At 41.4% G+C, this 72089-nt stretch overlaps 2 protein-coding genes across 3 annotated transcripts in view; one reads left to right on the forward strand and one right to left on the reverse strand.

Moving 5' to 3' along the window:
• Positions 1 to 25845: 25845 nt before the first annotated feature.
• Positions 25846 to 60039, forward strand: ghrhrb (growth hormone releasing hormone receptor b). The gene is made up of 13 exons (XM_061034657.1): positions 25846 to 26185; positions 34200 to 34308; positions 45035 to 45142; positions 50388 to 50488; positions 52313 to 52410; positions 52943 to 53075; positions 55944 to 56097; positions 56208 to 56268; positions 56499 to 56568; positions 57532 to 57623; positions 58213 to 58342; positions 58458 to 58499; positions 59651 to 60039. Exons 1-13 carry the CDS (start codon positions 26102 to 26104, stop codon positions 59843 to 59845), a joined length of 1377 nt encoding a protein of 458 aa, XP_060890640.1. The 5' UTR covers positions 25846 to 26101; the 3' UTR covers positions 59846 to 60039.
• Positions 60040 to 67354: 7315 nt separating this feature from the next.
• adcyap1r1b (adenylate cyclase activating polypeptide 1b (pituitary) receptor type I) overlaps positions 67355 to 72089 on the reverse strand; it is a 36709-nt gene continuing 31974 nt past the window's right edge. Inside the window, exons 12-14 of one of the 2 annotated variants that reach the window (XM_061034654.1) lie at positions 71998 to 72089; positions 70387 to 70428; positions 67355 to 68963 (exon numbers count right to left, since the gene is read on the reverse strand). The exon at positions 71998 to 72089 is cut by the window's right edge and continues 38 nt beyond it. In XM_061034654.1, coding sequence (XP_060890637.1) covers positions 68532 to 68963; positions 70387 to 70428; positions 71998 to 72089 — 566 coding nt within the window. In that variant the 3' untranslated portion in view covers positions 67355 to 68531. The remainder of the gene's footprint in view (positions 68964 to 70386; positions 70429 to 71997) is intronic. The other variant, XM_061034655.1, reaches the window with a different exon arrangement.

Below are 72089 nucleotides of genomic sequence, written 5' to 3' on the forward strand. Positions count from 1 at the left end.
TGACTTTCATTACCATCTGCTCTTTGAATTACTTATCAGCATTAGCGCTCATAAATGTGTCATTAAAGCACACACGCTAGCCTAATGCAGATGTCTTTACGGGGGATTGTGGGACTTCTGTCACTGCAGTGTGAATGTGGTGATCTTTACATATGATTGCAGATTTGTATGTCATACGCCCCTGTGGGACGCCGATCTGCATCCATCATGATGAGAACATTAGTCGCTGTTTGTCATAGAAAGTACTCACAAAGGAGGCTTGCTAGCCAGCTTCTCGTCTGCATAATTTAAACACCGGAAAGGTTAACCCCGTCTCATCATTTGTCCCAGAGTGGTTTACATTTCCATGATTTATTTTATTCTTCGTCCAAAAACAGCCGAGACATGTGACAGGAGTTTGTGATTAAAAATTTTAAAAAAGAGGTTTAAGAAGTCAGCGCCATGACGCCTGGACATTTATAAATAATAATAAATGAATGATGTTGCATTTGTTGTCGTGCTCAGAGAGAAGTCGCCCCGGGGGGACTGCGACTGATTTATCCATCACAATAAACACAGAGATGAGTTCTCTCTGAGACATGCTGTTTAGTGAGTAACCACCGGTCGACTCCTCCAAAGATGCAAGTCCTCGATAGAACTGGTGGCAGTCTGTTAATGTCCTACTTTGCGATTAAAGCGGGTGCTGGAGTCACTCTTTCTAACGGCTCTTTGAGGGACTTTCATTCGGCTCCCTCGGCATCTCTTCAACAGAACAACATCTGCCACAGCTTCCAAATGTCACCTTCTCATGACAGACTGAAAGAGCACAGAGCTCTGACGAGACGAGGCACAATGATCACGATGTGTAATATCAGGTTGTGTTGCTCATCTAGGGAGTGTTTGGACGTTTTCAGCCACACTGACTGTAAATCTTTTTAGACCGGACTGAACAATGTCAGGTTTGAGATTTCTACAAAATTTAAAAACAGGCAGAGTCAAAGTGGAGGTCTTCAATGGTCTTCTTCGATCCTTGGTCTTGTTCTAATTTCCACCTATTCTTTTTTTTCCCCCCAGAAACCCTGGATCTCCAGAGGACAGTGTCCCATTAAAGAGAGTGTGTTATCCCCTGTGTGTGTGTGTGTGTGTGTGTGTGTGTGTGTGTGTGTCAGTCTGTTCTGTGTCCATGATTTTTCATTCATTTATTTTTTCTTGGTGATAAGTTGAACAAAATGAAACAAGAGTACATAGACATGACAACAACTAAAGTGAGAACAAACAAACAAAGACAAAAAATAAAAATAATGCACGCCGCCGTCTGTCAGCGCCACAGTTTTAGCTCCTCAGACGGCGCGCTCCCTGCCTCATTGGATCTCTTTCTTGAACGTGAGCGCAGTAGCGAGAACTACAAGATCACATGATAAAAAAAAGAGAAAAACATGCAAACACAAACGTGTTGCTTTGTCTTTCTGAGGATGAGTTGTTGTTCTCTCTGTTTTTAATGTAATGTTGATAAAGTGATGAAAAACACGACTGTGAGTCCGTAAGTTGTGTTTTATTTTGAAATTGACCAGACGCTCTGTGTGTTTCCTCTTCTGACTTCCTGCAGCGCTCCAAGTGGAAAAAATAGACCACGCTCCGGAGACGCTGTGGAAACACAGTCATTGAGTAGAGTGGCAGCCAACGCGGCGCTTACCGGACCACCGTGCACTATGCATGGAGAATGTGGGAAAAGACCATGAGTGACATCACTGAGGCTACGTCCATATGTATATACAGTCTATGGTACATATCTGTTCCGGTTTGTTTTATCATCCATAGATGGATGTTTCCTCAACTTTTTTCTGGACGTTGTTGTTTTGCTTTTTTGCATTATAACCATGAGACTTTTCTTATTGTTGCAAAAATAAAAATTAAACTCTAATTCCACATCACTGTCCTAAACAACAATGAAGTCATTCCTAATTTCATTGACATCGTTGTAAACATTAGCCTGATTTTAGACGTTGAAGTCCCAGCTGTATCTCAGAGTTGTTCCTGATTAAACTAGTATCAGGAGTATCAGGCTCCACAACACCAACGTTGCCTTGTGTACCTAGGAGGAGGAGGAGGCGGTCGTGTTCTTCCTGGAAACATGCAAAGAAGCATCACAGATGTTGTTTAGATGAGGAGAGCTTTTACACAGATCGATATACTGCGCCATGCTCTTGAAAGCGATGCTGCACTTTAAACAGCTAATGATCTTAATGAACGTCGGCCAGCCTAATGGAAAGAATGTGAGCAGTGTTCACAGATAATGATGAGGTATGCGTGCCACTCGATGCGTTCATCTGATTAAAGTGAGACTCTGAAGCTCTATAGCAACTGTCACCACAGAGAGCAGCAGCTCGGTCCTGCAGAGAGAAAACATGCTAACAGAGGAGATGGATGATTGTCTCTAAGAGGCACAAGAGTCAACCTTTAGAAGAGGTTTTAATGAGGGGCTCAGCTTTCTGTTTGCAGCCTGATTTCCTCAATTATCACTTTGAACACTTTGAAGCACAAAGAGAAGCTGTGGGCTCACCGTCCTGTAAGAGACAAAGGAACAGAGCTGACAGGGCTTGTCCAAGACATTTATAAATCCTGCTTATTGCTTCATTAAAGGCAGGGTTGGTAATTATTGAAAACTAGCATGATTTTGAAAGTAGCATTCCCTCAGTGCTCCCTCAAAAGCCACGCCCCCTCACTTACATGCACGAGCGCCGTTGCTCCAGAAGCCACGCCCCCTCAGCTCATCTCTTGCATTGTGTAGAAACTACATCGTCTCATGTCTCATTCAGTAAACTCTCAGTATAAACTCCTAAAGTCATCGGTGACGCTCTTTGAGTGTGAGCTACAAGAGGGAGAGAGCGAGCAGGGAGACAGGGAGGCGTCTGATTGGTTCATCAGATTGGTACCTCGTGGCAGACATTGGTTGAAGTTTTTACAGACTTACAAACTGATACAGATGATGGATTTTCTTTGTTCCTTTTTCAGAGAACCTGAGTTATTAATGTCTGTCAGGACCTAAAGACAATTTACACCAGAATCTTAAAAAGTGGATCTGGAAGAAATGACCAACTCTGACTTTAAAAATGTAATCAGACCATATTTGGTACACAAATAAACGTGGTTCACAATAGTTTAAACAAATGTGTTTTTAGCTAGCTAACATGCTCTCAAACGCTTAAAAATTCGGAAGTCTGCAGCAAAGACGATGGAATCCAAGCGACGGTTTATAAGGATTTATGTTTCATGTCTCCAAAGTGTGTTTCTTCTTTGTCTGCTTTGAGGTTTTAAAATTAGATTTGTACATTTGAACTGAAATCATGATAACACACTTACTATATAGTTTCCACAATTTCACCAAAAGTCCATCTGTCTGTCCGTCTGTCCATCCAAATAAAGACTTTTGGCAAGAGTGTCAAAAGGATTAGGTTGTCGTGACCACGTTGTCACCATTTTGGATTGTTACCCCACCTGCTAAAGCCTCGAGCTGGGAATTTTTCAATGTTTTCAGTAGAGAGTAACAAAAGCATTTTGACTTCTCTTACCTGGTTCTCAGGTTGGGATGAAGCAACAGGTTGATCACAGGCTTTGTTTGAAAGTGTACTTTATCATCCATCATACTGTGATGGAGAAACTAGTGATTGAGAACATACACTCATTAAGAAATTCTCCCCCTACTGGCCATTGGGAAGAATGCAGGTTAAAGGCATTTCCTTGTTAGTTTCACTGTTGAAACACAAATCAATGTCCACTCCTTCTTACAGTCTATGATGAGAGTCTTATGTGTGGGTAAACAGGGACAGAAAACTTCTTTAATTTGTCTCTTTTGTTTACTCTCTTTTAGAGTTTGTCCTGACCTCTGACCTCTGACCTCGGTCAGGTCTGATGAGAGAGGAGGAAACAGACTCTTTATACTGAAGAGTTCCTCTCAGTCAGCAGGGACGGACCTGCTGCTGCTTTTGTTTTCTGTCCTTGTTAAGATAATGCTGACTGTGTTTATTTTTAATGATGCTCTTGTTATAAAGCATCTCAGTGGTACGGGGTCAGGACGTCGAGCCACATACGGGTTGTTCTGCAGCGTGAGACTGTGTTTGGACTCATTGATAACAGAACACTTTTCAGAGTGGCTCAGGGAACTGATCGAGTATTTAAACTGTGCATTTAAACTTCAGTCTGACCTCTGGTGCCTCTCAGTGCAATGACACAGGTGAAGACAATCAGGCCAACCAAAATGGAGGGAAAGGAGACCAAGGGAGGAAGTAAGAGAAGAAACACGAGACATGATACACAAGGGTGAAAAACAACAAAAAAAAGGATACAAATGACAAAATAAAATACAAAAATCACAACTTAGCAACAACAACAACAACAAGGAACAACCAAACTGACATTGCACCACAACACATCGCATCATAATGTACCAAATCGTGATGTATCAGATTGTAACGTACAGCATGGGAAGGGATCGTAATGTTTTGCATCATATCATATATTGTTTGCATTTTTTTTACAAACCACCATTTTCCATTTTTTTGTATCACTTTCTTTAGCTGCAGTAACAAAGTAAATTTATTACAAAAGGAAACAATAAAGTTAACTTTTCTATCGTATCTTTAAAGTCCAGATGCTTTACTTTAGTGTCAAGTCTTCTACAGGCGCGTTAAAACTGATCTGCATCAAACTCAAAGAGCTGTTTCTCCAGTAGGAGCTGCAAAATGTTGTGCTTGCTACTCATCCACTGGACACAAAAACACAAATTAAAAACACCATTAAAAAGAGTTCAGCTCACACAGGGTGGATTCTTTGAACCGCCATAAATCGTTCATTCAACCTCAGAATAACTATATGGTTTGATGACTAGATGACTTCCTGAAAATCAACCTTGGGCCCGATTTACCGTCAGCTCTGTCGGCATCATCTGTGACCGTCTGAGTTAGACTCGTACGTATAAAAGCTTTTTTTGTAGCTGGACGTTCATCTCTGTGGTACGATTAAATCTGACCTTCAAATGCCTCTACGAGACCATGTTTTAAAATGCTCTCCACACATCATCTCAACATTGAATTCCCGCCCTAGATTTACACAAATTTACAATAATTTTACTCTTTAAAAGGTTTATTTAAATCACCACCATAAAATGTTAAACAGCCCGTGCTCATGTTCGATGTTGATTTGATGACTAAACTTATACAGTACACAAAAAACGGAGACTAAATTATTTAAAGGGGACATATCATGAAAAATCCACTTGTACAGTGTTTCTGAACATATATCTGTGTAACCTGAGAGTCTACTGACCCACAACATGTGAAATAAACCATCCAGTCCTTTGTTTGTGGTCTGCATAAGTCTTACAACACAGAGAAAAATGCTCTGTTTCTAATGTGCTCTCCTTGTGATGTCACAGTGGGATTCTGGTTAAAAGAAATCCCCTCCCCTCCCCTGGTATCTCCACCCATGGACTCCACCCCCAGACTAGAGCAAAACTTTTGCGCAGGTCCGCCATTTTTATTCTCTCTACAGAGGAGTGATGTCTACTCAGGGGGGGGGGTCATTACATTTAAAGAGACACACACCAAAACGGAGCGTTCTGAGAGAGCTGGTTTATACAGGGTCACAAACCTCCTCTGGTGCTTGATTCATGTTATATTTTGAACAAAGCACAGCACAGATGTTTCATTTAGACCACAGGGGACTGTTTGAAAAGGTGGAGGAGGGGACTGTTTGAAAAGGTGGAGGAGGGGACTGTTTGAAAAGGTGGAGGAGGGGACTGTTTGAAAAGGTGGAGGAGGGGGAGAATATGTCCTCTTTAATACATGCCTTTAAATGTGAAAGAGTTATTAGTGAAAGTGACAGTAAATATCAGAGAGCCGTGTGGTTACTTTGATCACTTAAAGTTTGATGACAGTCTCAATGTTCGAGTCAAGTGGACAAATGTCGTAAATTCTTGTCTACAATCATAAAGACAAGCAGCAAATCATTAAGACACACCGGGATGAAGCGAGTAAAGGTTAGAGAGTGTCCTTCCGGTGAAATCATCAAATGAGATGATTTAAAAGTCACTGCGGGATATTTATACCAGATATTAAAATGTTACATAATGAGGGCTGTTGCTTTACTATCATTCAAATGATCTTCATTAAACGTCTCCTCACAGAATCCAGAGGGCGGAGTCTGAAGGTTATCGCGTCCTGCCTGTCAGTGAAACGTCCGTCAGAGACGCGTCATCAGCCTTTAGAGATCTCGCTGCTGAAACCAGACGCTGCAGACATGAGGAGAGAGAAAGGACAAGCGGGGCGTGATAATATGGAGATGAAACATACACAGTGTGTACACACCTGCAGGTGAGAGTCGTTCTGTGCTCGACCTTTCTGCATAATAAGAAGATCATTTTGTACATGAAGGGGGGAAACTAACATGGAACACATTTTTGGGCAAATGAGAAAAAAATCCCAAACTGAAATCCAAACAAAACGCATACTTTACATTTATCTAAATCTGATGATTGAGCTTGACTTCTCTTCACATCTCTTCCTTTGAAAGGAGAAGAAGATGAACTCCCAAGATGTGGAGTCGATACGTGACACATCGGTGGTCGAGTCTGTCTCCCATGAGGGGGTTCAGAGCCTCACAGCATCTCTGGGGGGGCGTTCTGAGGGACTTGCAGCTGCACACAGCAGGTGTCCAATAGTGACAACACACACACACACACACACACACACACACACACACACACACACACACACACACACACACACACACACACACACACACACATCCACAAAGAACCAGATCAGGACAAACAGAGAAGAGGTCAGTTGTTGGTCCAATCCAACAGCAGGGGTCGAGGTCCATGATGGACTTAAAATCTTTATTGTTGACTGTGAATCTTTAAATTCTATTTCCTCTGACATCCTGCTGCTTCACTCTCCAAAGTCTCCATTTCTTTCTTTTTTTTACATGTTAACGGGTCTCTGTTAACATGTACCATCCCCACGCCCGACTACGACCTGGAAGGCGAACAGTATAAACGCGTAGCTTAGCATAAGTCGTGTTGTCGTCTGCCCTCATACATCATCATGAAGCTGAGTAACCATGGTAACACACAGTTCCTGTTTCCACCTGAGAGAGGGAAGTTTGTCCCAAAGCCTGCCACTGTATTTCTACCCTACACCTCGATGAAGGAGACTTCATTCAGCTGAGAGAGTGACTTCTAACGGAGGCTGTATCCGAATTGCCAAGTACCTACTCAATCGTTCAGTAGACAGTATCTACTATCTGCTGTTTACTGTTTAGTATCTACTATCTGCTGTTTACTGTTTAGTACCTACTATCTGCTGTTTACTGTTTAGTATCTACTATCTGCTGTATACTGTTTAGTATCTACTATCTGCTGTATACTGTTTAGTACCTACTATCTGCTGTATACTGTTTAGTACCTACTATCTGCTGTATACTGTTTAGTATCTACTATCTGCTGTATACTGTTTAGTATCTACTATCTGCTGTATACTGTTTAGTACCTACTATCTGCTGTTTACTGTTTAGTACCTACTATCTGCTGTTTACTGTTTAGTACCTACTATCTGCTGTTTACTGTTTAGTACCTACTATCTGCTGTATACTGTTTAGTATCTACTATCTGCTGTATACTGTTTAGTATCTACTATCTGCTGTATACTGTTTAGTACCTACTATCTGCTGTTTACTGTTTAGTACCTACTATCTGCTGTTTACTGTTTAGTATCTACTATCTACTGTATACTGTTTAGTACCTACTATCTGCTGTTTACTGTTTAGTACCTACTATCTGCTGTATACTGTTTAGTATCTACTATCTGCTGTTTACTGTTTAGTACCTACTATCTGCTGTATACTGTTTAGTATCTACTATCTGCTGTATACTGTTTAGTATCTACTATCTACTGTATACTGTTTAGTACCTACTATCTGCTGTTTACTGTTTAGTACCTACTATCTGCTGTATACTGTTTAGTATCTACTATCTGCTGTATACTGTTTAGTATCTACTATCTGCTGTATACTGTTTAGTACCTACTATCTGCTGTTTACTGTTTAGTACCTACTATCTGCTGTTTACTGTTTAGTATCTACTATCTACTGTATACTGTTTAGTACCTACTATCTGCTGTTTACTGTTTAGTACCTACTATCTGCTGTATACTGTTTAGTATCTACTATCTGCTGTTTACTGTTTAGTACCTACTATCTGCTGTATACTGTTTAGTATCTACTATCTGCTGTATACTGTTTAGTATCTACTATCTACTGTATACTGTTTAGTACCTACTATCTGCTGTATACTGTTTAGTACCTACTATCTGCTATATACTGTTTAGTACCTACTATTTGCTGTATACTGTTTAGTATCTACTATCTACTGTATACTGTTTAGTACCTACTATCTGCTGTATACTGTTTAGTATCTACTATCTGCTGTATACTGTTTAGTATCTACTATCTGCTGTATACTGTTTAGTATCTACTATCTGCTGTATACTGTTTAGTACCTACTATCTGCTATATACTGTTTAGTACCTACTATTTGCTGTATACTGTTTAGTATCTACTATCTACTGTATACTGTTTAGTACCTACTATCTGCTGTATACTGTTTAGTATCTACTATCTGCTGTATACTGTTTAGTACCTACTATCTGCTGTATACTGTTTAGTACCTACTATCTGCTGTTTACTGTTTAGTACCTACTATCTGCTGTTTACTGTTTAGTACCTACTATCTGCTGTTTACTGTTTAGTACCTACTATCTGCTGTTTACTGTTTAGTACCTACTATCTGTTGTATACTGTTTAGTACCTACTATCTGCTGTTTACTGTTTAGTACCTACTATCTGCTGTTTACTGTTTAGTACCTACTATCTGCTGTATACTGTTTAGTACCTACTATCTGCTGTATACTGTTTAGTACCTACTATCTGCTGTATACTGTTTAGTACCTACTATCTGCTGTATACTGTTTAGTACCTACTATCTGCTGTATACTGTTTAGTACCTACTATCTGCTGTATACTGTTTAGTACCTACTATCTGCTGTTTACTGTTTAGTATCTACTATCTGCTGTTTACTGTTTAGTACCTACTATCTGTTGTATACTGTTTAGTATCTACTATCTGCTGTTTACTGTTTAGTATCTACTATCTGCTGTTTACTGTTTAGTACCTACTATCTGCTGTTTACTGTTTAGTACCTACTATCTGCTGTTTACTGTTTAGTACCTACTATCTGCTGTTTACTGTTTAGTACCTACTATCTGTTGTATACTGTTTAGTACCTACTATCTGCTGTTTACTGTTTAGTACCTACTATCTGCTGTATACTGTTTAGTACCTACTATCTGCTGTATACTGTTTAGTACCTACTATCTGCTGTTTACTGTTTAGTACCTACTATCTGCTGTTTACTGTTTAGTACCTACTATCTGCTGTATACTGTTTAGTACCTACTATCTGCTGTATACTGTTTAGTACCTAATATCTGCTGTATACTGTTTAGTATCTACTATCTGCTGTTTACTGTTTAGTACCTACTATCTGCTGTTTACTGTTTAGTACCTACTATCAGCTGTATACTGTTTAGTACTGTTGGGGTTGTATCAAGTCAACTTTGGTTATATTCTTTAATAATTATTTCTAATTATTAATAATATACATAAAATATCATCAAACTATGTTTAATCTCATTTTGGGGCACCACCCTGTACTCAGGGAAATATAACCAAAATATCACTCAAATCAGTCTCAGATTAGTTATTTAATTACTAATATTATTAATAATTAATAACTATATTTAATAAATTGAAGGCGTGAAATCCGTACACAAAGCCTTCTCACCCAGCTTATATCACAATGCAAATACACCAGTAATCACAAACAACTGCTCTCTTAAATTATAACAGAATTTATTTAAACAAAGCAACATCAATCCAAAATCAATGAACTTAATCAAACAAATAACTATTATAAACTAATCTAAGCAACAAACATTATCAAGCACACCTTGTGAATGAGGTGTAAATGTGTGTGTGTGTGCGTGTGTGTGTGTAGGAGAGAGAGAGAGAGAGAGAGAGAGAGAACAAGATGGGGGAGGGAGACAATGCACCATGTGACTTCGTCACATGTGGACAAAATGGTGGACAACAGAGGAAGCCGTGTGGCTGCCTTTTGAAATAGTTTGAGCTCTCTGAGCTGAGTTCAGTAACTGTTACTTAAACACCAGAAAGCCAGTGGCCGGACTTTGATTCAACGGCGGGTACACTGGTCTTTCTGATTGTGAAAGCCGTTGACTGAAGGTAAACTAGCATAGCATTACACACATAGGTGAACACAGCAGTTCATCACAATAAAACAAATGCAGCAGCTTACAACAGATAATAAACAGAATGTGACGTGTCGTCAACAATGATGCATAATTATCAGTGGTTATAAAAGAAACATAACTATTTCTGAAACTATTTTTGCCCAGACCAAAGCTCTTACTTGGGGTAACTCCTGGTGATCGTTGCAAAGTTGGTTAGATCGTCACTCTGTTGAATGTTGAATCATCAGATTCAGGCAGGGTTCCTTCGTGGCAGATGTAGGAGGAGGGTAGCGGGATTCAGATCTTCGACCCGAGCGTTGCTCTATAGGGTCTTCTGGTTGCAGGAGCCGAGTTCTTTATGTGTCCTTGTGGATTCAGGGATCAGTGGGCTTCCTTCAGCGCTCCTGTCCAGTTGCGTTCAATGACGTCTTACGAAAAATCAAAGGAAAGAAACTCTTCTTTTTGCTCGAACCTGATAGCATCTGATTGCGCCCAAAACTCCTAAAAATATGCCGTGGAAGTAGTCAGCTGAATCCTCTGATGCTTGAATTCAGCATGTGAAGAGCTACCTATACTGAGCTAGGAGATCAGCTCTGGAGTTTAACCTATGTAAGCCAAGAGGAGGAAAGGCTTTGTCTCGAATGCTGGAGTCCATCTTGTTGGAGAGGGTATCCTCTGGTGTCGGCAGACCACACTTGAAGAGAAGGAAGCAATGCCTGGTGATTGCTTTTAAAGACTGGAGCTGCCTGTGGGTTTACCTCAGGTCCCGGTCCCCCCCTTTACGTCACACGTAGGTGTGAAGTACCGCAGGGGATTCTGGGATAAAGAGTCCTTTAAAGGCCTCTTTGAGATCTCAGTAAGTAACTCAAAGGCACAGACTGTCCTAAGCCTGCGTGGCCCAACAGTACCTACTATCTGTGCTGTTTACTGTTTAGTATCTACTATCTGCTGTATACTGTTTAGTATCTACTATCTGCTATATACTGTTTAGTATCTACTATCTGCTGTATACTGTTTAGTACCTACTATCTGCTGTATACTGTTTAGTATCTACTATCTGCTGTATACTGTTTAGTATCTACTATCTGCTGTATACTGTTTAGTATCTACTATCTGCTATATACTGTTTAGTATCTACTATCTGCTATATACTGTTTAGTATCTACTATCTGCTATATACTGTTTAGTATCTACTATCTGCTGTATACTGTTTAGTATCTACTATCTGCTGTATACTGTTTAGTATCTACTATCTGCTATATACTGTTTAGTATCTACTATCTGCTATATACTGTTTAGTACCTACTATCTGCTGTATACTGTTTAGTACCTACTATCTGCTGTTTACTGTTTAGTATCTACTATCTGCTGTTTACTGTTTAGTACCTACTATCTGCTGTATACTGTTTAGTATCTACTATCTGCTGTTTACTGTTTAGTATCTACTATCTGCTGTATACTGTTTAGTATCTACTATCTGCTGTATACTGTTTAGTATCTACTATCTGCTGTTTACTGTTTAGTATCTACTATCTGCTGTTTACTGTTTAGTACCTACTATCTGCTGTATACTGTTTAGTACCTACTATCTGCTGTATACTGTTTAGTATCTACTATCTGCTGTATACTGTTTAGTATCTACTATCTGCTGTTTACTGTTTAGTACCTACTATCTGCTGTATACTGTTTAGTACCTACTATCTGCTGTATACTGTTTAGTATCTACTATCTGCTGTATACTGTTTAGTATCTACTATCTGCTGTATACTGTTTAGTACCTACTATCTGCTGTTTACTGTTTAGTACCTACTATCTGCTGTATACTGTTTAGTACCTACTATCTGCTGTATACTGTTTAGTATCTACTATCTGCTGTATACTGTTTAGTACCTACTATCTGCTATATACTGTTTAGTACCTACTATCTGCTGTTTACTGTTTAGTACCTACTATCTGCTGTTTACTGTTTAGTACCTACTATCTGCTGTTTACTGTTTAGTACCTACTATCTGCTGTTTACTGTTTAGTACCTACTATCTGCTATATACTGTTTAGTACCTACTATCTGCTGTATACTGTTTAGTACCTACTATCTGATATATACTGTTTAGTACCTACTATCTGCTGTATACTGTTTAGTACCTACTATCAGCTGTATACTGTTTAGTACCTACTATCCGTGCTGTATACTGTTTAGTATCTACTATCTGCTGTATACTGTTTAGTACCTACTATCTGCTGTATACTGTTTAGTACCTACTATCTGCTGTATACTGTTTAGTATCTACTATCTGCTATATACTGTTTAGTACCTACTATCCGTGCTGTATACTGTTTAGTATCTACTATCTGCTGTTTACTGTTTAGTATCTACTATCTGCTGTATACTGTTTAGTATCTACTATCTGCTGTTTACTGTTTAGTACCTACTATCCGTGCTGTATACTGTTTAGTACCTACTATCTGCTGTTTACTGTTTAGTACCTACTATCTGCTATATACTGTTTAGTACCTACTATCTGCTGTATACTGTTTAGTACCTACTATCTGATATATACTGTTTAGTACCTACTATCTGCTGTATACTGTTTAGTACCTACTATCAGCTGTATACTGTTTAGTACCTACTATCCGTGCTGTATACTGTTTAGTATCTACTATCTGCTGTATACTGTTTAGTACCTACTATCTGCTGTATACTGTTTAGTACCTACTATCTGCTGTATACTGTTTAGTATCTACTATCTGCTATATACTGTTTAGTACCTACTATCCGTGCTGTATACTGTTTAGTATCTACTATCTGCTGTTTACTGTTTAGTATCTACTATCTGCTGTATACTGTTTAGTATCTACTATCTGCTGTTTACTGTTTAGTACCTACTATCCGTGCTGTATACTGTTTAGTACCTACTATCTGCTGTTTACTGTTTAGTACCTACTATCTGCTGTTTACTGTTTAGTACCTACTATCCATGCTATATACTGTTTAGTACCTACTATCTGCTGTATACTGTTTAGTACCTACTATCTGCTGTTTACTGTTTAGTATCTACTATCTGCTGTTTACTGTTTAGTACCTACTATCCATGCTATATACTGTTTAGTACCTACTATCTGCTGTATACTGTTTAGTACCTACTATCTGCTGTATACTGTTTAGTACCTACTATCCATGCTATATACTGTTTAGTACCTACTATCTGCTGTATACTGTTTAGTACCTACTATCTGCTGTTTACTGTTTAGTACCTACTATCTGCTGTTTACTGTTTAGTACCTACTATCTGCTGTATACTGTTTAGTACCTACTATCTGCTGTATACTGTTTAGTACCTACTATCTGCTGTATACTGTTTAGTACCTACTATCTGCTGTATACTGTTTAGTACCTACTATCTGCTGTATACTGTTTAGTATCTACTATCTGCTGTATACTGTTTGGTACCTACTATCCGTGCTGTATACTGTTTAGTACCTACTATCTGCTGTATACTGTTTAGTACGTACTATCTGATGTTTACTATTTAGTACCTACTATCCATGTTATATACTGTTTAGTACCTACTATCTGCTGTATACTGTATACTGTTTAGTACCTACTATCTGCTGTATACTGTTTAGTACCTACTACCTGCTGTATACTGTTTAGTACCTACTATCTGCTGTATACTGTATACTGTTTAGTACCTACTATCTGCTGTATACTGTTTAGTACCTACTATCTGCTGTATACTGTTTAGTACCTACTATCCGTGCTGTATACTGTTTAGTACCTACTACCTGCTGTATACTGTTTAGTACCTACTATCTGCTGTATACTGTTTAGTATCTACTATCTGCTGTATACTGTTTAGTATCTACTATCTGCTGTATACTGTTTAGTACCTACTATCTGCTGTTTACTGTTTAGTACCTACTATCTGCTGTATACTGTTTAGTACCTACTATCTGCTGTATACTGTTTAGTATCTACTATCTGCTGTTTACTGTTTAGTACCTACTATCTGCTGTATACTGTTTAGTACCTACTATCTGCTGTATACTGTTTAGTATCTACTATCTGCTATATACTGTTTAGTACCTACTATCCATGCTATATACTGTTTAGTACCTACTATCTGCTGTATACTGTTTAGTACCTACTATCTGCAGTATACTGTTTAGTACCTACTATCCATGCTATATACTGTTTAGTACCTACTACCTGCTGTATACTGTTTAGTACCTACTATCCATGCTATTTACAGTTTAGTACCTACTATCTGCTGTATACTGTTTAGTACCTACTATCCATGCTGTATACTGTTTAGTACCTACTATCTGCTGTATACTGTTTAGTACCTACTATCTGCTATATACTGTTTAGTACCTACTATCTGCTGTATACTGTTTAGTACCTACTATCTGCTGTATACTGTTTAGTACCTACTATCTGCTGTTTACTGTTTAGTACCTACTATCTGCTGTTTACTGTTTAGTACCTACTATCTGCTGTTTACTGTTTAGTACCTACTATCTGCTATATACTGTTTAGTACCTACTATCTGCTGTATACTGTTTAGTACCTACTATCTGCTGTATACTGTTTAGTACCTACTATCCATGCTATATACTGTTTAGTACCTACTATCTGCTGTATACTGTTTAGTACCTACTATCCATGCTATATACTGTTTAGTACCTACTATCTGCTGTATACTGTTTAGTACCTACTATCTGCAGTATACTGTTTAGTACCTACTATCTGCTATATACTGTTTAGTACCTACTATCCGTGCTGTATACTGTTTAGTACCTACTATCTGCTGTATACTGTTTAGTACCTACTATCTGCTGTTTACTGTTTAGTACCTACTATCTGCTGTATACTGTTTAGTACCTACTATCTGCTATATACTGTTTAGTACCTACTATCTGCTGTTTACTGTTTAGTATCTACTATCTGCTGTTTACTGTTTAGTACCTACTATCTGCTATATATTGTTTAGTACCTACTATCTGCTGTTTACTGTTTAGTATCTACTATCTGCTGTATACTGTTTAGTACCTACTATCTGCTGTTTACTGTTTAGTATCTACTATCTGCTGTTTACTGTTTAGTATCTACTATCTGCTGTTTACTGTTTAGTACCTACTATCTGCTGTATACTGTTTAGTATCTACTATCTGCTATATATTGTTTAGTACCTACTATCTGCTGTTTACTGTTTAGTATCTACTATCTGCTGTATACTGTTTAGTACGTACTATCTGATGTTTACTATTTAGTACCTACTATCCATGTTATATACTGTTTAGTACCTACTATCTGCTGTATACTGTATACTGTTTAGTACCTACTATCTGCTGTATACTGTTTAGTACCTACTACCTGCTGTATACTGTTTAGTACCTACTATCTGCTGTATACTGTATACTGTTTAGTACCTACTATCTGCTGTATACTGTTTAGTACCTACTATCTGCTGTATACTGTTTAGTACCTACTATCCGTGCTGTATACTGTTTAGTACCTACTACCTGCTGTATACTGTTTAGTACCTACTATCTGCTGTATACTGTTTAGTATCTACTATCTGCTGTATACTGTTTAGTATCTACTATCTGCTGTATACTGTTTAGTACCTACTATCTGCTGTTTACTGTTTAGTACCTACTATCTGCTGTATACTGTTTAGTACCTACTATCTGCTGTATACTGTTTAGTATCTACTATCTGCTATATACTGTTTAGTACCTACTATCCATGCTATATACTGTTTAGTACCTACTATCTGCTGTATACTGTTTAGTACCTACTATCTGCAGTATACTGTTTAGTACCTACTATCCATGCTATATACTGTTTAGTACCTACTACCTGCTGTATACTGTTTAGTACCTACTATCCATGCTATTTACAGTTTAGTACCTACTATCTGCTGTATACTGTTTAGTACCTACTATCCATGCTGTATACTGTTTAGTACCTACTATCTGCTGTATACTGTTTAGTACCTACTATCTGCTATATACTGTTTAGTACCTACTATCTGCTGTATACTGTTTAGTACCTACTATCTGCTGTATACTGTTTAGTACCTACTATCTGCTGTTTACTGTTTAGTACCTACTATCTGCTGTTTACTGTTTAGTACCTACTATCTGCTGTTTACTGTTTAGTACCTACTATCTGCTATATACTGTTTAGTACCTACTATCTGCTGTATACTGTTTAGTACCTACTATCTGCTGTATACTGTTTAGTACCTACTATCCATGCTATATACTGTTTAGTACCTACTATCTGCTGTATACTGTTTAGTACCTACTATCCATGCTATATACTGTTTAGTACCTACTATCTGCTGTATACTGTTTAGTACCTACTATCTGCAGTATACTGTTTAGTACCTACTATCTGCTATATACTGTTTAGTACCTACTATCCGTGCTGTATACTGTTTAGTACCTACTATCTGCTGTATACTGTTTAGTACCTACTATCTGCTGTTTACTGTTTAGTACCTACTATCTGCTGTATACTGTTTAGTACCTACTATCTGCTATATACTGTTTAGTACCTACTATCTGCTGTTTACTGTTTAGTATCTACTATCTGCTGTTTACTGTTTAGTACCTACTATCTGCTATATATTGTTTAGTACCTACTATCTGCTGTTTACTGTTTAGTATCTACTATCTGCTGTATACTGTTTAGTACCTACTATCTGCTGTTTACTGTTTAGTATCTACTATCTGCTGTTTACTGTTTAGTATCTACTATCTGCTGTTTACTGTTTAGTACCTACTATCTGCTGTATACTGTTTAGTATCTACTATCTGCTATATATTGTTTAGTACCTACTATCTGCTGTTTACTGTTTAGTATCTACTATTCAGTATGCGCACACAGTAGGCAGATATTTGTTCCTACTTCTTCTGATTCATTCAGTAAGGAAGTGACGTCATTTACGTTTCCCGAACCGGCCGCATTCACCCGTTTTTTTTTTGGTTTTCTTTTTTTAGCTTTATTGAAGAAGAGTAATGTTCATATACAGTCAGGTAAACAAAAAACAATATCACAATGTAAATCAAGTAAAAGATTAAATAACTAAATAACATACAGTACATAAAGAACAAATGAAAGACAGTAATATACAGAATATAAAATAAACCAATAAAGACATTTAAATAGTGAAATCATTATTTAAATAGAGGGGGAAAGGTTTTATAATAATGCAGACATTTGTTTTATTTTCTGTTGTTAATTTAAAGTAGTGATTTCAGTCGGGACTTTAACTCTAGATTAAAAATTGATTAAATTAATCCACGCTCGTTTGTTTTGATTTGGAGGCGGACGTGACGATTTACGTTTAATTTCGCACTGCATTGTGGGTAAAATACAATTCATTTCCTGAAAGGATTCATCCGATCCATACTGCATGAAACCAGGAAGTTAGTATCCATACTGAAATGTTCAGTATACTGAGGTGGACCCAAAAAATGACCTCTGAATGACCACGAGAGTTCAGACTACTGAAACTCCTACTGAAAAGTACTGACTACTGAACTGTGGGTATTCAGAAAGGGCCGGAGTGCAGTCCGTCACGGAGGGGGAGGGTGTAGGGGTTGGTTTGAAAAAGGGCCTGAGACTAAATAGACACAGGGGTAATCTGACACAGGTGAGACCAACAAGACACAGGTGAAGACAATGAGGGCGATCAAACCGGAGGGAAACACACAGAGACAGGGATGAACACAAGACAAGAAACACTGAGGACAACTACGAAATAAATCATGAAACACTGAAGACACACAGGGAACTCAACGTAGATATACTAGAACACTGGGATAAGAAATACCAAAATAAAAACACTAGAAACTAAGCTAGGAAAAGAGAACTACTAAAACAGTTAATATAAACTGAAAATACAAACTTCATAAGACCAAATCATGACAGATAGCGTGCACCACATTTGAACCAAAAGTGAAGCGTGGAGCACGTTCAACATGTACACTGATGTAAAGTTGTCCATGTTTTTCACCGATCGACGTACAGCCACCACTTTGCCGTTTGCTAACTTGTTAGCAAGGTCGAATGGAAGAAGGTCCAGTTGTAACTAACTGTAAGGGGATGTATCACCACCTACTGTACCTTAGTGGACTGAAATTCTCTGGATTCTTCATTTTATATATTCAAGTTTTCATTCAATATATTCAAGTTTTCATTCAATATATTCAAAGTTTCATTCAATATATTCAAAGTTTTATTCAATATATTCAAAGTTTCCATTCAATATATTCAAAGTTTTCATTCAATATATTCAAAGTTTTCATTCAATATATTCAAAGTTTCATTCAATATATTCAAAGTTTTCATTCAATATATTCAAAGTTTCATTCAATATATTCAAAGTTTCATTCAATATATTCAGACTTTGAATATATTGAATGAAACTTTGAATATATTGAATGAAACTTTGAATATATTGAACAAAGTCTGAATATATTGAATGAAACTTTGAATATATTGAATGAAACTTTGAATATATTGAATGAAACTTTGAATATATTGAACAAAGTCTGAATATATTGAATGAAACTTTGAATATATTGAATGAAACTTTGAATATATTGAATGAAACTTTGAATATATTGAACAAAGTTTCATTCAATATATTCAGACTTTATTCAATATATTCAATATATTAATTTCCTGAACGGCTTGCCATAGATTCCCCCTCGGTCTTGTATAACAGGACAAAGACAAGTAGTCCAATAAATGAGCTAATTGAGCTGTCACCATAGCTCAACTTAACTGTGCATGTAAATGGACTGAACATATTTTTCTCATTTTAAGATAAGAGGGGAATTTTAAGTAAATATCTGATTCAGAGTTTGTTCTTGATCATGTGCTACAGTCTCTGATCAAACAAACAGACAAAGCACCATCCGTCCCCTGATGGGCAAATCTACATTTTCTCTGCCATTTTCCCTCTCAGATGTTTTTAATATTTACAGCCGGCCTTTCGATAACGCTGCATTGTGATGTGTTGAGATGGACTGAATCACGTCTTACATGAAAGTAAATCTCCGGTGGGTTTCTGTCATAATGGAAAAATAATCTGTTGTGATGAACTGGGACATCAGATGTGGAAAAACAGTGGAAAAGGAGGTCAGATTGTCCCCAAGTCGTTCAGATTGACATTATTCTTCTTTGATGTGTTATGACTTCTGTTCTTGAGAGGAGATTGTACAGATTTATATCGGCTCCCTGCAGGCATATCCTATTTTATACAACACCATAACCTTCATGCTAAACTACTGTATTGGACATTTGTAATGGGACTGCACTTTGAACTAATTCGGTAGAATGCCACGTATAAGAGTTAAAACAAAAGAAAGGTTTAACAAAACAATTAAGTATTCAGACATGGATATTTACTGAGATTATATTATGATCTATTTAAACCCAGGGCATTCAATGAGAAAATGATAAGCTAAATAAATACAAAATCATCATTTATAGGGTACTTTCTATTGAGAAGTAGCTGTCTCCAATCCTGACCCCTAAATTTCAATTAATGTAAATACCGCTTAAAACATTTTTTTGATTTGTTTCAATGGTGTAATTTAAAAGATCTTTATGATTAAGTTTAAACAGAGGTTGAAAGACTTAGATTCAATTTTTAAATTAAAAAACTATGCTCAAAAAATCATGTCCCATGTGTTCAAGTCACTACCGAAACACAAGTTTTAATGGCTTGGCTGAGCCTAGATTTAAGCCACACCCCTGAATTTTTCACCAGGAAGTGTCATTGCATCCCTGTCCCCCATGGCTGAATGATAAGAGGTTACTTATCAGGTTACTCCTGAGGTAAGTTGTGACATAGCAGCTTCACAAACATATCTCAACTAGCATGTAATAAATGACCCTCTCTACATGTAGACATTTAGCCACAGCTAATACACAAACACACACTTCACATGCTAACAGTTTGCAAACAACGGGCTGAAGTACCACATACCTGAAAACCCAGAGTCTAGTGTTTACTAGTACTTGAGATCGGTCCTGGTCTCAAGACCACTTTTTGTACGCCTCTGTCTCCGATTATGTTTGAAGTTTGGGCGTCCTCATTCATGTTTCCTTAAATGTTGGATACAAGCTCTGACTACAGATTCAAACAGTTTGTTTCAAATGAAACAAGCTGAGAGCTCGATATCCTTCATCCACCACTGGAACATTTTTCTTTGCATGATTTTTTTTCTGTCTGTGCTTTCCTTAAACTTTTAGATAATTGATGATGATGCTGACTCATGCTATGCTAACATAGCACACGTCTCCCATTCAGCTTGAAGTCATTAATCAAGACAGTGTCCTTGTGACATGTTTGGATGTGAGTGTGCACCTTACAGCACAGGTCGCGGCTTTATCAGCCGGTATGATTCATAACCACTTGTAACTGTTCATCACTGAGAACGGCCTCGGCAGGACAGCGTGGGAAAAAATTAATGTGCAAACAGAATAGATGGGACTTAAGTTTTTCTAAAACGAGGCGGCAAACCTGATTAAACCTGAGGCTGCAGGGCTTTCACTGTATGATTGTATAAATGTCGTGCAGAATGAATACAAGAGTATCGTTTCCGACGCACGACCAAAAGCTCATGATTTATGCGCTCACACTTTACGATCGGACACAACACGAGTGTTCACACTGTGCGTGTTAAATCAGGACGGAGCGTTGATGTCTGTCAATAAAGTGTAGATCAGATAGATTTTTATTTGACATGGACATCACAATGATGTTGGATGAACCAGTGCATTGTTTGAGTGTTTTAGCAAACATGCTAATTCACAACACTCGTCCACAGGAGGCTTTTTTTTTTTTAAGATTTATTTTTGGGCTTTTTGGGACTTTAAAGGGAAACTTCACGCGTTGAAACATGAATCTGTACTGACGTTGGGTCATATATGTAGAAATGTGAAATACATTTTGAAGTTGGTGCCTTCTTGACCAAGAAAAGGCAGAAAGTGTCTTTTTGGCTCGTGTGGATGAAAGACACCAACTCCCAAAATGCACAGCACCGCAGGCCACTCCCACTGAAGCTAAGGTCCTCTATTTACAGACATTTACTATAACACATACGGCCGTTTCCTCAACTTTTTCTGAGATTTCCTACAGAAGGAATTGGCATCTGGCAAACAGTGAGAGCACCGACACCACCAGTCCGCCCCAGCTCGAGCCGGCCCCGGCTCCTCGTCCTCACCGCCGCCGACAGGCCGGTCTTCTGCCTCGGCTGTAACAGCATTCAAACATTATTTGAACGATATTGTGTCAGTGTCAAAATCCTTCCTCTCCATACATGATGAAAACAGGGCAATGATATTAACAGCTAACTTTTGACGACCAGCGTGATCATGCATTAAACTGAACCGTTTTGCAGGCTCTAAAATGCAGCTTTGCATTATTTATGGAACAAATATTAAACTGCTAACATGTGCAGCTTAATCCGCCTGTTATCCCTCCTCTTCTTTGTAAACAGGTGCTGCACCATTTGCAGTGTTGGTGGTCTGCCGGGCGACGCCAAAGGCACCGTCTGTCATCGATCGACCTCTGCAAGGTGTGCAGCACAGTGCCCTCCACACACACACACACACACACACACGCACACACACACACACACACTGCGGCTCTGTGGGCTGCTGTCAACCCGCACTGTTTATGTTTACTCTCACTGTTTATATGAAGCGTCCTGAGTAATGAAACATAACTGCGAGGGCATGACTATTGTAGCGGAGCACTCGGCACAAACAAACACTGCAGGCAAAAATCAAACCTGCAATAATACACTCCTCCGCTCTCACAGGCCATGTATAGAAATAAAACAGGGTAAATATGATCTGTGTTCAGTGATATGAAGCCTGGAAAAAAAGGACTGAATGACCTCTGAAGCATTTAAAGGTCCCATATTCTGATTTTTCTGGTTTTATATTCTCTTTAGTGTGTTTTCATGTTCTGTGCATGTTTAGTCACATCTATGTGCAAAAATTCAAAGTCTGCGGAAACGCGGCTTCTCCTACATCCTCCTGTTAGCTGCAGCATTAGCTTCATGTAACGCTCGGTTCTAGCCCCCCTCGATAAAAATGTGTCAGTCCGAAGTCATTGTCAGTGTGAGATCACTGATCTAAGCCCATTGGCTCGTTGTGGCCCTGCAGCTCATGTTGATATTTCCGAGAAGCGCGCTGAGCAACTGACCAATAACGACAGAGCGGATCGGCAGACCAATCAGAGCAGACTTGGCCCACGTGGGGTCTAACAGTGTGGGCTCAGCAGAGTGTAGCTGACGGACTCAGAGCGGAGAGGGAGCAAGGAGGAGCAGTACATGAAAACAGACACTTTTTTATAACTTTATCTATTGTGAACGTACAAAAGTAGGAACATAGATTAAATATACAACCCTAAAAAGGGCAGAATATGGGAAAGGGTATCCCATCCTCCCATCATCATAAACGGCAAGGCCGTAGAGATGGTGAGGAGTTTTACATTTCTTGGTGTCACTATTTCAGATGACCTCAGCCGGCACTTAAACACCAGTAACATCGTCAAGAAGTCCCAACAGTGTCTCTTCGTCTTATTAATGAAATTAAAAGACTTTACCTTAAACGGGCACATCTTACATAACTTTTACAGGAGTGCTATCAAAAGCATCCTCAGCAGCTCGCTGACAGTCTGGTTTGGTAACCTCACTGTGCAGGAGAAAAAATCCTTAAATAAAGTAGTTCGCTGTGCAGGTAGGATGATTGGTGTCAACCTGACATCTCTAGAAGAGATTTATGCCCTCAGCATCACCAGGGACCCCACAGGTCATCCTGCTGTGAGTCTTTTTGTTCCTCTTCCCTCAGGCAGACGCTATCGCTCTATTAAATGTACTTTGTCCCGTCATGCAAATAGTTTCTTCCCTTGTGCTGTGCGCAGTCTGAGCAAACCTGGTATGTTTCTCATGTGGCCTTACTGTCTCTGTTTTTATTTCTTCTTCCTTTTTATAAATATTTATATTCATATTGCCTGTTTTTTTAAACTCACTGTCCTATGTCCATGTCCAATTGTACTGTCTACATCTTGCAAATGTTTTCCAATGTGGTTTTCATGCTACAAATGGCAATAAACTGAACTGAACTGAACTGAACTGATAAGCTTCACACACTTCTGGAGATAACCTCGGCCTGCTGCCAAAGTTACATACTGCAGTATGGTAACCTGAGAGTCTACTGACCCACAAAATGTGAAATAAATCCATCCAGTCCTTTGTTTGTGGTCTGCATAAGTCTTACAACACAGAGAAAAATGCTCTGTTTCAAATGTGCTCTCCTTGTGATGTCACAGTGGGATTCTGGTGATTCTTTTGAACCAGGCTGTAAACATGTTAATCTCTGCTGTAAAAACAGACTTTTTAGAATGGGTGTGTATGTGACTTCCTGTGCCTCTGCAGCCAGCCTCTAGTGGACTCGATGAACTGCAGGATTTTGCACTTCAGCACGGCTTCATGTTTCAACAGCGGAGGATGCTGCTTGAAATCACCAAACATGGCGATTGGAGTTCCACAGAAATGTTCTCATGACAACCACTGATAGCTGAGATAAAGTGAGGTACATTTCTTTCAGGTTATCCTTCTGCCTTCGCCGTCATCTCCTCTTTTGTTGCAGAGTCTCTGTAAAGATGTTGACTCATAGAGCTCTGGGTGCCCACTGACTGCCCTAATGAGTGTTTCCTCCACTTCTGCTTCACCAATCTCATTTCAGGTGTCTTCACGTCACAAGAATTTCTCAGTCGAGGTCAAACTGTGCACGCTCTGCGTCAATCACTGATTCACATCTGATCTGAACACCGCCTCAGAGTGTTCTTGATTGAACGCAGCGGTGTGTCATTGCTGATGAATTCAACTAATTTCTTCTTTTGGAGATTCCATAAAGTGTAATCCTCCCCAGAAGAGACCCATTCACTTCCCGAGTAAGATTCTCTAAGTCAGTTTTAATATGAACATTTAGTCGGAGAAATTTCCCCAGAGAGTGCTTCCAACATAATTACATACAACAATTTTGTTTTCATGTGAGGATTCATTTTTCTTTATTCAGTTTCCAAAGTTATTTGTAAAATTAGAAATTTCAGCAACACACAGAGGGAATATCTTCACATTTGCTCGATTATCCACCGAGACCGAAGGAAGAACTAATCAGAGTTTAGTGGTCCAAATAGAAACAGATAGTTTGTAACTCAAGAATTAATCAAGAATGAATCCCCTAAATCTAACAGATCCCTAACCACTTCCTGTTTCTGTGCTTAAAGGCGTGTATCGTCTGAAAATAACTCTGTGAGTCATGACTGTCTACAATGGGTGTAACACCCGAGTCCCACTGTCTGTGATGTTTTCAGAGTTTTCAGAGTCCTATCTTCACTTTGTTTACATCGCCCGGACGGCCGGCTGACTCCTCCCCTCGAGTATAAAAGTTGTTTAATTGAGGGACTAGAGAAAAGAAGAATAACATACTGTACTCACTGCTTAACTGCGTCACAACAATGCAGCGCGAGTTGTTTTGGTTTCATGCTGGTGCTCAAGGGCAACATCTGTTGCAAGTTCACCGCTTCCCACCATCAGCCACCAACAAATCTTGAAGTACTCGTCACAATCGGAGCTGCAGTACGGTGGCTAGGAAGTGCAAAACAAAATTACCAAGTTAAACACTTTTACAAGCGCTGAGGCAGATTTACAAGTGGCCGAACACTTTTACCAGTCCCGCAACAAATTTACAAACGGCAGAATCTTGACGGAAAGGGAATGCAGGAAGTGACCAGGAAGTGATCGAGTGAGGGGTCATTTTGTTTGTTTTTGGCGGAAAGACAGTGATGTGGAGTTATACCTTAATATTTTGTTTGTGGTGACAGAAATACGTTTTAAAAATGGTATACATGCAGATATATGACACCTGTCTATACTTGAGTGTTATAGCCTTTGCCTGAATAAATGTTGTATTTATTTTTCATTTTTTTAACCAGTAAGAATGTTAAATTAAATCCTTAATGTATAAATCTCTTATATTTTAAGTGATTATTTACTATGTATCTATTCTTATATTGTTTTATTTGCCCTGATAACATGCTGCTGTAACGCCACAATTTCCCAGTTTGGGATCAATAAAGTGATTCTAGGAGGATTAGTGGAGACGGAAAAGGTAAATTAATGCAATTCTTTCATGTGTTTGTGTGCACAAAGGCCACCCCTGTATGAGTCCAAGTTTGGCCACCCCAGTCAAAAAAATGTAGTTCCTCCTCTGCACAGTTACCAGAACCCTCATATCTGCTCGTTTGGTGTTTACAGGAAGTTGTGCACTTTTATTTGTGCGTGATTCAAGGAATATCCACATCCTGTCTCCTCTCTCTCTCTCTCTCTCTGGTTGAGCGCGCTGCTCTGCTGTGTGTCCGCGCTTCACCTCTCTGTTTTTTTATATAAAGGAGGAGCGCAGCGCACTGTGTGTGGCTCAGTCGAGTCTGTGCTGTCCTCCGCGCCTGATGCAGACCTGCTCATCCTGCTGCTGCTGCACCGGACAGCACTCACTCTGATAAAACGTCCAACATGCGGCTCACTCCGCGGACTGTCTCCGGGTCTGGACATTTCACAAGACTGTCATCTCGTGTTCTTGGAGTCTGATAATTTTCTTCCAACTTAATCTTAAACTTTTTTGAGCGTGTGATTCCAAAAGTGATCAGATCGTGAAGATGTTGTGTGGAGGCTCGTGGATGAAAAGGATGGCATCGTACCTTCACGTGGGTCTGTTTCTGCAGCTGGCGGTGTTGGAAACGGTGAGTCTCCTCTCTAAACACTCACACTGGAGCTCCATAGTTACACTAAGTATTCAGGACGAGGTTCTTTAAGACTGATTTGATCTTCCTAAAATCAGTCTGTGTCACAATCTGCCCGTTTTAAAGGTTTGACAATTGTCACTTTCCACTTTTTAGACATCATGCGTAATGATGCCACAGATCTCAAAAAGGGTTCAAATAAAGAGTCTGAATAGAAGGAGGAGGACATGCACAAGAATGATGTTGCTCTCACAGATTTGTTGGCACAATTCTTCTTCTGAAAGATTTTTTATTGTAGAGAGAGGACGGTGGGTAGGGTCGGAAATTAGATGGAGAGAAGTGTGGTGCGGGAAAGGAGCCACAGGTTGGATTCGAGCCCTAACCACTGAACCACCAGCGCCCCTGATGATTCTTTCATAAAACATTCTGCTATTTTCTGCCTAGTTGCAAATGCAGATATGAAAAGTAGAGTTTCTTAGGGTCATGTTACTCCTTGCTCATGTTTGTTGTAAAGGGTGCATGTTCTAAAAAAAAATATCATTTAGGCTTGGAAGCATTTTTCTGCAGATATCTTTCAGCTGCTTTTTAGATCAGTGGTTCTCAACTGGTGGGTCGGGGCCCCAAAGGTGGTCGCAAAGACTTTTTCAGTGGATCTGTTTCAGTTTATTTGTTCTGTCATGTCTTGAACCGTCTGCAGTCCAAACTTTTGGAAAGAAAAGCTGCAGAGAGACAGGAACATTTGAGAGAGTGGGGGGTGACATGAGGCCGGATTCGAACCCAGAGCCCGCTGGGGGGGGGTGGGGGGGGGGGTTTGAAGATGGCACGTTGAGCTTTCTGAAGCCGTGATGAGCTTTTTCTTCTTTGTTTTTCATGTTTGATGGGCTTCAGAGACTAAAATCAACTGGTAGTAAAAGTAAAGCACATTTCTCAAAGAAGAGCCCTCGATGACCTCACAGAAACTCAACTTCCGACAGGAGCATCCGGTGATGAAACCACAAATATCTTCAATCAGTGAAAAAGCATCGATGGTGTCGTGTCTCCGATGACTCCATCAAAGCTGGACACACACTCCGCTGCCTCGGGCTGCAGACGGACAGCAGCAAAGAGAAAGCATTAATATCTTCTCTTTTTTTGATATCCTGAATATGCACGTTTGAAATTCAAATACAGCCGAAGAATCTTCCATTTTCACTCGATTTCATCCTCACTTGACCTTTGATTGGATGCTATATGGAGACATCTCCTCCTCTTAATCTCTGAGCTCACCTGAGGGACGATCAGAGCCTGAATCATGACGGAGGATTTGGTCTCTGCTGATCCTGAAGGATTCTGCGTATGATCCAGAGCTGTCCCATCTTTTATTAGCTTCTTCCTCCAGAGACTCTTCAGCTCGTCTGTTTGGCAGAAGGACTGAAGGTGTTTTTTTTCCTCTCTGCCTTTTCATTATAGATCATTGTTCTTCTATTGGCGGCAGGAGGGACGTTTAAATACCTCTTATTTACCCGCAGGATCTCAGTAATGACATCTAAAGTGATCACACAGCAGGAGTGATTTAGAATGAACACATCCATTTTTTAGCTCTTTCTGTCCTTATTCATGATCTTTGTTGACATTGTATTCCTGTTTTTACTTTTTTATTTTTCATTTTATTTTAACTTACAGACGTCACAATCAGTCAATCGATCATTATTTGTAAAGCGCCAATTCATAACAAGTGTTACCTCGAGACGCTTTACAAAAAGAGCTTTTGGGATAAGATGCAGGAAGGATTTCTCCTTTGTGTTCCTCTCGTTCCTGTTGTCCACACTTCCTTACCGCTGAGGTGGAGGTCGGAGCATGAATGAGGACGGAGGTGGTTTAGGGGACGACACAGTCTGATGGTGTTGGCTGGGCGTCAGGGACGTCGGGTGGTAGTAGTTCCTGATCACCTGGCTGAAGGTTTGGGGAGCTCCGTCTACTCCAGAACCTGGCTTCTGCTGCCGTGACAAGACCTCCTGGTCTTCTAACACACTGACTGTTAGGTGGGGGTTATTTCTGTAGTAGATGGACAATTATGAAATCGTGAAACAGACTGTGGATCATCTCAGATTTATTCAGCCATGGTCAGACAACACAGAAACACAATACACATGGCTGACGAAGTGCAGACCATCGCTGAGCCATGCTGACCAAGATCTCACAATCATTGACAATCATTGGCAAAGTGGCCATCATGGGCAAAATGGCAAAATGGCAAAGTCTTCATCACACAGTGTGGCTTATATTCTGCTAGAAGGTACAGCCCACGAATTCCTTTCCATTTGGGTACATCATTATAAAACAATAAAGATGACATGACACTGATTTGTATATGTATCAGATGTAGACTCTCTGTCTAGCAAACAGTCATTAACAACATATGGTTGGCTCCTATCCAAACATAGATCTGCTACAATTTACATGTTTCACCATATAAGGTTACAGCTTCACAGACCCAAAAGTAGAATTACTGTGAGATGGTTGACACAATTTAAAGATATGTCCACAAAATTATCAAGATGAACGAATCCATGAAAATACGTACTAACACTGACACAGAAGTGGGGGAGGGGGCTAAGCAGCAGGCCGTCCCCACCAACAATCCCGAGGAACCTACAAGACCTGAGGGCTCAGGAGCTCCCAGATTTAATATGGGGTCTTGGTTTGGTACGAGTTCGGTTTAACAGGAAAATAGCAACAAAAAAAACCCCAATACTTGATTTTAGTTTCCTCTTGTTCATTTTGAGCAAACAGTCGAGTGCAAGTTACAGTTTGTACCTTCTTATCCTGTGATAGTTGGTACAACCAGTAGGGTATTAAACATTAAAGATCCCATATTCTCCTCATGTTCACCTTTTCATGTTGTCAGTCTGTGGATCCTATAGAGCAGCTCAAAAATCTTATTTTCTGAGACTGCTGTCTGTTAAAAACCCTTATTTCAGCCTCTGTTTCAGCTGCTCTTTAAGCCCCCCCTATGTTTACCCATGTGCCCACTTTCTTCTGATTGGTCAGCTCTCTGGAAGCCTTCCAGGGGGGCAGAACGCTGCTCTCAGGAGATGGGAGAAGAGAGTTTATGTGAGAGGTTTCACTGGCTTAAAAAATCTTACTTGTAAAAAAAATGCAGGAATTTCAAAACCTTTACAAAGGAAAATCCGGTTTCCCGTCTGATGTCCAACAGATGGGTCTTCCGCACCTTTACAGCCTTAACTTTAAATGCCCCTCTTCCCTTAAATAGAAGCTGTTAAACTGTGGTATTGATTTGAAGCTGTGAAACCTTAAAATCAATTTCTAAATGCCACATGTGACCATCACGGAAAGGTCAAAGTGGAGGGAATGTGATCCTGTTTTTCTAAATTCTCTCAGTTTCCTCTCCAGGTGGACAGATCTCTGTTCTGGCTGATCTTGTTCATTGATTGTTTTTATGGATTGGTAATGAGTGACATGCTGGAAACAAACACTGGAGGGGTTTGAGAGTCCTGACATAAGGGAATGATGTCATATTAAAGACCCTCCTTTACTATGGATGAATTAGAGTTGTTTTTTTATCCTGATAAGAATTGAAGAGAATTAATGGAGAGAATGAAGTGAAGGCTCGTGCCTGAGTTCATAAAAAGGGGTAGTAGCTGACGTGAACAGTCGGTTCACTATGCCCCCTTTTTAAGTCTGTAGTTTGACAATATATCATCTTTTCTAAATGAAAACTTAATAAAATCTCAAGTATGACCTGCAGTGCTCCAATACCGCTTTGGGAACGCATGCCCTGAATTCTGAAAACGCTGACCCCAAAGATAGATCAGGTGCACCTGTGGCTCAGTTGGTAGATGTCTCACAACCGAGAGGTCGGGGGTTCGATCCCCAGCTCCTGCAGCCACATGTCTGATGTGTCCTCGGGCAAGACACTTAACCCCAAGTTGCTCCCGCTGCGTTGTTGGCTGTGTGTGAATGTGCATGAATGGGATTAGTTTTAGAGACAGGACAGAAATCAGGGAGAGAGAGAGAGAGTGGGGAATGACATGCGGGAAAGGAACCACAGGTCGGATTTGAACCCGGGCCATCCACACCCGGAGCACTATCCACTACGCTACCTGATCCCTGGGATTTGATGGTCACTTTATCCAGCAGCCTCTACCATCAGTGTGTGAGTGTGTAGGTGTGACCTGCGGTGTAAAAGCGCTTTGAGTAGTCAGAAGACGAGAAAAGAACTAAACAAGCTCAAGCTCATTTACCGTTTAACTTTATAGGTCGATATTGTGTGTGAGCCATGAATGTGTTTACAGCCAATCAGAAGGCAGATAATGAGACGTTCCATTGGTTTAAGTCAGAATCTGACTTGAGTTTTCCTAAACTCTTTTGTTGTTCCTTCGAAGTCTGCGGGGTGTTTTGGTTAGGAGAGCTCTGATGGATTTCTGTGTATCATCAGCATAACAAGAAATATCGCAAATGACTTGACCCGAGGTGAGAAGTAGATTGAAAAACACTAACGGGCCAATAATGGAAACACACACACACACACACACACACACACACACACACACACACACACATACTAATGAAATCAGTTACCTGGTGATTACCTATCGTGCAGAGTTTTGAATGTAAAGGATGGCGGCTGGGTAAATGTTTGGCTGGAGGGGATCTGCGCCCTCAATAACGACCCTATTAAATCACTGATTGAATTTAAATAACATTACAGTCTCGTAAAGCGTTTCCATTCAGCAGCGAAGGTTACCATTATTGAAGTGCTGCTTAAATGGCACTTAAAGCTCTTCATTGTCTCGCACAATCACAATCTAAATTTCATTATTGTGCCTCCATAAACATCAGAACGCGTCTTCCAGTCATCGTTTGACTTGCATCAGATTCTCTGCACGTCTCTTCACAGTTTTCATCACATGATGTGGTTATTTCAGAGGCGGCTCGTGGCACTGATGTCTCGCTGGTCTAGAGGATTTTTTTCTTTTTGTTCCATAAACCTGCAGCAGATAGGACGGAGCTGTTTGACGTCTGCTTGTCATTTGTTTGCTGCAGCAGGTTAAACTATAAAATGATTCACGGCCACCCAGTAGTAAATATTTAGTCCTGTCCCTGTGACTTCTCCTTGTTTATACTTTAGGTGTTTAGACGAGCACTGTTCTTTTATCAGCTGATTCTTGAAGTAGAAGATGTGAGTAATGTATTTAGAACTCTCTTTCTACAAGAGAAGACCACCTCGCCCGTCGTGCTGCTCGGACAGTCCCTCGCGCTGATCCCAACCAAGCACATTAAAACCTGTACAACCAGAGAGTCGTCACCTCCAAAGAACCACAAGAAACAAAAAACAATCGAATACAAACAAATCCTTCTGTTTTAGTTTTTATTCCCTTCTCTTTTTCTTTACCTAAGATCCGTTTTTTTTTTGTGATCAATTTTTTATTATTTATGTTTAAACATTGTCACTTACAATAAAGGAAAAAACAAGATGTTGTGGTTTTAACAACAGCCCACAAATATACAGGAGAGGAGAATCATATACATAATTCCATTTCAAAAGAAGGGATGAAAACAGCAGACAAAAGGGGCACAAGGGGCAAAGGGGCCCTGGATTACCACAACACAGGAAGTATAAAAATAAGCAAAGAATAATGGCAAATGAGGGGGGCAAAGAAAATAATTCCTCCTATATATCCCACCCCAACCTCCCTCCCTCCCCACCCCAAGGACCCCACTGTTTTTTAAGGTTTATTTCGGGGCTTTTTGTTGCCTTCATTTGGAGACAGGACAGTGAAAAGAGTCAGAAATCAGGGCGAGAGAGAGAGAGAGAGAGAGAGAGAGAGGGAAGAGGGGGAATGACCTGCAGGAGAGGAGCCACAGGCTGGATTCAAACCTCGGGCGACCCTGAGGGTACGTAAGGGGGGTGCACACTAACCACTGGGCTACTGGCACCCCCTAAGTTCATTTTTTTTTGTTATTATACTTTTTAGCTCTAACCCCAAATTTCCACATTCTCTGTGCGCCCCGCTGTCACTCTAGTCAATCATTGTGTTTCCATGGCGAGCGAGGTCCGTCTCCGGAGTGTGCCTCTCTGATTAGAGACTCCAACAACAACAAAAAGATCTTATTATTTATACTCTCAACGAGCTGTTACATGAAGAAGACACACACACGCACACACACACAGACTGAAAAAACAACATCTCAACAGCTGCGGGGGCAACATGTCCTGAAACAGGCCGGGGAGGTGTTTCCGTCCAATCGCAGCGAGCGTCTCCTGCCGTGCTCATCCTGCTCGCAGAGAGATGATGAGGTCAAAGGTCACACTCACCTGCCGTGTCTCCATCTGTCCCACATGGCAGGTGTTCTCACACATTTCTAATCCAATTCCCTCACCATGAAAATCAATTCGACACATCCGAGGCAATTATTGGGACTTTTTTCTCACCTGACGGCTAATAAATAGACGGAGTGACTTCAGAGCACAGATAATTAATTTGACTGCAGGGCGGAGAAGCTGCGGGGGAATCCACACTTTTGGATTATTTCAGGTCTAGCTGCAGATTTTCTATGTTGTTCAGACGGCCTGATGAGATGTCAGGGGATTTAAGACACCCTACAGAGGTTCATCACTGCAGGAGACAAGTCAACATCTTTCTCTGAATTTGATTCAACACAAATAAATGTTAGCAAGAATTAAAAAAAAGCATAAAGATAAACGAGGAGGATGAGGAGTCAAAAAGTCTTAATATGGTGACAATAAATCAGAAAAACGAAAGAGATTTTTGTCAACATCATTTCTATGTTGTTCAGACGGCATGATGGGCCTTGACAGATGTCAGGGATTTAAGAGGAGGTCGTTGAGTTCTCATGTTTCAGCTGTCAGGTGCAACACAGCGCAGAGGTTCATCATCACTGCGGGAGGAAAAGCAAACATCTGGGTTTTTTTCCGAGGTGTTTGTGAAACGATGTGTTAAAGAAGAATTCAGCTGAAGAGAGAGACAGGACATGTTGAGAGGAGAGAGTGGAGGGGGGGGGGGGGGGGGGACTGTAGCGTCTGTACAAGGAGCGCAAAAGAATAAAAACTAGGCTGCAGTGCTTTGAGTTGAAGTCTTTCTATGTGATTTTTCACACTTAAATATATAAATCAAGTATCTCCTCTGAAAATAACTCTGTGAGTCATGACTGTCTACAATGGGTGTAACACCCGAGTCTCACTGTCTGTGATGTTTTCAGAGTTTTCAGAGTCCTATCTTCACTTTGTTTACATCGCCCGGACGGCCGGCTGACTCCTCCCCTCGTGTATAAAAGTTGTTTAATTGAGGGACTAGAGAAAAGAAGAATAACATACTGTACTCACTGCTTAACTGTGTTTCTAGATCACGCTCATTTCAGGTAAATTTACATGCAGTGTGAAGATACGAGCAGAATAACGATCGCTAGCATTAGCATGCTAACACAACAATGCAGCACGAGTTGTTTTGGTTTCATGCTGGTGCTCAAGGGCGACATCTGCTGGATCAAAAAAATCACATATAATGCCTTTAAAGTAATTTATGTGGTTGGGAACACATAAATTCAAGGCGAGAGAAAAATCAAGGCACTCTTTCTGAAAAAGAAATTAGACTTTTGGTTATCTATTGCACGGTGAAAATGCAACAAGCATGGACAATAAACACTAACAAGAAGCTAAGTGAGCACCTTCAGGAACCTGCAGGGTCGCCCTGTTTTTAACACCCACAGGAGAGTTATGTGTGCCACTTGGGTTTGTTGGAACTCTGCTGGTTTTTCTAAATTAAGTTGTTCATGCTTTTAGCATTTTTTCACTTTGAAAAATCAAGCTGAACCAAAACGTTTCACTTTTGTTCAACAGAGTTCCTTTCATTCCAGCCCTACATCTGTTTTAGTCTTTGCTGTTGTTATTGTTTCTTTGTTTGTCTCAAAGAAAATAAAATGTTTACAGTCTATACCTTTTTTATGAGATTATACTATCAGGGTTAATTTGATATTTATCTTCCATTAACAGACGGACGCCATCCACCCAGACTGCGCTCTGGTGGTTCAGCACATGAAGGCCCAAGAAGAGTGCAACCAGATCCTCCGAGGGGAGGAGAAGAACCGCTCCACCAGGACAGGTGTGTGTGTGTGTGTGTGTGTGTGTGTGTGTGTGTGTGTGTGTGTGTGTGTCTGTGTGTGTGTGTGTGTGTGTGTGTGTGTGTGTGTGTGTGTGTGTGTGTGTCTGTGTGTGTGTGTGGGCGCGCGTGTGTGTGTCTGTGTGTGTGTGTGTGTGTGTGTGTGTGTGTGAGTGTGTGTGTGTGTGTGAGTGTGTGTGTGTGTGTGTGGGCGCGCGTGTGTGTGTCTGTGTGTGTGTGTGTGTGTGTGTGTGTGAGTGTGTGTGTGTGTGTGTGTGTGTGTGTGTCTGTGTGTGTCTGTGTGTGTCTGTGTGTGTGTGTGTGTGTGTGTCTGTGTGTGTGTGTGTGTGTCTGTGTCTGTGTCTGTGTGTGTGTGTGTGTGTGTGTGTGTGTGTGTGTGGGCGCGCGTGTGTGTGTCTGTGTGTGTGTGTGTGTGTGTGAGTGTGTGTGTGTGTGTGTGTGTGTGTGTGTGTGTGTGTCTGTGTGTGTGTGTGTGTGTGTGTGTGTCTGTGTGTGTGTGTGTGTGTCTGTGTGTGTCTGTGTGTGTGTGTGTGTGTGTGTGTGTGTGTGTGTGTGTGTGTGTGTCTGTGTGTGTGTGTGTGTGTGTGTGTGTGTGTGTGTGTCTGTGTGTGTGTGTGTGTCTGTGTGTGTCTGTGTGTGTGTGTGTGTGTGTGTGTGTGTGCGTGTGTGTGTCTGCGTGTGTGTGTCTGTGTGTGTGTGTGTGTGTGTGTCTGTGTGTGTGTGTGTGTGTGTGTGTGTGTCTGTGTGTGTGTCTGTGTGTGTGTGTGTGTGTCTGTATGTGTGTGTGTGTGTGTGTGTCTGTGTGTGTGTGTGTGTGTGTGTGTGTGTGTGTCTGTGTGTGTGTGTCTGTGTGTGTGTGTGTGTGTGTCTGTGTGTGTGTGTGTGTGTCTGTGTGTGTGTGTGTGTGTCTGTGTGTGTGTGTGTGTGTCTGTGTGTGTGTGTGTGTCTTGCACAGTGGGGACCACAGGTGTTCCCAGAGGAGTGTCATGGGCCCCCCTTGAAATCTTATTGGCCATCTCAAGTGCAACCCGGTTTTCGATCATCTTTATTTGTATAGCGCCAAATGTCATCTCGAGAAACGTTACAAAAAGCAGGTAACGACCTTTGGCCACGTGTCCACCGAGCGTTTTTTTCTGGGAAGAAAAGCGTTGGCTGTGCGCTCAGGAGTGTTTGTGCGCTGAGAAAAAAAAGCGCTTGCACGTCCGTCCTGTCTCCATGACAACAGTCTGTCGACAACGGCCGCTGTATGACCGACCCTGCTCCGTTACTTTTTACTGCATGTTTTATATTCAAGATTGTTTTTACATACATCGTACATTTGGAAAAGAGCTGCCGGTGACATCAACAGCACCTCGGAGCGCTCGGAGTGGCCGCACAAAAAAAAGGCGGAGCGCTCTGAAAAAAACGCTCTCTCCTCATTAAAAACAATTGAAAAAAGACGCTGGTGCTGAGAAAAAAAAGGTGGGGCGAGGCGGACACTCTTTTACTCATCGCTTTTCAAGATGATGAAGAAGATGCCATTAAAGTCATTATTCTTTGTCGATGATTGTCCATCTTTAGACCGTGCACATCATAATGGTTATTGGCTGAAGGGTCACTTTTACCTCCCTCTCCTCCTCGCCGTCTTCAGAGGGCGTTTAAGAGGATTGAGAGGTGTTGAAGCCATCGACAGTTAATGTCAGGAGCCGGAAGGAAAAAACAAAATCGACAAAGCTCTGAGAGATCTTTTGTCCAGGGAATTGATTACTGTACCGAGGTTTCTCATTAGAGGATAACAACCCCGGACATCTGGCTTACAAACACTTCAGACACTTCAGCTCCTCAGAGAATCCTCCCGTAATGATTTCATCCAGCTCTTAACTTCACATGTTGGAGACCAAATGAAGCCCGTTGTTGCCGTTCTCTTTTTGGATTCAGTCTTTTCATCTTCAGACCAAATTGATGTCATTTATACTCATTAAAGCTTTGGTCTAGTTTTAGTCGACAACATCTTGAACATTCAATAAAAAGTCACATTTTTAGTTTCTTACTTCAAACATACAATACGTAAAAAATCTAAATGAATTCAAAACTGACTAAACCTGTTATACATTTTTTTTGTTGATTTACTGCAAATATTTCCAACAGTTATCAAAGAAATCTTTTTTATTTTTAGTTGTAACAGCACATGTCTTGCCTTGATGGCCAACATAGATACTGTAGAGCCGCCATGACAGACAGAATGTTTATCGTTGCCGTGGAAACACTGGATGTCAAAGACCATGAGGCATGAGGAAAGCGTGAGCTGCTACTGAAAGTTGCCGTTCTGTTGCTGTATGTGCTGCTACTTGGAAACATTAGCAAGTCGGTAAAGTCAGGGGGGACTAGCGGATCATGATTCCCCATCTTTTGGACGCCATCTTTTGTGATTGTTCGATTGATTGCGAGCCCCCTGGCGACACAATCTGCATACTGTGCCATAGCAAGATTGATTATCAGCCATGATGTCATAACCATTGAACCACCAGCTACCTGAGTAAACCTGTAAAGACCTGTAAAAGGAAGGTGTATGCTCCTGTTAGGAGACACAAGTTTGTAGGATATCAGATCTGCCTGGGCGATAAAACGAAAAAGATAATTATCGGAATGTAATTTTTTTTTAAATATCTATCTTAGTGGCACGATCATTTTCAGCATGATTTCATGACGCAGTGCTGGGAGATGCTTAAGCCAGCAGGGAGACAAACAGGACCAGTTTGGTCGAGGCTGACTGGAGAAATGAAGCGGCTGAATGCCTCTGCCGGGGTTCAGTCTGGGGATTGAAGCGACTCGTACTCGCTGCCTGAACAGCTAATTGTCCCGTCTTTGCTTCGCATGATCACAAGAAAGGTGGAAAAAAACGGTGCAATTAATTCTGAGTGACACCAGATGTGTCATGCACAGACGATCCCCTCGGAGTCTGTAGCTTTCATCAATGCTTTCAGACGGAGCGAGGAGAAAGAGAGCAGAGCTTTACCTGCCTGGAATGACCCCCGTCACATAACTCTCCTACAGAAAGAGAATTCACATATCGGCTGTTGTCTACACAGCTTTAAAGACAGCACCTGAGATGGAGAGTGGAGCTCTGGCCTGGTGAGGGATGAGCTGTTCCGGTGGCTGAGTTTGTTTCTCCTGAGCCGGTGGAGGGAGGATAATGGATGAATCTGCTCTACCTTCTACCTGAGCTGCACTGATGAAAACGAGGCCAGGGCGGGTTGACCAATCAGCCGCTTCAATCCAGACTTCTCCTCACCTGATTAGGCAGCTTGATTGTTTTTTCGGCTGCTCTGCCAAATAAAGGATGGTCATCGGAGAGGCCGATGGGCGCTCTTGATGATTTTGATTAAAAAGCTGCAATCTCCAGACGCCGGAAACATCCGGTGTGCTTTAATGCAAAGCGAGGTTTGAAGGAGCTTTTATAATTCACCTGATGTCATTGTAATTGAAGGTTGTCCCTTAACATCCCCCTCCAGTATAAATGAAGGTTGATTGATTCATTGATTTATAGTGACAAGGCGCATTCAATCTTGTTTTTCCCACTTCACAGTCGAATGCGGTGCTGACGCGTACTCAAGTCCAGGACTCGCCTTTGACCTCTTCACTAATGACTCTGACTCAGACTGGAGCGTTGACTGCGTTTGTACACTCCCCTTATGAGCAAACACCCCGCCTGAGACCCTCAGCCTCCTCTGATTTCTGTTCCACAGTTAAGAATAAAAGCTAAAGAGGATTTAGTTTTCTGTCAGAGCCTGCCAAACTATGATTCTCCCATCTGCAATATTCATCATCTACCATTTCTTTACCTGAAGCGCTAGCCACAGGGGGATTAGTATTACCCGGGGACCTGTGGTTATTTCTAATAATTGGGGAGGACGTTTGTGTTTTTAAACCAGCGTGAATCGACCATGTCTGTAAGTTGTAAAGTACAAACTCCAGGGGGGCGCAGACAGACTACTGTGGTGGTTAGGTCTCGCCCCATGTACAGAGGGCAGAGGGTCTTAATGTGGGTTCTCGGGTCCAACCTGTGGCTCCTTTCCTGCATGTCATTCCCTGCTTTCTCCCAGTTCCCTACTCTACCGACTGTCCTGTCAAATAAAGGCAAAAAAAATCCTGCTTGAAGTAATCCCTTCAGAATCGGTATCTCAGCTATTTCTGATAGAAAGTTTGTTTTTAAGAAGGTTTCCGCAGCCCATTTTCCCACTGGAGAATAATGGAGGCTGTGCAGCTGGACATTGCAACATGAAGACTTTGGACAGTGTTCAGCTAGCTCATCTCGCTGGGACCCCATCGGAGAAGGAGCAAACTAAAAAATCCATTAAAAGATCCAGATGTCAAAGAGTGAATCATGTTCCTGCCAGGTGTTTTGAGTGCTTGTTGTTTGATTCTTTGTGGAAGTTGAAGTACCGTCTGTGGAACGTCTTCTTCTTCTAATGAATGTCTGACGGGCTGTACGCTGTAAAGTGTGATGCTTCCCACAGAGACAAGGCGATTAACATGCAGCGCCTCAACGTTTTTAGTCAGAAACGTCAGGAGGTAAAGTAAATCACAGGCTTTGCTTTTTTCTGTGCAAATGTGCCGCAGCAAACACTGACCTCAGGGATCCAATTTCCAAATGAATCCCATACGAGAGGGGCTTCAGAAAACATTTGTATCGCTGCTTTTCAATCCTTAGATCTGATGCTTTTATTTTTGCTTCTGTGTGGTCCGTAAGTGTATTCAAGATCTTTTTTGTGAAAGCGGCCGTGTCATCATCTGATAACCACACAAAAACTCTGCTGTCGTTCGATGCACAAAAAGACAACGTTTTTAGTTTCAATATGAACGCAAACAGGTTCATGCAAGGACACGATTCACCTGCAAACCCTTTCAGACTAATGCGCTATGATTCATCAGTGAGTGAAAGCATCCATCAGATGTGACTTAACGAAGCGCGGGCAGAATGGGAGGAAGAGAAGGCGACACGGTTGGTAGAAGAGTGATGGGGAAATTTCCTAATGGCGATGTTACAAAAGACTTTAAAAGGCCGCTCAAGAGGAAGAGGCTGCTAATGGACTGTATTATATTCACATTGTTTTTTATTTGACTGTGATGAATAAAAAAAGTAGTTTAGAAGAGCAGCACCACTTCATGCATGTTTCTCATTCTTGACTCGTCCACCTGTGCCCTCTTTAAGGAGAGTCTGGTCTTCTTCGGGTTAATTAGCTTCACACCTGCAGCCTCACAGGAAACCCCGTCAGAGGAGAAGCGGGGGCAGGGAGGGAAACAAAGAGTCAGTAAACAGAGTGAGGGGGTTAACAGTCTGGTCCTTTTCTAAGGGAGAGACTGGTAATTAGACTCACAGTGAGTAACAGTCTGAGTGTTTGTTTCACTGTTGGCATTTCCACACATCATTAAACACAGTGACCCTCTTCGTCTCCACGTCCTCGCTCACATCTGTCAAGTTTCACAACTAATTACCCAGATGAAATACCAGAGGGGGGAAGGTGACGGTGAATTTCACGTTGTGCAACCTCTGGCCGTCTGGTACGTGTGCGGGTGAAGACGATCTGTATTTGAATGAAATAAGTTAATTCTCCTTAAACAATTGGTTCTTAAACTTTTTCTGCCAACGCCCATTAAATCGGGTCTTGCTGCTTCCACTAATCAATCCTCAAAATGCAGCAGTGCCACTCGTCTTCAACCTCCCCAAAAGAGCACACGTCACTCCGCTGTTCATCTCCCTCCACTGGCTCCCAGTTACTGCTCGCATCACATTTAGTTTTAACTCTGCTGCTCGCTTACAAAACAGCGACAAAAACGTCTCCTCCTTACTTTAACTCTCTGATCCAGGTCTACACTCCCTCCCGCCCGCTACGCTCTGCCAATGAAAGGCGTCTGATCCAACCTTCACAACAGGGTCCTAAGTCTCTAAAAGACGAACGGTACTAAGAGCCATATTGACCACAATCAAAATACCTCTTTCCTTCCTAAAATATGTGTTGGAAACACAGTGACAATGACTTTCAAAGAATAATTTCTGCTGACAATGTTTTCCTTTTTTAAATAATTACTTTTTTTTTCCAAGTAAGACCTAAAAGAGCCACAACTAGTCCCAAATGAGCCACACGTGGCCCGAGAGCCTCGGGTTGAGTATCACTGAACCAGACTCTTCTCATCTGTCACATTTGGTAGAGGAAGGAACTTCCAAACTCCATTTGATCTGCAGTCTCTTTGCACCTTTAAGAATAAGCTAAAGACCCAGCTTTTTGAACACCTACAACCTTCATGATATTGAAGATGATGATATTTAAGATGGTTTTGATACTGATTAGAACTCTTTAAGAACAGCTGTCGATGTTGTGCTTTGCCTCTGGTCACTTCCTGTGTATCCGATCAGACTTAAAGCTGTTTGTTTGCACTTCCTGACGTTGTTTCCTCCTCTCTAGATCCTTGCTTGTGTTGTTCTTACTCTCTGATTTACGTCGCTTTGGATAAAAGCGTCTGCTAAGCATCTTCCCTCTCTGGAAGGGCTCGGGTGTACTCGGTGCTTTCTCGCTCCATGTCCTATTGTTTACGGTGAGAAGGCAGACTCAGAGGGCAGAACAAACACCTAGCTGTGGGAGTGTCACCCACCTGGGGGAGGGGCTACTGCCCTTTGTGATGTCATGAAGGGAAAATCTCCAAACGGCCTGTTTGAACACACATTTTCTGAAAAGTGGAGCAGGCAGAAGACGGAGAGGATGGACTTTTCTCATCATTGGGGGGTTTGTAGACGGACTAGAGACACATGTTAGAGTTAGAGGAACATGATGAAGTGGATTTTAAAATAATATGTGACCTTTAAGTTTTATAAGAAAAGCCAGAACAAAACAAAGAAAATAAAATTCTCTTGTATAAAAACACCAAACCAGCTGTTCCTACATCTGAAAGTTGTGTTGATGTGGCACATACTCACTTGAAAGTTGTCAGCGTCTTTAATATTTCAGAAGCAGCCTGCAGGTTTAGAACAACACCTGACACCAGACCGTCTCCGTCTACACCTGAAGTTCAAGTTGAACTGACGGGCTGACAGTATGAAGACGGACTGACATCTGATTTATTTTTTGAGGGGTTAAATATGATGGCTCCCTTGTTCTAGTTTTCAAAGAAAAAAAGTTTGTGGTATATCCAGTTCTTCAGAACGAGCCGTCCATGCATGAGACTGAACTCCAGCTACGTGATAACGGAGAGTTTCAAATAAAAACATCTTCACCTCCAGCATCTACATAATTTGAATTAGGGACCACTTGTGCATACAGGTTTCATATTTCCATCCATCCATTTTCTTCTGCTAATATGAGGTAGGTCGCGGTGGCAGTAAGTCAACCCAGACTTCCTTCTCCCCAGCAACGTTCCTGGGTTCTCCTGGGTTAATCCAAGGCGTTTCCAGGCCAGCAGGATATAGAATCCCTCCAGTGAAATCTGAGTCCACCTCGGTCTCCTCACCTGTTGGCCTTGCCAGGGAAACCTCCAATGGAAAATTACCAACCCTGCCTTTAAGCTAGCTATGAGCTACCCTTCGTTTTATTAGTCAAATTAGTGAAGGAAAATTCATGTATTTATTTTGGATTCAGAACGAACAGGTTGAAAACTGAAAAACATGAAGAACAGCAGATGAACCGAGTCCTGAAATAAAAGTTACAGGAAGAGGTGGAAAAGATTGAACATGCAGTAAAAGTTGTGTTTTAAGTATTTGGTCTAGAGACTGAAAGTTGGCTTTACAGAGCGGAGGCGAGCTGAGATAAAAGATTGAAACATAAAACAAATGTTCTGTTTCCATAATCTGTGTTTAACCACACAGGTCCATATCTCTGTTTGAATCTCTCCCCTCTGACACATCTCCTCCGTCCACCTCTGCTTCTCTCTTATCACGTTAACTTGTTTATTAGAGGACAGATATTGAAGCAGACGTCCCTGTGGAGCTTTCTCCGCTGTAATATTTCAAACGATATTACAGCAGCAGCAGCACTGCACATGACACACAGAATGACAAATCCTTTATTGAACCATGAACAAAAACATGAGAGTGAAGTGTGAGAGGTCAGGCCAGAGGAGGAATAAAAAAACACAAAGATATGAAATACAAGATGGACGCTTGGTGAATCTAATTCTCCGTCTCACATCCCGGCTGCCCCTCAGAAATGACAAACTCACCTCATAACGTCTTCTTGATGTCGACAATAAGTCACATTAATGTCAGAGGGGTGAATCCAAAAACAAGAGAGAAGTTTCAGGACGTACAGCTCGGGGTTTGACTTTGTTTACCTGCCAAAGAGAGATGATCTAATAAGTGGAGTTTGAAGGAGGCTGTCCTGTGAACGTCTGAGAGAGTAAAGTCATCCGTCTTCTCCGCAGCTCTGATGAGGCTTCATGTGTTTGCTCTTTGTCATGGTTATTTCTTAAAGGGATAGTTTGGTTTTATTTTTAGGGGGGTTGTGTGAAGTACATTAGCCACAGGAGATGCCGTTCAGCGTGGAGTGACCGGCCGGAGTGTGTAGACCCGAAAGCAAGGCTATACGGCTATGCAGACGAGGTCGTTTGCAGGTTACTGATAGCCAAACAACGTCGGAGTAATTGTATGCTATATTAGACTCAATTCCCAAAGCTTTACCTCTGCGCTAACAAGCCACTTTGCTACATGCAGTGGCGCCCCGTCGATAGAAGACAATAGGGCACCGCCCAACCACTGACATTTAAGGAAGACATTCTGCTCGGTGGAGTTTCACTCTTCAAGATTTACAGGCATGTTCATGCACGTGTGAGCCTTCAACGCTGATAAAGACCGTTACATAACGGCCGCCACACAGGCCGCTGATCACAACGAGATAACTGAGACCCCTGAGAGGAAGATTTAAGAAAGCAGGAAGAGAAACAAGGCTTTGTGCTCGGGATGCTTTCTGCTAACTGGACTAAAAAGAGATCCGTCCATTCCTGCAGAACGAGAAAGCAGCTGTCCGTTCAGCGTCTGCATCGTCCTGTCAGAGTGTCAGCCGCTTCACTTTAATTAGCACCTTAATGAAGGAGCGTACTGCTGACACCTGCTGCGATCCTTTCACACACACTGTCGTTCAAAGAAAGGAGCGGTGTCCTTTTATACTTCTGCAGTCTGATAATCAACACAGAGTGGCTTCAGCATTATTAGAGACACATATGACGACTCGCAGTTTCACTCGATGCAGCAGATGAACATGTCAGCGGCGGCAGCTAGTCCTCAGTGTACAGTCGAAAACGTTCCAGAAAGGAGAGTTCAAAGTCACATTTATCCGGCGAGATGTTTGCCTCATCACATCGCTTTGGCAGGAGAACCTGGAGCAGCAGCCAGAAGCTGTGTTTTATTATGAATGAGTGCTGCCGCGTCTCCACGCGCTACTCTTTTAATTGACACCGGGGCCGAGCGGCTTTGATGTACGAGACGTTGTGGTGGCAGCTCCTCATTACTGCTCCCTCTTCCTCCCTCCTCCCCCCCGTGTTCAGAGTGACAAAGCAACAGAGGCTGAAAGACAGCTAGTCAGACGTGTGAGGGCAAACGGGAGGGGCTGAGCCTGTCACCCTATCAAACCTCCCCCCCCCCCCCCACTTCTTGGTTTTGAACCCAGTGTGGGGGAAACCCCTTGAAAAATGACATCGGATGAGTCAGTTTCACTACACATCAAAATGTCCCTGAATAGCTTTGGGAATCTGCGCCTGGCATTTGCATTTCTGTGGCATCAGAAGGTGTTTCAAGGTCGAACAAGTCGCTCGCTGGCAGAATTTTAAACGCTCTGCAGGAAGAGAGAGAGGGAAAGAAAAGTGGAGCTTTCTGTCTGTAGTCAGGATTGGATGAAAAGTCTTCTCCTCAAATCGCCTTCTCATGGCGTACTTTTCTTTATACTTTTTTATGATCTTATAACTGGGGAAGATTTGGTGGCAAGTGCACATCAAATTGTTTTAGTGAGATCTTAAAAACATGTTTGATTGTATGCATCCTTGCCAGATTACATTTTATTTTTCTTGCATGTTGCATTATGTAATGTTCTTTCAGGGAGTCAGAGTCATAGCGTGCATGGATGTGGAAACTGTGGATTGCTCCCTCAGGTTGGGGAGTGACTCCTTGCCCCAAGTGAAGTAGTTTTAAGTATCTCAGGGTCTTGATTGTCTGTAAGATATGACTGACAGGCGGATTGGCTCAGCGTCTAACCGTTGAAGTGAAGAGAGATCTGCAAAGCTCTCGATTCACCAGCCAATCTTCGCTCCAACCCTCACCTGATGGTCAGGAGCTTTGGTAGTGACCTAAATGAGTTTCCTCTGGAGGGTGTCTGGTGTCAGACTTAGAGAGAGGGTGAGGAGCTCGGACTTTCAGAGGGAGCTGCTACTCCTTCACATCGAGAGGAGACAGTTGAGGTGGTTTGGGCATCTGTTTGGGATGCTTCCTGGGCGCCTCCCTTTGGAGGTTTTCTGGGCATGCCCAACTGGGAGGAGACCCCGGGGGTAGACCCAGAGCTCACTGGAGGGATTATATATCCCGTCTGGCCTGGGAACCCCCCCGGGAGGAGGAGCTGGAAAACGTTGCTGCGGAGAGGGAAGTCTGGGTTGACTTACTGCGCTTGCTTTTAGTACACTTTTCCAATCATCCCTTCTTATTTATGAATCCTGCACCCTGAGCTCATTACTCATAAATGTGTTTCTGTCTCAGGTTGTCCGACGCTGTGGGATGATATTCGTTGTTGGTCTCGTGCCGAGGTCGGTCAGGTGGTCAGCGTCTCGTGCTCCAACGTCTCCCAGCTGTTTGCTAATAATAAAGGTAAGTCACCTCTGAGAAGCTAATCACAGTTCCCCAAACTCTGTGGCGCCCGACTCTCTAAAGCAGTATTCATTTTATGTTTATAGTTCTAAGGCAATATTCAAGGTAATGGAAGAAAGTGCGACATGTTCCACATAAATAAATCATAAAGTCTGTCCTGTGTAAATGTGTCTCTGAATCATGACTGTCTACAATGAGGGAGAAGCTCGAGTCCCGCTGGCTGTGTTGTTGTCAGAGCCGTGTTTACATGGACGGGACGGCCGGCTCCTCCCCTTGTGTATAAAAGCTGTTTTAGTCAAGAACTAGAGAGAAGAAGAAGAACATACTCACTGATTATTTGGATGTTAGTCAGAGTTTTTAGATCACGCTCATTCTGTGTCAGTTTACATGAAATGTGAAGCTACGAGCTAACTAAAGAGCGCTAACATTAGCATGCTAACACAACAATGTGAAGCTACGAGCTGACTAAAGAGCGCTAACATTAGCATGCTAACACAACAATGCAGGACACAGGTGATCGCAGCTTGAGCCAAAGACTATTTTGTCCACCGCTTATGCTTCACTCCTTTGTTCAAACTCATTTGGAGAGGGGTTGGAGGTGTGTCTCTGGAGGAGAGCGAAGGCTTCAGTATGGAGGAGGCGTGGCCTAACAGAAGTTTGTTTTGGTTTCATGCTGGTGCTCAAGGGCGACATCTACTGGACCAAAAGTGGTCTAGCTGAGACAGGCTTACAGACATTAAACACAGCATGTAATCATAGAACAAAATACAGGATCAGAAAATCAGAAAGTCATATGAATAATATGACTTTTTTTAAGGTTTATCTTTGGGTTGTTTATGCTTTTATTTAGAGACCAGACAGAAGATAGAATCAGAAATCTGAGAGAGAGAGAGGGTGGGGAATAACATGGAGGAAAGCAGCCACAGGTGGAATTCGAGCCCAGGCTGCCCACTCATAGGCCCAGAGCTTCCATACACTGACCACTAGGCCACCGGCGCCCCAGCATCTTTTTTACCTTCAAACAATCTGAAGACCTTGTTGCCATGGCAAACATTCTGTCCCATATCTCAGTGCACATCTTCCATGGTGACATCGACGGGAATTATTTATAATATTCTATATTCACGTATTTACTGCACGTCTTTTATTTATGATGATGATGATGTGTAGCTGTTGTGGACGACTGTTGGAAACCAAGTTGCTCCTCGGGGACACTCGGTATTTTCCACTTAATTAAATCCAATCACAAAACATCTTCAGCCACATGCACCTGAGTGTGAGTCGAACAAATGTAATGCAACAACATAAATATCAGGAAAATAAGTTTATGGTAGCCACAGTGATCTCATCAGGTCGTGCACCCCTTAGCTTTATACTCTTTCATTTGTGTTTCATGTCCCTCTTTATATGCCTGTGAACTTGATATCTTAGCAGCAGAGTTTTCTGTTTGTAACTGTCGTACATGTTTAGTTTTGCACATTTGCTTTTTCTTTAATGGAAAGTTGAGGCAGCAGAGATGGTCATGTCATGGAGAGATGATTACTAACTCTGCCCGCAGTCCGTCTCTTTATCCTCCTCTGCTGTTTCTCCTCCATTGATGTTTTCTGTTGGTGTTCTGTTTTAAAGGCCACGATGACTGTACAACACGGTTTATTTTTCTCATTTAAAAAAAAAAAAAATCAGAAGCCAAAAAAACTTAAACAGAACAGGCAGATTCATGCAGACTAAACTCAGTTTATCCATCTTCCAGCCTCCAGCTCAGCGCAGTGACCATGCAGGTTATAGTTACATCTCTCTGAGGAGCTGTGTTGTCTTTTCACTTTCACACTTGCAGAAAACTCCTGAACAACTCCAGATATTAAAAAACATATACTCCCTATATGGATAAATTCAAGTCTCTAGAATAATAAGGTGAATTAAATTAGCTTGAATTGCAGCTTTGTTTGTGGTTGCTGTGAGGAAATACGTTATGTTTTCTCTTCTGTCAGTTTGATCAAACATTATATTATTTTCACAGGAGGAAAAAAAGTAATTTCTTGTGCACAAATGCTTCTTCCATTTCTCCCAATAACTAAACCAAATGCTGATGTTTTTTATATGTAAAATAGGCAATCTGTGGAGTGTTTATAGAAAGCTGTGTATCCACAATCATCTATCCCGACAGCAGTGATTCTGCAAAGAGAAAACATTTCTCTCTACGATGTAGCTGGGAAAACATTTTAGTTGGACACAAATGTTAACTCCTTTTAATAATCAATAGCAGCTTTACCTCTGCTGTCTCCCTCCCCTGGGACCAGAAACCTTTGGGACCAGGGTCTGAATGAGGTTCCTGGGGGATTTGATATTACCCTGCTCTGAATGTCGGGCCTTCAAAAAGGGTGAATTCAACTTGTAGTGTTGATCATTTCTGAATGTTAGAGAACAACACAGCATGCTAAAGCTACTACAGAAAATAAAATCAATAAAAGAGCGATAAGAACAATAAAATATAAACACTAAAATGATTTAAAAGCTTGAAATGACTACAGTGATAAGTCAGTAATTAAAATCAAATAAAACAGTTACAGTCAGGTATTGGGCGGTTCAAAATAATATTTCTAAAGTGTCCATAAGGGATAAAAGAGCTCAAGTTCAGGTCCTGTTGTAAAATATTCCAGGAGTTTGCAGCACTAACACTAAAAGCAGTTTGTCCAGGGTTCAGATGTAACAAGGAGGTGATATATGATTCTCAGAGAGAACAGCTCAGAGCATGTTCACTATGTGGGCTGATCAGCTTCAGATGATGCACTCGACTGATTTCCAGCAGCAAGATTGAAAGACGAGAAGAGGAACACAGATCAGCTCCTTGTAGAGAAAGTTGAGCTCATACTTTGTGTCGACGGATCGGGAGGCGCGGGGGGGGGGGATTCTTGTTAATGACCTCATAACTTAGTGTCAGTGGGTCCCTGGACCTCGCTGGGTTTTCCTCCTCCACAGACGCTCTGAGAAGTCAAGTGCTGAAGCTGAGCGGTTAGATGGAGCCTCTCCAACGGGAGGCGGCGAGCAGAGAAAATATTGAATTGGAAAATCAAAGAGTTCACCGCCGAGAGCCCGAGAGCATGGGGAAGGAATTGACGCTGCTCGTTAAAGCTGAACTGGCGTCCTCCCCGGAGCCTCGGCCTTCAACCCTCCTTTCACATCCAGCCGTTCACCCGCCGACGCTGCGGCGCTGCAGGCTCTGCACGCCACCTTATTCTGAGGCTAATGCAGCTGGATATCGCTCAAACCACCCACGACTCAAAACCTCCACACTCTGCCCAGCCGAGCAGATTCCACACAGCGTGAAATCACCGAGGAACTTTTTTTTTATCCTCCCTCTCGAACGCACATTCTCACCGAACACCGGATGACCTTGTGTGTGCGTCATGGCGGTCGTACTGTAGAGCGCCATCATCCTCCCTGCAGGCCATGGTGGGAGAAAATGGCTGAAAATTCATTTAAATTCATCGTTTACAGCCTTCAGTTGACCAGGCCGTGTCAGTGTTACCTGAAGCCTTCAGGAAAGTGCGCAAACACATTTTTTGTTCTTCTCTGGGATCGAACTGCAGAAATAAACAGATAAAATATCTTTCAGTAACGTAACCCTATGTAAGTCGTTTATTTTCATACCAAAAATATACTGCCTTTCTCATTCTTACTGAAAGACACAATATCCACTGGCATCAATACATCTACAAAGCCCCTTACCTGAAAGTTACCATCTTCACCTCAAATCCATGTCCATGAAATACAGCGAGCAGGCCAGAAATCTTGGCATTATTTTAGACCCCGACCTTAGCTTTGACAATCATATCTCCAACCTTACCAGAACGGCATTTTACCGTTTAAAGAACATATCAAAACTCTGATCCTTCATTTCCCAAACTGAAGCCGAGAAATTAGTCCATGCTTTCGTCTCAACTAGGTTAGATTACTGCAACGCTCTATATGCCGGATTATCCAAACAATCTGTAGCAAAACTTCAACTTATTCAAAATTCAGTAGCACAGAGTTCGTATGACCCCGTATGAGAAAATTTGATCATATCACTCCAGTCCTCAAAACTCTCCATTGGCTCCCCGTACAGAATCACCTTCAAAATCCTATTATTAGTCCATAAAGCTCTCAATGGTTTAGCTCCTCTGTACATTTCTGGCCTGCTCACAGACTACAACCCAACCCGGACCCTCAGGTCATCAGGTGGAGGTCTTTTAACCGGACCCAGAATCAGATCAAAGTCCAGAGAGGGGGGCCTTTAGTTACTGTGGTCCTTCTTTCTGGAACAAACTGCTGACCTGAGGTCCATTACTACTGTTTCTACTTTTAAAACAAAACTCAAAATCTGTTCTCGAAAGCATATGAATAGTTTTTTTTTTTGTATGTATGTGTGTGTGTGTGTGTGTGTGTGTGTGTGTGTGTGTGTATGTATGTGTGTGTGTGTGTGTGTGTGTGTGTGTGTGTTTGTGTGTGTGTGTGTGTGTGTGATCACTTTTGTGGTAACTGATGTTTGCTTTGTCGTGTGTATGAATGATTAATGACTGTGGAAACACTTTCTTTCTTTTGTATGCTGTGTTTTAATTTGTTGTTAACCTCAATGTAAAGCACATTGAGCTTATCTGTAATGAATAGAATAGAATAGAATAGAATAGAATTACTTTATTGATCCCAAACTGGGAAATTGTGGCGTTACAGCAGCAGGTTATCCAAACAACAATGAAATGTGCTATATAAATAAAATTGCTAATTGCTACATATCACGTCCTTGTTTCATCTGAACCCCGGTCTACTTTTTACTGGCTCGAGCGAGAGACTGGTTCTCCAGGTTTTCCTCATGCCAGGACTGACCGAGGAAAAGCTTCTTGTAGCGTTAGTGCATCTTACTTTAGGAATATTTGACATTTTGACACTTCAGGAATATTCATTTTAACCACCCTTAAACATGTCCCATGTCTCTGTGTCACATTCAATTCCCTCAAACACCACTGACATCTCACTTTGCACTCTTCATACTGCACTGCCTCATGAGTGTTAGAGTGGAATCAGTGAGAGCAAAATGTCTGGATGTAAAACAAAAGGACACCTAACTCATGAGTATGGATAAAGAACGTTTTTTTGTTTTTTTGTACTCACACATCGTCTTGATGTACGAGCTTCCTCTGGTTTATCGTCATCCTCTCTTCTTCTCCTTCTTTCCACTTACAGATCTTTATCTTTCTTCTCTTTTAAGGTTTCGTCTACAGGAACTGCACTGAGGACGGCTGGACCGAGCTCTACCCGTCCTACGAGGACGCCTGCGAGTTCACAGAGTACGAAGTGACAGAACCCGAGGTGGGTGTTTTTTTTTTAACTCACAGTTTTCCGTTCAGTTTTTTTCTTGTTTTGGTCTGGAGTATTCTTCAAGTACCGTCTGTGTCTCCTTCACTTTTAATTGTTTGGCTATTTCCCGCCTTCCCTTCTCATATCGACCTCTCGTTTGTCTGCTGGTCGTGTTTAAGCGTTCACCTCAGGATGTCGGCCTTTCCAGCTTCTCTTATTGGTGGATATTTGAGGACTCACCAGACAGTCCTTGTTGCTCTGCTGAAGATGAGTGTCATACACGTCTTCCCCACTGATGCCTTCTTCTCACTGATGAACTTTAATTGCTAGCCTGGCAACGACAGCCCATAATTTCACCTGCTATGGTTAAGTACGGGCTTTGTGACAGATGCTATTTAAAGCGAGCAGGCGGTACAAAAAATGATTGACACTTCTCTCTTACTCTGAGAGATCAGCATGAACCCTTCCAGCACTGGACATTTATTAAATTCTATAAATATCCTGCGTTTCCCCGAGCGGTGACCTCTTGCTGTCGAGTAAATATTGACTCTGAAAGAGGAAGTGGTGCGATGTTGGAGTTGTGCAGAGAGTCAGTGAGAAGAGGTCGAGATGGAGGGTTTTATGTTCATACAGAGACGAGAGAATCTTTTAAATTCTTTGAACGAGTGCACAAGTGAACAGCATATCAAACACTCGAGCACACGTGGAGGATGTGGCATTTAGCAGCCAGCTCAAAGAGCCACTGCTCTGCAATATGAAATGTAAAAGCAGAATGTGAGTACTCGCTCACTCCTTCAGCAGAACAAGAAGCAAACAAGGCACTAAAGGGTCGAGCACGTCGAGTCGGACTCAGCAGACACTTCAGACTCTGCGCTGAAGGTCCTGCAGGATGTGGTCAGATTTCTAACTTTGAAATCTATGAATTGCAAATCGTGTTTGGACACATCTATCCTGCTGCATCATTCTGCAGCCTTAAAGCTTATGCAGCATTTGAAACATTAATATAGCAGATATCATATATTAAATCTAAAAATACCTGTGAGTTATGTTAAGGTAAGAGTGAAGTCAAACTCCCTCTGGGTTGTTGTTTCCGGCTCTGAGTTCACACGAGACGGGACGGTGCTCTCTTCAGCTTCTTTATGTTGCCAAATCTGAAGCAATAGTTCAAGAGCTTATCCCTTAAAAAGATTTTTATTTGTCACGTGCTCATACAGATGTGCAGTGAAAAGTAAAGACTGTCCTGCAAGGCCATGCAATAACACTCAAATTACTAAAACACATATATACAGTAATATAGAAATATAATGTAAAATAAAAAAAAGAAATATTTGAATATACGAAATATAGAATAATGTAAACAGTGTAAAGTGTCCAGGGTGTCAAATTGCAGTGTGAAAAGTATTGTCATGTGTCATTGTCTGTTTTTTGGATGTAGGGCAAGAGATGTAAGACAACAAATGTTATGCAAAGACTGCACAAGACTTGAGTCGCAGCAAAGCAACATAATCAGAAACAGTCAGTAAACCAAAGAAGGAGTGAAAGTTACTCTCTATATATCAATGATTTGATTTAATCTAAGTCTTGCAGAGTGCAGATGTGCAGGAATGTAGCTCGACATTGACGTGATATCCATTTGTTCATGCATGAATTTTAAATGAAAAGGAAAAAATCCAGCTCTAGATAATCAACATGATGTGAATTCAGTCCATTAAGATGCAGCAGCTCCTGACTGACTTCATTTTGTTGTAACTCATTATCACATGATGTTGTGAGAACTTTAATACTAATATAAACCTGCTAATACTTCTCTGAATGGATTTTTTTTTTTGTTTTCAGACGACATACTTCTCCAACTTCAAACAGTTGTACACAGCCGGCTACGCCACCTCCCTCATCTCGCTTATATCGGCTATTTTCGTCTTCACTGTTTTCAGGTAATTTTAGTTTTGAGGGCTTTCTGTCCAAGAGCAACTGATACCAGTCGCTGGGAAAATGTTATCAAGGGACAGTGCCCTCTAGTGGTTGCAGTACCTCTGAGCATTGAAAATAAGAAAATTGGGGCATTATTGGAATAAGAAAGCCGAACCCATCCTGAATTATTTATTGCCAAGTACATTTACAGATACAAGGAATTTGACTTGGTGTATTGGTGCCAAACAATTAACAAGGAAATAAAGCAGAACTAGCAACAACTTAAATAATACAGAATAAGAAGATATTACAATATATAAAATAGAATTTAAAAATGTTAAATATAAAAAATAATAAAAATAAAAAACACAAAAGGTGTAATGTAGCAAACCATATCCTGTTTGTGCCTTCATGTCATTAAACCATGAAACTGGTAGATGTTTTCAATAGTAATTTGTAAAAGCATTAACTCATTAAACATTTGGAGAACTTGTTTATTATTTCTCTAACTTTATAAACCAAACGTATCCACAAAAAACATTTTTCACTGTACAGGAAGTTTCACTGCACCAGGAACTACATCCACATCAACCTGTTCTTCTCCTTCATCCTGAGAGCCAGCGCCGTCTTCATCAAAGATGGCGTCCTTTTTGCTGATGAAGACCTCGACCACTGCTTCATGTCCAGTGTGAGTAAGACTACAGCTACAGAAGTGTGTGTGTGTGTTTACCTGTGAAGGACACTCATCCTTTACTGAAGGGAAATACCGTTTATAAAGACGTCTAAGAAAAAGGAAACATGCTGCAAAATGCAACGAGGAGTGAATTAAAGGTTTGATGTTTGGTGAGTTTTGTTCTTGAAGATTCGCTAAAAAAAAAAAAAAATGAAAGTATGAAAATAAGCAGAAAGGAACAAGAAAACAAGGACTTAACGCGGTGAAATAGAGGACAACAAGGTGAGGAAATAATCCAGTCGGTAGCTCAGGTTGAGAAAAGTACATTATGTTTTTTTATTACATGAACCTCTCAGATTGAGAGGAGCTTATTATCTCAGAGAGCAGAGGTAGAAATGTAGAAGGAGACGCTCTCTCAGGATTAAGACGAGGGCTCCTCTTCCTGTTTCCTGGCTGATAAGGAGGTGAGTGCCTCTCACAAGCCGACCACGAGGGACCGGAATCAGCACCAAGACTGGGTGGAGAACGACCGTAAGAGAGAGAGAAGACGATGAGCGAGCGCTCCGGTGTGTTTATCTGAAAAAGTGAGAAATTCTGTTTATTTGATGGATTGCCCCTTGAGATTAACCATCTTGTTTTCGAGGGGGGGTCCAACACAAAAACAAAAACACAACAGTTCAGTGTGATGCAGACAGTCAAGCACAAAATACATAAACAAAAAGGCTCTCAAACACCCATCCGCCCACGAATCCCTCCCGCAAAGCCACAGCACCCCACACAACATCATCAGAGGTAGATGCACATAACGACATATGCAATCAAGAAAACAAAAAGATATGATATTAAAGGGGCAAGAAGACAGAAACCATTAGAAGCAGCAACACGGTTCTGTGAGAAAAGGTAGCAGTGATTTCTTAAAGTCTTTCTATGTGATGTTTCACACTTAAATATATAAATCAAGTATCTCCTCTGAAAATAACTCTGTGAGTCATGACTGTCTACAATGGGTGTAACACCCGAGTCCCACTGTCTGTGATGTTTTCAGAGTTTTCAGAGTCCTATCTTCACTTTGTTTACATCGCCCGGACGGCCGGCTGACTCCTCCCCTCGTGTATAAAAGTTGTTTAATTGAGGGACTAGAGAAAAGAAGATGCTAACACAACAATGCAGCGCGAGTTGAATGCTCGTCTGTCGATTTCTTTATCGGTTTTGGGAACAAGAAAAAAAAAGGCTGAAGTGATGTGAGGGTTCAAACAGATCAGGAAAACAAAGTGGACGCAACTTTCTTCATCTGAGCGTCCAGTTTTAACTCACAGAGAAAAAGAAAATAAGAAGACATTTTCTGATTTAGGCTCGCTGCTTCTGAGTACAATCAGGTGGTTGAAGTGTGCCGGTACAGTCCGGTACTGCTTATGTGATAGGTGTAATTTATATGAAATACCTGATAAGTTATAAATAAATTCATGGAGAAATAAATATGATTTAAGTGACATAAAACAGCAAATTCTTGTAAAAAAAAACTTCATAAAACAATTGTAGAAGTTAATTTAAGGTTCAAAATGTGACATCAGTGTTAAAAACAGATTCAGTCTGAAGGATTTAAAACACTTTAAAAACAAGTTTTTTGTTTAAAACCTTTGAAATATACAGATGTGTTTGCCAAGAGTTATGAATCTGTGATCTACCTGTAATGTCTATCAAGAGATAACACATTTGGTTGATTAGTTATGCCTGCCGAGGCCGCAATGCCTCATTCTGCATGACGCTGAAAGAGGACGCATCGTATCTTGAGTCCATTTATTCATTTTAACACTTTCCAATGAAAGATTCAGTGATGGTGTGCAGTCGTGGAAAGAGGGGCGAGCAGCTGCCCGCCAAAACCAACATTCAAAACCTGTCATGGTCGCACATCTGCTATTATGTCGTCATCTTAAACAACACTTTGTCTTCTCATAAATTGCTTCTAAGTGGTTCTGATTGCTTCTGAACAGTCCGTGCTGTGTGTTGCTCTGTAATTAATGGCGCCCAGCTGTTTTTCATTACTGCTAGTTAACGTGAGCTCGAGCTTCCTTAAGCACGCTGCAGCAGCGCGCTGACATTCAATGCTGTCGGGTTTTTAGGCAGGAAGACATTTGTTGTAAAATCACCAAAGTAACATGTAAAGCAGAATAGAGCGCCACAGGAATGAGTCCTAAAACCAGGAAGTAAGTTAGCATCTGAGCGCCATGGGGTCTAACGTCTAAAAGTCAACGGGGACTTTGAATGTGTTTGTGGTTAGACTCCTGAAATAAGGTCTGTGGTTAACACAAGCTGAAGAGATGTTGGTGTTTTGTTAGACCACATAAACTACGTTAGGTAATACCTCCACTTGTGAAGTTTGAAGTTTTTACTCGTCTTTAAAAAGGCGGTTGCTAACAAGTGGCTAAATGTGACTACAGTGGTCGTCGGGGACATTAAACGTCATCACGCCGGACACAGAGGGCGGGAACTCTCTCACTAGTCGGAGATGTCTCCTGTAGGTTTAATCTTTAGGTTAAGGTGAATATTATGTTAGTAAACTATTTATTAAGCTACGTGGATTAGTTTATCGGAGATCGTCTGAAGCGTAACGCTAGTGACGTCACAATCATCCGACCGTGGTGTAGTTAGCTTGTAGCATAACGTTAGCTTCTTACTTCTGTCGGCCGCATTAACTCTTAAAACATCATAAAAATGGCGTTCATCTGTGAAGATTATCCTGCTGAACAAAACGCCTACGCTTCAGAAACGTGTGTTTAACACAGAGATTATTTTCTGCAATGATCCAAAATCCCAGAGGAGGATTCTTCTGTAATCTCACAACGTTATGCATAACTGTTGGCATGTGTCGCTCTCCCCTCACAGGCGTCCTGTAAATCGGCCGTGGTCTTCTTCCAGTTCAGCATCCTGGCAAACTACTTCTGGCTGCTGGTGGAGGGGATGTACCTGCAGACGCTGCTCGCTCTCACCTTCGTCTTCCAGAAGAAATACTTCTGGTGGTACATACTCATCGGCTGGGGTCAGCACTTTACCTGTCAACATGCACGGCCTCCTTTTCTATTTGTAGAGCGCTCTGCTTGGACTTGTGATACTGATCCGGTCTGTTTGTGCCCCCCCCCCCCCCCCCAGGTCTCCCAACGACAATCATAACAGTGTGGATCCTCACTCGAAACTTCTACGATAACACGGGGTGAGCTGCTGGAGTGTAAATCTGTACAGATATGAAGTCTGCATGGTTGGTTTTGCAGAATCCTCAGAGTTAATCTCGGGGTTAGATTTAAACTCTTTCCCCTCGAGGTTTTCCTCTATGACAGCCTTCTGCTCGGGGACAGTGAGTCGTGCGTTCTACGGTGACGTGTTCATTATTACACCTCCTGTGATCGCCTCGTCTTACTAAACGCCATCTGCTGTGTGTCTCAGGTGCTGGGACGACACAGATGTGGCCTTCGTCTGGTGGATCATAAAGGCTCCGATAACAGCGTCACTGCTGGTGAGTGCAGAGCGAGAGGTTAAACCTCCTGTGTTGAATAATGAAGCCGATGCTGAAGTGTTAAAATCCTGCAGTTCCTGGAGTGTCCACTAGAGGCTGGCTGCAGAAGCAACAGGAAGTCACATACACACCCATTCTAAAAAGCCTGTTTTTACAGCAGAGATTAACATGTTTACAGCCTGGTTCAAAAAACCAAATAGGTGTGATTAGCTCATGTCTCGATGGACACACACTGTACGGGGGGGTGAATGTTTTGATGACTCATCAGTTTTGATTTGATGAAGGATAAGAGTTATTCACAATAAGGCGTGTAGCTGACCTGATTGACAGGTGGGCGCGGTGTAACGGTTTGTCAGGAGGTTTAAAACCCGCCTCAGCTCCAGCTCTCAGCCTGTCGTTAGGTTGACTGAAAGTTAGACTGAGACAGCATTTCCAGCATGGAGACCGCAATCGATGGGACTCCAGCGCCCCCTGCAGGAACAGACGGGGGACGTCACTCAGGCTTCAAACATTCATATTTACAGTCTGTGATACAGAGCAGTCACACTGGGAGACAGTTGAGGGATTATAAGAGTCCTGAGTGATGGAGCAGGCCTGGTTTTTTTTTGTTCTTTATTTTACATTTAACAACAACAAGTGAAGGAGAGTTCCTTCATTTCCTGCATCGCAGAGAGGAAACTACTCGTTGTCTTTGGCAGCTAACTTTAGCTGTCAGTGAACTCCATGTTTCCTGCTGGGTGTTTCGTTTAGTTTGGTGTCGTTTCTTAGAGATGGAGGTTGAAACAAACTTGAGTTATTCAGTGATAACTGTTTAAAGCATGCCTCAAAAAATTAAATATCAAGCTACAAGCAACATGTTGAAAAGTGACAAGCTTCAGAGGGAAGGATTTACGCTCTGCTGCTCACATGTTAGTCTGAGATCAGCCTCCTTGTGACTTTTCTTTGTGTGTTTGTTTCTTGCAGGTGAACTTCATCATCTTCATCAACGTGATCCGCATTCTGGTCCAGAAGTTGACGTCTCCTGGCGTCGGCGGCAACGACACGAGTCACTTCAAGTGAGCAGAGAATGAATGAGGCTTAAAGGCTTTATATGATTTTTCACTCTTAAATATATAAATCAAGTTTATCCTCTGAAAATAACTCTGTGAGTCATGACTGTCTACAATGGGTGTAACACCCGAGTCCCACTGTCTGTGATGTTTTCAGAGTTTTCAGAGTCCTATCTTCACTTTGTTTACATCGCCCGGACGGCCGGCTGACTCCTCCCCTCGTGTATAAAAGTTGTTTAATTGAGGGACTAGAGAAAAGAAGAATAACATACTGTACTCACTGCTTAACTGTGTTTCTAGATCACGCTCATTTCAGGTAAATTTACATGCAGTGTGAAGATACGAGCATAATAAAGATCGCTAGCATTAGCATGCTAACACAACAATGCAGCGCAAGTTGTTTTGGTTTCATGCTGGTGCTCAAGGGCGACATCTGCTGGATCAAAACATCACATATAAAGCCTTTAAGAAGATGAGCTGCAGACGCACCTTATATGTCTCCCTCATGGGTTTGTTTCTCACTGTGTGTGTGTGTGTGTGTGTGTGTGTGTGTGTGTGTGTGTGTGTGTGTGTGTGTGTGTGTGTGTGTGTGCAGGCGGCTGGCTAAATCCACTCTGCTCCTCATCCCTCTGTTCGGGATGCACTACATGGTGTTTGCTTTCCTGCCCGAGAACACGGGCGCAGAAGCTCGGATCTTTATAGAGCTTGGTTTGGGATCGTTTCAGGTAAAACTCAACACGGGCACAAAGTTAGAGAAGGTGAACTTTTGTGATCCTCAAGTTAAAAAGGATGTACTCTATATGACTACTATTTAATACTGAACATGTTTCTGCTCTGAAGGGATTTGTTGTGGCCCTGCTCTACTGTTTCCTGAATGGTGAGGTAAGTAAACATCAGTATTTAGTATTTTAATTTGATGTCATTGTGATTATTTTTCTTCAATCATTCTTTTTGTGCAGTTTATTTCATTTCCAGTTCAAACATCTTGACAGCAGAGTGAACTTAACGTGTAGTGACTCTTTAAAAACAAACTTAATGTTGTCCAAAGTCAAGAGCACGCTAACCAAGACCAAGACCGAGACATTTAGGGATCGAGACCGAGTCAAGACCAAGACCATAAATATCAATAAAACAATCTTCATATTGTGTGCAGGGGGCGTGTCACTAGCTTAGACCGTCTGACATATTATTAAAAATCCACTTCCACAGTGTTTTTGAACATATATCTGAGTAACCTGAGAGTCTACTGACCCACAACATGTGAAATAAACCATCCAGTCCTTTGTTTGTGGTCTGCATAAGTCTTACAACACAGAGAAAAATGCTCCGTTTCAAATGTGCTCTCCTTGTGATGTCACAGTGGGATTCTGGTAAAAATATAATCCCCTCCCCTCCCCTGGTATCTCCACCCATGGACTCTACCCCCAGACTAGAACAAAACTTTAACTCAGGTTGGCCATTTTTATTCTCTCTACAGAGGAGTGATATCTACTGGGAAAACTCAGGGGGGGGGGGGGGTCATTACATTTAAAGAGACACACACACCAAAACGGAGCGTTCTGAGAGAGCTGGTTTATACAGGGTCACAAACCTCCTCTGGTGCTTGATTCATGTTATATTTTGAACAAAGCACAGATGTTTCATTTAGACCACAGGGGGACTGTTTGAAAAGGTGGAGGAGGGGACTGTTTGAAAAGGTGGAGGAGGGGACTGTTTGAAAAGGTGGAGGAGGGGACTGTTTGAAAAGGTGGAGGAGGGGACTGTTTGAAAAGGTGGAGGAGGGGACTGTTTGAAAAGGTGGAGGAGGGGGACTGTTTGAAAAGGTGGAGGAGGGGGACTGTTTGAAAAGGTGGAGGAGGAGACTGTTTGAAAAGGTGGAGGAGGGGGACTGTTTGAAAAGGTGGAGGAGGGGGACTGTTTGAAAAGGTGGAGGAGGGGGATAATATGTCCTCTTTAAAAAAAAAAGCTTTTGGCTCCAACATTATAAGGGATTTAACTCCTTGAGTTATAATGTTGCATCATGTTTCTTTCAGGTGCAGGCGGAGCTGAAGAAGAGGATTTGGAAGTGGCAGACTCAGAGCTACCTGAGCTACAGTAAACGACGGCGTACCCTCTTCACTGAAAGCAGCACGGTCACTCAGATATCTGTCCTGGATAAATCCAGCCCCAAAGACCAGCCGCCCTCGGAGACGCACGCCCTCACGCCCAACAACGTGTCCAGTGTGTGAGGAAGACTTTAACCACGCTGGGCTTCATGTCCAGGATCACACCACATCCTGAGAAAGTGACTGAACTCAGAGTCTGATGTTGAATGTTGGAGGTAGCTCCTCTTGACTCTGTTTGCTGTGAAGGGTTTTCAGAATCCTGCGTGGGCTGTCAGGTCGACCCCGTGTTTACTTAAACATCTTTTTATTCACCATCATCCAAACATCTAAGTTTCCCCTTGATATTCATTATTTGTCACCTTACAGGCTTTTTGGTCAGAGAGGTCAAGGCTCCTTTCATAGGCAAGATTTTTTGCTCTGGGACCTGCAGCCACTAACTCACCCCTCCCCTCACAGAAAAGCACTAATAACACAACAAGTACACAATGAATGAGGCGTAAAAAAAACTTTTGTTTTTGAGATAGATAACTATCAAAAACTGTGATTATTTTTCAGCCATCGTTCTCCTGGGTTTTATTCTCAGCTGCTGTGTTGTTGTTGCTAAAAATGTTGTAATAACTTTTGCAAATATGTTTACATGTTCGGCTATTAATAGTGCCACAAAACATGCATATAACTTTTTTTGGGGGGGGGCTTTCACACTTGCAGAAAACTCCAGAAAAAATCCTGATATTTCCAGGAACAGCTGAATTTTTCCCTCGGACTCCACCTGGAGTTTCTCCTGACAGACCCTGTGTATATAAGTCCGAGTGTCCGACTGCTGCTCGACTCTTTTGTTGATTTTGTGTTTCTGTTGAGCTACACACAGTATTGACATAAATATTCTCATTTTAGTATCGTATATTAGACTTTGTTTTTTTTGCCTGCCACTTCCTTGTTGTTGTTTTTTGACGTCACATCTTGCCTCAGCCGCCCCCTCCTGTCTGAAAGGGATAGTCCCCCTGCTGTGAGGAGCATATGTGAACAGTCAGGTCAGGAGAATATCCAGAGCAGTCCTCCTGAAATCACCTAGATATTTCAGGAGTGCATGTGTGAAAACAGCTACTGATAAAAAAATATATTGAAAAGATGGTAAAGTTCTCAGCAGGAAGTCAGTTTGAAAATGTTCAATGACTGTTGTGTTCGTCATGTTTCCTCTCAGCGTTCCTCCTCTTCTCTGATAATCCGATGCTCGCAGCGCTGCAGGAGCCTCATTCGTCAACAGAGCTGTCAATCATGGCGTCACAGCATCAAATAATAAAAACTGAACTTCTCAGTCGCAAATTATTGAGACAGAAACAAAATCCCTAAATCCCAATTAAAGCCCTTACTGCTCCGTTATAGAAATCTGTGTTGAATTTCTTTTGAATTCAAAAGACACCTTTCACTCCCCGTCTCCCCGTTTCGTCACTCCCTCTGTTACCGACTCAGTGCCGCTGGTGTCTTGACTCAAACTTCCCGTTTGAACGACCGTGCCCGTGTGGCTCTGCATGCAACATGTTGCACAGTGCACTAGCGCACATCTGGAGCACTAGACTGTAAAGCTATTTATTTCACGTCTTTGTGTGACTGTAAATAGATCTGAACTAGAGTTTACATGTATTTTATGACAACAGCACAGCTCCTTTAACAGATTTATTTAAAAAGATGACGTCATCATTGTAAAATAAATCCTTCAAAATAAGACAAAGAATGATTCAACAACTGACTTTAGAGCAGATATTTATACTCAGCTTATTTTTGGTATCATTAATGTTATTTTTAGTTTGATTCTTTTATGCTGTAATAATGCAACATTTTAAAAAAAAAGTGCATTTTCTGATGTTTTGCAAAGTTTTAACGAAGGCGAGCTTCTGATTTCTGTGCTGATGCTAATGCTAATGCTAACTCAGATCCTCTTTACGTTGAGGGTGAATATCTGAGCTGTTGTCATGTTTGATCATTTCTTTGTTTCAGGCCGTTGTCAGTACAAACATTATGTAAAGTATGATTCATCACTGATCACTGCAGTGCCTTCAGCGGACAGGTGGACTCCACGTGTCAGGGGGATCGAACCTTCAGTAGGTTTGCGTTTCAAATCGCTGTAATAAAATCATATATTTCAGATTGTAACAGGGTTTTTTATTTTTGGGCTGTGCAGCATCAAATCTTGTGCTTTATGTTGCTTTAATGAGAACAAGTTTTCTGTCCAGAGTCCAGACTTTTTTTAAATGATGGATGATGTTATCAGAGCATGTTGTGATGTGATGTTCTTTAAAAGAAAGATTTCATGTTGTGTGGACTCCCCACTTTTTTTTATCACATATATTCATGATGTTTTTTTTCTTTGCGTTCTCCAAACTGTGATGTTGTTGTTGTTGTTTGTTTTCACAGGTTGCAGTTTACGACTTGAATGCGGGTTCCTCATTTGGTGTTTTTTTCTTATTTGTGTTGAGACGGACACGAGAGGAGGAGATGGAGGAGAGGATTGTTGATCTTTTTTTTATCATTATCAAGATTAATCAAAGATAAGAAAAGTCTGAAAGCATTTAAGGTCAAAGTCATTAAAAAAAAAAATCTTACTGGGACGCCGGCGGCCTGATGGTTAATTTGTGTACCCCATGTGTGGAGGCTGCGGTCCTGGGGGCGGGTGGCCCGGGATCGGGTCCGACCTGCGACTCCTTTGCTGCATTTTATTCCCCACTCTCTCTCTCTCTCTCTCTCTCTCTCTCTTTGCCCCCTCCCCCCCACTCCTAAAATTTTGGCTTGCATCATGCCAATGCATCAATCCACTGTTGAAAATAGTTCAGACAAATGCATAGCTCTTCCTCCTCCAGTCCGCCGACTGCAGGTTTCACTTTTAGAAAATGAATGCTCCTTTAAAGGTCTCATATTCTCCTCTTCATCAACCAGTGTAAATAAGTCTCAGAGCTCCTCTTCAACATGTGTGTGAAGTTTCTTGTTCTAAATCCACTCTGATCCTGTATTTGATCATGTCTATAAACCCCTCTATTTCAGCCCTGCTCAGAACAGGCTGTTTCTGTGTCTGTACCTTTAAATATGTAAATGAGCTGTGTCTGACCACGCCCCCTCTCTGGAAGGGCTTGGGTGTACTCGGTCTTTCTCGCTCCATGTCCTATTGTTTACGGTGAGAAGGCAGACTCAGAGGGCAGAACAAACACCGAGCTGTGGGAGTGTCACCCACCTGGGGGAGGGGCTACTGCCCTTTGTGATGTCATGAAGGGAAAATCTCCAAACGGCCTGTTTGAGCACACATTTTCTGAAAAGTGGAGCAGGGAGAAGACGGAGAGGATGGACTTTTCTCATCATTGGGGGGTTTGTAGACAGACTAGGGACACATATTAGAGTTAGAGGAACATGGTGAAGTGTGTTTTGACTAATATGTGACCTTTAAAGACGATGAGATTGTATATTTTGAGCCTATTTTTTTTAAAGATTCACAACTTTTATTTCAGGAGTAACAAAAACAGACTAATGCATTTTTGCTTCTGGTCGTATTCCAGTATGTGTCGGCCTCATTTAACACGTCTACTTCTAAAAATGTAGCACGCAACAAAAACCCATTGAGCCAGCAAGTTAAAAACATTTATTGTCGATACTTCCATAATGTACAAAACACTCTTCTAATGTGCACAACCAAAACAGGAGAAAAGGTCGCACTGTGCAGAGAAAGAGATGAAAATGAAAAGAGCTCATGAGCAGACAGACGCAGGCTCACAGCAGCAGAGTTACATTCACACATCAGTGCACAGACTGCTCAGCCCCGTCTATATACAGAATATTTACGCTTCAAACAGGCAGTGGGAACAACGACGCTAGATAAAAAAACATAACCACCATCACATAGCTTCAAAAGTAAAAACGTTTTTCTTGTCATGCTCTGCAGAGAAAATCTGAAAAAAATGGAAATTTTTATAGCACTTCACTTTTCCTCATGTCTGAAAAAAGATCAACATTCAAAGGAAAAGTATTCAGCGGGTCTTTGTGGGACTGGAGCTTCACTTTCTTCACAGCTGAAACCCCAACGTCCTGCTTCTAATCGGCTCGTCCACTTTTTAAAAAAAACACTCCCTGAAAACTCGACCCTCCAGTGAGAAACATCTGAGATCAAAACGCTTGAAAAAAAGGACGCATGCATCAATCAGCCTTTAGGAAAGTACAGAGGCATCACAGGAGGCTGTATACTTCAGCAAACACGATCACTATTTAAAATAAAATCAAGTAAAAAGTAAGAGAGAAAAGTCACAGCGCAAGATTTTCAAATGACAGCAATTCACTTTGAAGCACAGGTTTACAAGGTACGACGTCGGCATGGCAACCCGTCTCTGTGCGGCACATTGAAGCTGCAGATTATTTATCACAGAGGTTTGCTACACACACACACACACACACCTCTCAAAAACACTTCCACTAACAACGTCAGAGATAAAAAAAAATTAAAAAAACAACAACAACCGGTTCAAAATGGATTGATCTTTTAATTATATAGCAACCATCTTTGTCTGACATCAACTTAGTACTGGGCGATATAAGGCTCTGACTCCCACGTCAACACATCGATAAAACTAAAGTGAGATTGTCTGAAACGAGCTCGTCTGAACATTCATGTGAACCAGATGGTGGTGATTGTCCAGCCCTTTCCCCTTTCTCCTCAAACATCACAGCGGTGAAACAGGGCCCCCTTATGGCTGCTGTTGGATCTGCACTCTGATTATTTCAGCTCCCACTGAACACAGAGCAGAGCAACAGGACGAGACAGTACACCGGTCAGCCCTTCTTTTTATCTCTCTCTGCCCTGACACGTCCCGACTACCAGAGGAGTGAGGTCGGCCATTTTGCAGGTTAAAAGACGTGTGCGGATATTTCGGATTTCAGAGAAAAGAGAATTATCTTTGATATCTGACACACCTCACACCGCCCCCCTTTAACCTCCTTTTCCTCTTTTTGAGTAAATCCTGCTCTGAAATGTTGTGTCTTTTTAAAGAATTTAAAATGTCTTTATTATCGCAGCGATATACCTTCAATCTCAGACCGGATTTGGCATCGAGGCATTAAAAAGGAGGAACTTTCCTGTTATTTTATTTAACAAACATCTGTCTAGAGAACTTCTCAAAACAACCAGATTTCTCAAAAAGCTCTCTCCACATGTCTTTTAATTTTGACATTTCTTAAAATGTGTCTGAGTCTTAAACTGGATGCAGCGTCGCAAAGGGAGACGCAGACGCCTCGTCCTTTTGGACCGTTTGTGATAAAAGAGTCGTTTTAAGTTAGCAACAAAGAAGTCTTGAAACATCTTCAAGCTATCTTAACGAGATTAATTTAACAGAAGATATGTGAGAATAGTCAATGAAGAATGACAACAACATAAAAAAAAGGGTTTCATGTGTCGATTTTCACCTCCAACAAGAAGGAGAAACACAAAAAGTCGAGTTATATTCTGAGCAGGTTAATAAATGTCTGTCCAGGTTTTATGCAAACAAAGTTCCTGGTGAATAATCGGAGAGTCTGAAGTGAAAGTCGGAGGCACTCTGCATGCCTCGGATTGTCAGTTTGGACTTCCAGTTTGTTCAACATGAACCTGACGGTCATTTGATTTATGTGCAATTCAGCTGTGTTGTCCGAAAGAGCGCCTGATTCCTTCACATCCTGTTTCTGTTTTTTCACCCTGTGCAGCCCTCACTTCACCTCCTGTCAGTTATCACATGTTTTACTTATTATCTTTAAATAAATGTTCACTTTGTGTCTGCTCTGAGACTCCGTACTGAACGTCTTTTAACTTGCAAACGACCAAAAAAGATGTTTTATCTTTATGACTTCTACAAGAACGGAGTTCAATGCTCATTTACTTTCACAACAGGAAGAATATGCTTTAAAAAAAAGTACTCGTTTGTTGTTTTGCAGTTTGACTTTGTCTGCACACTTGATCACACTGTAGTGATTTCTGTCCATGCAGATCTGAGCTGTTCAGTCATATCTGTATATCAGAGTACAGCTCCTCTTGTTGGATACTTGTAGGAGATTATTTTTAAATATATCAGCCTGTCTGAAAGTGTTTCAGCTGCAGGAGATTAGTCCGGTCATTTTCCATTTCTCTGCCGTCGAGGGAAAGTAAAGGATGTGTAAAATATGCATAAACATGTTTTATTCTCGTGTGCATGTGATAAAGTGTTCTGTACATTGACATACCGAGTAACTTTTATTGAAAGAAACACTAATCTGTCGTATGTTCTGCTCATCTGCAGCAGAGACGAGTTAAAGTACTTTGAAGGCCTCCGGGTTTGAAAACACTGATTTAGTCTGGAGCGTCAGAAAAAGCACTTTGTTCAACCCCTTTCCTTCACTTGACTTTGCAGTTATGTTCTGAAATTAAAAAAGACAAATCTCTCTCTTTCTTTTCTTTTTTTTGTTTGAAATCTTAAACAGAAGTCAGAATACTTGTTTTGTGCTTAAAGGCACTTTTGGAGACACGATGTCGGGGATTCAGAGTGAGACCAAAAAAGAAAAAAAAGGGTCCGCGGTGACATCAGTCGCAAAGCTCGCTCAGACTTTGCAAAAACACAAAATACGGCCGTGCAAAAAAAAACAAAAGATAAACTCAGTGAGGAGTCGATTCATTTGTCTTTGGAACGAGAGGATTACCCCGGAGGTTTAAAATCTCTCTCTTTCTCTGAAAGTAACATCCAACTTTGTGTGCTTTTTTTAAAATCAGAGAGAGAAACACCAGCAGAGATACAGAGTTACTGAGAGGGGGAGAACAAGGGATTAATCAGGAAAAGAAACTCCTCATTAGTCGAAATAAAAAACAGAATTTCAGAGAGAAATCAGGAAAATCTCATCCCAAAAACAAAAGACGTATCCTGTTGTTTTCCACCCTTTCACTCTGACTAGTAAACAATGTGAAGTTTCCTGCAGGAGGCCGTTAACTTCCTGTCGCCTCCTCAACAGCCGGATCAACACGGAGAGTTTGGAAAAGAAAAGAGAAAAAAGATTGCTGTAAAACACTGAATTTGCACAAATCAAACACATGAACAATAATTGCAATTTCATGCAAGAAGTCAGACTCATGATACTTCAGCCATGAGTCCGTTATAGTTGACATTTTCTGTACTAACGGCTGTTTGTAAAACCTACAGACGCTCTGACCTCCAGAAGGCGTCTTCTTCTTCTTCTCTTGTTTTCTGGTGCTGAGATTTCAAAGGCTTGTGTTGTGTTTGTGGTCGTAGTCGGCAAACCTCAGCACTGTGCGTACATCCCAAGAAGACCCTCGAGGTCATCATGTAACCCTGGTGTGTGTTTTTTTTTTTCTTCTGTTTTTTGGTATTTCACACAACGATAGAAAATAAGTTCCTTCTCATAAATACGGTTTTTTTTCACCCGCCTGGGAGCAGATGAATTTTCCTCCTCCACATTCCTCCGTCTTCAGAGACCGGTCACAAAAATGAAAAATTGTGCCGGTTTTGGGGCAAATAATACAGAGTCACTGTTTGTACATTAAGACCTTGTTTTGTCCTCTTCAGCACTGAATGTGTTTTGTAAAGTCTTGGTGTTGAAATCAGCCACATTATAGTGTGCATAAAGTTCCAGCCCCCCCCCCCCCCCCCCCCCCCCCCTCTCGATAACACTGATTTTATGGAGATTTTATGAACACCGATGTGGGAGTGATTCTTCAGTCTTTAAATATTATCTGTACATCCGGGCCGGTAAGAATCGAAGCAGCAGAGGCCGAGAAATATCAAATTATAGCTTTAAAAACACTGGACACTACATTTCCCATAATGCAACATCGCCTCAACAACTCCTTCTCATGAATATTTCCCAGTCTTCCGTTTGAGTTTCTTGCACAGATTTACTGTCAACGTTACTGTCTCAAATAACCCCCTAATGACATCACTATGACATCACAAGCTTTTTTTTCCCTACCCTCTTCACACTACATTTCCCATAATGCAACATCCCCTCAACAACTCCTTCCCACAAATATTTCCCAGTCTTCAATTTGAGTTTCTTGCACAGATTTACTGTCAACGTTACTGTCTCAAATAACCCCTAATGACATCACAAGCTTTTTTTTCTTTATACCCATTCACACTACATTTCCCACAATGCAACACAATTTTTTAAAATCTTTTCTAGAGACACTGTGCTTTTGCAGTCTTTCAACCTTCGGTCAGTTTTTTGAGCACCGGTTAAAAATTTCCAACCGATGCTCAAAAAACTTTTGATGACATCACTGTAACATCACTAGGGTTATTTACCACCTCTACATATTTTAACTCAAATAGATAAGCGCCCCTCTTTTAAGGTATTTACATTTCCCTGTGTTGTCTGCCACTCACTTTATGGCCTGGCAGCTTCGGTGTCGGTATTTAAAGAGAAAAAAAAAGAACAATATCTACGTTTTAAATACTTTTTGAGGAGGAAAATATATTTTAAAAAAACGTCCTGGGTCAGACTGGAATGATCAGTGGGAGAGGGAGCAGCCTGTGGAGCTGCTGCAGTAAACTGGTTTCTCTGTGCGTCACACCAGCAAACACTGTAGCACCAAACACTTTTAAATACTCACACAATATGTACAGAGAAAACACGATTCTTCTGCAGGTTTCAACTCAACAAGACTCGACATCAAATCCTAAACACGCCCTAGGCTGCAGGAACAGGAGGACAACGTTTCTCTCCAGCTGCACCTGATCCAGGTCAAAGGTCAGGACATGAGGTTGTTTACTATTTGGCAGCCTGACACTCAGGTTTGGTCGTGTGTGTGTGAGGCGGGTCAGACTGGAGGCAGTTCTGGGTCGGTGGAGTTGAGCTGTGTTTCCATCTCGGTCTCGTCCGGGTACGGGTTGGGGAACGGGTTGAGGAACGGGTTGTCGAGGCAGGTCATGGGGACGAGGGTGGGCGTGGCAGGTTTGGCTGCGTCAGGTCGGGAAGCAGAGGCGGCGGCGGCGGCGGTGGTGGAGTTGGCGTTGTCTTTTCCAGACGCGGCGTCCCCGGCGTTGGCGCTCAGGTGGCCGGGGTCTCCGCCTGCAGGCTGGACATGCGGATCTGCGAGCTGCTCTTGCTGAGGATGGACAGCTGCGTGCCCCCGTTCACCCCACTGCTCGCCAGGGAAGGATGCCGGTGCTTCAGGTCCACAGCAAAGTATCTGTTCACCGTCCAGCTGCGCCATTTCCTCTTGATCTCCGATTGCACCTTGAGGGATATACTTCACAAGGTCATTATTAATGGACCTCGCTGGAAGGAGACACACTCACTGTCCCTCGCTCTAACTGACTGTTCAACACTCACTGCTCTGCATGTTGACTTAAACTGTCCTTAAAGGAGAATCACCCTCTTTTTATGTCCCCACACTTTCAAAATAAAATGCATTTCCTGTTGCAATAATTAAATAATCAACATGATAGAAAGAGAAGAATTCAAAAAGGATGAGAAGATGCAGATGAGCGTGTTAAAGCCTGGCTCACACTGCAGGATAATCTCAGGGTCTCTCCCGACTCGAGGCTGCTTGGACCCGATTCTCTGTTCAGATTATCTTGTAGTGTGAGCGGTACAAAGATCCAATCTTAACGTCCCCGATTTATTTCAAACATGTTTGATATTTAGAATTTAAAATCTTGATGATTACATCATGAAAGGGTCCGGCAGAAGTTGTGTGTGACTACAATCACGAGAGACAAGGGAGGACTGTCGTCATGGCGACCAGCGGCAGGATGCACAGATCATCAGTGCAGCACTTTTCTGAAACTTGTCTCCATATATCTACGATTGTATCAACTTTTCTATATCCTACAACAACTTCCACTTCCTTCTCTTTCACCAATCGTCGTCCTTTGTTTTTTTTTTTAAATGAAACTTTATTAACAATTGTCAACGCTCCGTCCTGATTTCACTCGTACAGTGTGAGCCAGGCTTTAATGTGTCAGATTATTAAAAATGATCAAACACTGAAGTAAAGAAAGAAAGTCAATCAGGGTTCAGTTCAGTGAGATATTTAGATTTTCACCAAACATTAGATCGAGATAACTTAATTTTCAAAATGTGTGCGTGCATGTAGGATGCCAGATGGAGAAGACCATGGACCTGGAAACAAAGAACTCCTGCACTTTGTCTTTTATAGATGTTGTAATGATGGGAAATCTACGAGAAACTTTCTACACAGCTTTGAATAATGGTTACTTTTGATGTGATAGATGTCTTCTGTGTTTGAAATGCTTTTGTTAAGGATGGATAGATTGTTTCCTATAAGTTAACATTATTGTAATGCTAATATATATGTAGTATGATTTAGCATTAAGCTAACAAACAAAGATATACATCCTGGTATACTGGGGAACAAGGCAAAAACATTTATTCACAATAAACTTTCAATAATTACAAAAGCGACAGACAATGTGCAGGAGTTTCATTTTGTATGTCCAGGTGATTTTCATGACAAATGAAAACACAAAACTAGAAGAATGAGCCGTTACACATTACAGAGCAATAAATCAAGATAAATTATTATTTATAATAATTATGTATTTACACACTCGTCTATTCCTCAAGCTGCTGATCAGTAATGTTGTGTGTTTGTACTAAAATAGTGTAGAGTATAGAAACTAGTAAAAACTGATTTAAATGATGTTTACCTCTCCATTCAGGAAGCAGTAGAGAACGGCCACCACGAAGCCCTGAGGAGACACAAACAGTCAGAGTGTGAGACTGAATGTCACTTTCTCTAACTGCTAACACTTCACAATGAGGTACAAACATTTTGAAAACTTACTGGGGAACAAATCAGGAACTAAATACTAGCTAACTGTTACATAGTGAGTTACTACTCATCCATTCTGTAGAGATTACTTAAAGGAGCAGTCTGTAACTCTGACCCCTAGTGTTTAAAACGGTACTGCAGTCTAAATTCTAAACATCATAGAGAGCTGTAAATTCATGTTGTTTGTGTTAATTGTAAAAATCTATAAAATGCACTTCATTGATGGTTACGTGTTAAAATGATTTTGGTATGTTTATATACAGATAAAAATTGAAAATGCTCTTATTTGGTACTCAAAGACAAAGTAAAATTCCACTATACGATCACTTGTGCTAAAAATGTATTTAATTGATATGATTTCATGATGTTATGTAAAAATACTCTTAAAAAGAGAAAGGAATCTCTCCTGAGCTGAAGATGTGAGTCCTTGCAGTTGCATATCAATGCTGATTGTGTGCTTTTGTATTATACACCAGAATAAAAAGGAAAGAGATCCAGAGTGAGAGCAACTCCGGCTGTTGTGGCGTTCTTCCTGCACCATAAACATCTGAGACAGACACACACCCTCCATAGTCCAGCAGAGAAACACAACCGGTTACAGTCACACAGGTCACCATGTGGTGGACTCTGAAGCTTCAGTGTTTATCCAGCTCTGCATGGGTCTGTAAACCTTTCTGTGTTCTAACCTCTCTCCATTTTTCAAAAGCATCTCCAATATTGATCCTAGTTTGAGCACGTTTCTGCTCGTGGAGCTTATTAGAAACATGCAGAGGCTTTTTAGGTCGGGTACAATCACTTCTATCTGAACCACTTCTCTTGACCGCTTCCATCGCTGCAACACCTGTTGACCTGATAACTGCTCTCATATCTGACAAACCGAGGGGCGTCCAAAACCAGAATCTAAAGTTAGAAGGAGGACATACTGGCTGCTGCATTGTTGTCAGAGAAGCCAGCACTTCAACATGTTTCCTTAATGATCAGATAGTAAGATACCTTTATCATCTCACTCTCTACACATCTCACTGATTGGACCTTTAACTGAGGATGAAGTGAGGCATCATAATGAGTACTTACTCTGAACTGAAGAGGAGTGACTCACCATCTACTCATTAACTAACTGTTAACTAGTAATACTCATTAATCACCTTTGTCTTTATCACCTCTTACACATCAGACTGAAGCTGCTCATTGGCACTTTCCAATGTTTTTTACTCGCTTGTGTTGTTCTCACTTTCAGATGTATGCCTGCTAATTGAATTTCAGATTTGTAGAACCTATTTGAGTTTTTGAAGGTTCTAACGATTTATGCAACTTGTTATTGTTTAAAAAAACGACATTTAGCTCAAACCAAAATATTTATAAACCCTGAAGTTTACAGCTCTGTTCATTTCCACTTCCTTCCTTCCCTGGCTGTATCTGTGAGTTATTTATTTATTTAAGTTATAAATATTTTTATAAATATGGACGCTGACGGAGGAACAGTCACCTGGAAGGATCCGAGGCCAAGCTCGAACACCAGACGCTCTCTCTTACTGACGTTCTCGGGGGAGAAGGCGAACACGGTGTAATGGATCCCAA

The sequence above is a fragment of the Labrus mixtus genome, chromosome 3 (genome assembly GCF_963584025.1).
Source record: "Labrus mixtus chromosome 3, fLabMix1.1, whole genome shotgun sequence".
Classification (NCBI taxonomy): Eukaryota; Metazoa; Chordata; class Actinopteri; order Labriformes; family Labridae; genus Labrus; species Labrus mixtus.

Coding starts and splice junctions, on each gene's coding strand:
- ghrhrb (XM_061034657.1), top strand. CDS start 26,102: ATGTTGTGTGGAGGCTCGTGGATGAAAAGGATGGCATCGTACCTTCAC. Junction 56,098..56,207: donor GTACATACTCATCGGCTGGG/GTCAGCACTTTA, acceptor CCCCCCCCCCAG/GTCTCCCAACGACAATCATA. Junction 56,269..56,498: donor AACTTCTACGATAACACGGG/GTGAGCTGCTGG, acceptor TGTGTGTCTCAG/GTGCTGGGACGACACAGATG.